Source organism: Narcine bancroftii, chromosome 1 (assembly GCF_036971445.1).
Source record: "Narcine bancroftii isolate sNarBan1 chromosome 1, sNarBan1.hap1, whole genome shotgun sequence".
Lineage (NCBI taxonomy): Eukaryota > Metazoa > Chordata > Chondrichthyes > Torpediniformes > Narcinidae > Narcine > Narcine bancroftii.
The window spans coordinates 281,864,872-281,936,960 of NC_091469.1; the positions used below are offsets into that span (position 1 = coordinate 281,864,872).

General features: G+C 45.6%; 1 pseudogene; it reads left to right on the forward strand.

The window, feature by feature from the left end:
* The first annotated feature begins 8,093 nt into the window (after window positions 1-8,093).
* Window positions 8,094-44,353, forward strand: LOC138745068 (zinc finger protein 585A-like; annotated as a pseudogene).
* The last annotated feature ends 27,736 nt before the right edge of the window (window positions 44,354-72,089 follow it).

Genomic DNA, 72,089 nt, shown 5'->3' on the forward strand with positions numbered 1-72,089 from the left:
GGAAAACTTTTTTAAAAAGTCTCTTACCTGGGCCTGAGGGGAGGAGTCGTCGTTGGAGGCGGCCATTGGTCGGGAGGCCGTGCAGGTGAGCGTGTCGGGGTTAATTGGGTAAAAGGCAGATAAATAAGAGGCCCAGCGCGTGAGTGGCCCAGCGAAGGAGTGGGACTTCCAGGCTTTGGCTCATCAGGCTTCGGCGAAAGCAGGCGTAGAGAAAGACCTTCCTAGGTAAAGTGCATTGTGAGTACCCTACCATTAAAAGGCTGAGCCATGTCCATGGGGTTGGTGCTATGCTCAAGTTGCCAGATGTGGGAGCCATGGGTGACCTCCACCCTCCAAAAAGACCATATCTGTGCCAGGTGCAAGGAAGTGGGGTTCCTTAGGGGCCGAGTTGAGGTACTGGAGCTCCAACTAGATGACCTTAGGCTCACCAGAGAGTGTGAGGAGGTTGGTGACAAGACCATAAACATTTCCACAGGACATACCTGCAGGGGACGTAATGAGACACAAGCATTTAGGAAAAAAATTAAAGAAATGGAGATGCAGCTAGATGATCTGAGGCTAATCAGAGAGAGCGAGGAATTTATTGATTCAACACTTAGGGAAGTGCTTACCCCTGGATTGGGGGGGTCAGGAAAGTGGACTACTGTCAGGAGTGGGGTAAAAGTTGCTAGCTCTGTGGAGAGCACCCCAGTGGCTACAGATCTTAGCAACGAATATACAGTATTGGATGAAGTAGGGGAAGATAACCTGCCAGAGGTAGCGCCAAAGGAGACAGTGGTACAGAAGGAGAAGAAGGGGAACAAGGTGGTCATTGGGGACTCCATCGTTAGGGGAACGGACAGAAGATTCTGCGAACCTGACAAGTGTTCCCGTATGATGTGTTGCCTCCCAGGAGCCAGGGTACGTGACGTCTCGGATAGGGTTCAGAGTATCCTGGGGGGGGAAGGAGACCGGCCAGAGGTCCTGATACACATGGGCACAAATGACGTAGATAGATTGAAGGAGGAGATCCTGAAGAGAGACTACCGTGAGCTCGGAAGGAGGTTGAGAAGCAGGACCTCCAGGATTGTAATCTCAGGGCTGCTTCCTGTACTGTGCGAGGGTGGGGGAAAGAATAATAAAATCAAGAGGTTAAATGTGTGGCTGAGGGAATGGTGCAGAGTGCAGGGATTCAGGTTCATTGACCATTGGGATCTCTTCTGGGGAAGACGGGACCTATACAGGAGGGATGGTTTGCACCTGAATGCGAAGGGGGCCAATATACTGGCAGTTAGGTTTAATAAAGCTGTCGGAGCTGATTTAAACTAATTTGCCAGGGGGAAGGGAACAGGACTGATAGGGAAGTAAATAGGAGAGAGAATATAGGGGTGGTTCCGATAGATGGTGAAACAATAAGGAATAAGGGAGCTAAAAGTGATAGGAGAATAAGAACGAATGCACCAAGAACCAAGGTGGAGGGAGAAAGGAGGTATGGCATCAAGGTATTGTGTATGAATGCAAGGAGTGTAAGGAATAAAATGGATGAGCTTGAGGCACAAATGGCGATGGGAGGTTATGACATTGTCGGAATAACGGAGACATGGCTGCGGGAAGGGCAGGATTGGGAAATAAATGTTCCAGGGTACACGTCCTTTAGAAAGGACAGAAAGTTAAGAAGAGGAGGTGGGGTAGCTCTGTTGGTAAGAAATGAGATTCAGGCGTTTGAAAGGAAGGACATTGAAACAGGTGAGGTAGAGTCTGTTTGGATTGAATTAAGAAATTGCAAGGGCAAGAGGAATATAATGGGGGTCATTTACAGGCCTCCGAAAAGTAGCTCAGATATCGGTAGTAGTATAAATCAGGAATTAAGAGTGGCATGTCAAAGTGGTAGCAATACGGTAGTTATGGGGGACTTCAACATGAAGGTGGACTGGGATAATCAGACGGGGGCAGGAACACAAGAGAGCGAGTTTATAGAATGTCTATGAGATACTTTCTTGGGACAGCTAGTGGAGGAACCTACCAGGGGGAAGTCGATTCTGGACTGGGTGCTGTGCAGCGACGTAGACTTAATAAGTGACCTTGATGTAGGGGAGCCATTAGGGAATAGTGACCATGGTATGGTTACTTTTAAGCTGCAATTAGAAAGGGAAATGGAAAGGAAGTCGGAAGCATCTGTACTTCAGTTAAATAAAGGGAATTTTGCAGCTATGAGGGAGGAGCTATCCAAAATAAAATGGGAAGATACACTAGCTGGGAGGACAACTGGGGAAAAATGGCAGGTTTTTATGGACATTTTTCACAGGTTTCAGGACAAATTTATTCAAAAGTGGAGGAAAGGCTCTAGGAGATGCAAATGGCAGCCCTGGCTAACTAAGGAAATAAAGTGCATTATCAAGTCCAAAGGGAGTAATTATAAGATAGCGAAGCGGAGTGGGAAATTAGAGGATTGGGAAACCTTCAAAGAACATCAGAGGGTAACTAAGAAAGCCATAAGAGACGGGAAAATGAAGTACGAGAGGAAATTAGCAGATAATATTGCAGAGGATAGCAAAAGCTTTTTTAAGTATGTGAAAAGGAAGAAATTGGTTCGGTCTAAAATTGGCCCTTTGAAAATGGGCAAGGGTGAAATTATTACCGGAAACAAGGAGATGGCAGAGGAATTTAACAAATACTTTGCAACTGTCTTCACCAAGGAGGATATAGGTTATAGTCAGTTAGGGGGTAGTGGTCATGCGATACCAAGAGACTTGGGGAACTTTACTGGGGAGGTAGGGGATCTAATGGATATCTGGATCCAGAAGCAGGAGGTTATGAGTAAATTGTTGCGACTGAGGGCTGATAAATCCCCAGGGCCTGATGGGCTGCATCCTAGGGTGCTTAAAGAGGTGGCTATGGAAATTGTGGAGGCACTGGTCGACATTTTCCAAAGTTCCATAGATTCCGGGGAGGTCCCTGAGGATTGGAGAGTGGCTGATGTGGTGCCGCTTTTTAAGAAAGGAGGGAGGGAGAAAACAGGAAATTATAGACCGGTTAGCCTGACTTCAGTGGTGGGGAAGATATTGGAGTACATCATAAAAGGAGAAATAGCAGAACACTTAATCAGTAATAATAGTATAAGGGCTAGTCAGCATGGATTCCTTAAGGGTAAGTCATGCTTGACTAACCTTCTGGAATTTTTTGAGGATGTGACAAAGAGGGTGGACTCGGGAGAGCCTGTGGATGTGGTGTATTTGGACTTCCAGAAGGCCTTTGATAAGGTACCGCACGGGAGTCTAGTGGGCAAGATCAGGGAGCATGCTGACATGGATAGGAAATTGGTTAAGAGATAGGAAACAAAGGGTTGGAGTAAATGGGTCTTTTTCAGAATGGCAGGATGTGACGAGTGGAGTGCCTCAGGGATCGGTGTTGGGTCCTCAGTTGTTTGTAATTTATGTTAATGATTTGGATGAGGGGATTATAAATAACATGAGCAAATTTGCAGATGACACTAAACTGGGTGGCGGTGTGGGGTGTGAGGAGGATGTAAGGAAAATGCAGAGGGACTTGGACAGGCTGGAGGAGTAGGCGGCTAAATGGAAGATGAATTTCAATGTGAACAAATGTGAGGTTATTCATTTTGGGGGAAGTAATAGGAAAGCTGAGTATTATTTAAATGGAGACAAGCTAGGGAGTGGGGAAGTGCAAATGGATCTGGGTGTACTTGTTCACCGGTCACTGAAGGCTAGCATGCAGGTTCAGAAAGCTGGGAAGAAAGCAAATGGAATGTTGGCTTTCATAAAGAGGGGATTGGAGTATAGGAACAGAGACGCCCTTCTGCAGTTATACAGGGCCCTGGTGAGACCCCACCTGGAGTATTGCGTCCAGTTCTGGTCTCCAAACTTGAGGAAGGACATACTAGCTATAGAGGGTGTGCAGCGCAGATTTACAAGGTTAGTTCCAGGGATGGCAGGGTTGTCATATGCAGCAAGGCTAGAAAAACTGGACTTGTATCCATTGGAGTTTAGAAGGATGAGGGGGGACATGATTGAGGTATACAAAATCATCAGGGGGATAGACAAGGTGAAGTCTGATTACTTGTTCCCAATGATGGGGGAGACGAGGACTAGAGGGCATAGTTTAAGAATACAGGGTAGGCCCTTTAGGACAGAGATGAGAAAGCATTTTTTTTACCCAGAGAAGTGTGAATCTGTGGAATGCTCTGAATTTCTTGTAAAAAAGCAACATCTACTTTTAAATTTTTAATATGAGCTAAAACACTCTTCCTTTTAATTTGATTATTGAGCCCATTCACATTTAACATTACATAATTCAAACTTTGTATTGCCATGTTTTAATTTTAGAAAATATAAAAGTCTCTTCTCCACCCCAGGTCATCCCAGCTCCACAGCCAATTTTCAAAACATGCCATCTCTGAGACACAAAGTAAGAAACCCCAAAATAATAAAAAAAGAAAAAAAAACCAAAAGTGCTGATTAGGTCAGCGCTATCTCCCTTAATAATGAGAAGTGGCCCTTGCCACAAGTGGCACAAGGACTCAGAAGAGGAAATCATAAGAAAAGATAAACCGCCTCCCCCAGACAGAATTAAACTTCATTTATTCAAGTATGATGAGCTTCTTCAAGATCTCTATTAACTTGATCATCATCAATTTCAACTTGAGCTTCAGTCGGCTGTCCTCCAGATGGAATCCCTCCTTCCGATTTTCCTTGATCCCCTTCATGTTGAGATACATAATTCCATTCTGCTTAATATTGGGCAAATAATTGACAAATTCCAAAGCTTCAGACTCATTGGCAAAATATTGACCTTGATATTGTTCATTAAAAAACTTTTAAGGAATGCTAGACAACAAAAAGCAAATTTATATCCCTTATTCCACAAAACTGATTTTGCTGGATTAAATTCTTTTCTTCTTTAAACAAATTCATTACTCAAGTCCGCATAAAAGAATACTCTATTGTTCTGAATCACTAAAGGACTTTGTTGTTCTCTCACTTTTTGAATTCTGCTAGTTGTTTTCCATGTCTTCTCCCTATGGCATCACGCCATGCCTCCTCTATCTTATTGATATCATTCCTGTAATTCAGTGACCAAAACTGCACACAATACTCCAAATTTGGCCTCATCAATGTCTTGTGCAATGTCACCATAACATCTAAATCCTAAACTCCTGTTCAACTACAGTACTTGAACCAGCCTATGTTGATGATGAGATTTCATACTTTGGAAGGGAACTGGATGTTGTCATTTACTGCAAGATGGTTTGACCAAAGCAACAGAGACTTCACACTCCAATTAAACAGAGCCCAATGGAGACCACACCTGGACCATTGGTTGGAGGTTTCATCACCCAAGATTGTACTTGGAATTAGAGAACATTCAAATTCACTCCTGGGCTGGAAATGTTGTTCCCCAAATTACACAGATAACCACTGTTGCTCATGAGAGTAATAAAAATGTGCAATATCCTCATGGGGTTCATTAAGTGGATGCAATGTACATTTTTTTCTGTTAACTGGGTATCTCCAAGGTTTCCACAAAACAACTGTTGGCAGAAATGAGCAGAAATTCCTTTCCATAGAGTGGGGAATTTTCAGGATTGAACCAAGAGGGCTATGAGGAGCTCAGTCATTGAATATGAAACAAAGATTCCTTTTTACATGTAAAAATACATTAAAAATGTAACTTACAGGATACACTTCAACTCTGTGTGTCCATGGATTTGTCTCCAGCATTTCCACAGCCTTTGAAGCCTCAGACTCCTGTTCAAACCATCATAACCCGAGCTCCAGATCCACACCTCCAATTTAATCTGGATGCCTGAAGCACTCAAGGCAATTTTGGAGCCCTTCTTGCCCTCTGAACCCTTGAATCCAATACCTGGTTCCCAGATGTGGGAATCGAGAGATGTGGAGTTGATGCAGTAAAGTGGTGCCAAGGTAGAAGATAAGTTTATGGGATTTGGAGCAAATGTATGAGGATAGACATTTGAGTGAATCCCCTCCTGCACTCAGAGCAGGTGAAAGGCCTCACTCCAGCGTGAACTTCCCAATGCCTTATCAGACTGGATGACTGTGTGAATTCCTTCCCACATTCCAAGCAGGTGCATAGCTTCTCCTCTGTGAGAATTTGTTGGTGTCTCAAGAGGGTGGTTGAGTGAATGAACCACTTCCTGCTCTGGGAGCAGGTGAACATCCTCATGAACTCTCTAGTGTGTGATTAGCACACTGAAATCCTTAGAGATTCCCACTATCTAAACACTTAAAAGTATTCATTGGTACAAACAGCATTTCCAACCGGATTGTAAATCAGTGACTAGATAATTTTCTAGTTGGGATGGACAACTGATTCCCCATCAACAATCTGCACCAATGGCTCTCTCATCCCAGAAATATTCATCCATCCAGCAGGTTGGCCAACTGATAATTAAAACCTCACATGGGCAGTACGCATGTCCAATTTTTCCTGGCTGTGAATGGGGCAATGCTTGAAGCAGTGGAATCCCACCCCCACACTATTCAGCTGTGTGTCACTATGCCTTCTCCATTGTATGGAGGTTTGAAATATTTTCCTCAAGTTAAGATCCCTTGAAGTTGAGAGTCCAGATGCTTAGTAATAGGCCATTTTGGCCCAAGAGTCCATGCCCCCCAATTTATGGCCCAGGAGTGCATGCCACCCAATTTACACCGCTGGGATGTTTCAAATCGAACGGCTACATCATAATTCCATGTGCTAATTCACGTTCTAAGTGCTTCTGTTTTTCCAACAATACTCCTTGCACCTGAGACCTATTGACTTCTAACAGTACATGTAATTTTCACGTCAACTTTTCCTTCCTCCAGTCCACGATCTGCTCTGGCACACTGGTTCACCTCCCCAGCAAACCTTCCAGCAAGGAGAAAGATGGTCATTTAAATCAAGAATGAAGTTTCTAAAAGGCTTCTCAGGACAAACTCTTTAGTGTTATGGATGGAGAAGTCCTTTAGAAACAAGTCTTTCTTGATTAAATGACCATCTATCTCCTCTCCCTTCATACATTGTCCCTGTTCTCTTTCCAGCCTAAGTTGGTCTTCTTAATGATATAACTGAGGAATCTCAGCAGCAAGCACCTAGACAGGGAAATGTGATCTTTGGACGATCATTATTGTTTGTGTCAATTGAGGATTTTGTCACAATGCCAAAGACCCCAGTGCTTTCACCCAGGAGAGTGCCAGAGGACTTGGTTCTTCAGAAAGATGGCATTGCTGATGGTGCAACAATCTATCAGAACTGCACACTAGATCTTTTTTCAGTTTCCAACCTGCAGCTCATGCAGACTTCTGTGAACTTGATATAACAGTGTGGAAAATGGGGAAACTAAGAGAAAAATCTGATATTAAACAGTCTAAATTTAAATTTTAAAAAAGTGATTCTTGGTTGGAGAGGCAGGACTAGCAGCTCGATAAAATGGAGGGTGGGGTTGAAAGGGGATGTGATATTGCTCATAAGGGAAAATATCGCAGCTGTGATTAGGCAGGACAGACCAGAGGGTTCATCTACTGGGATTGTATTATAGACTGCCCAATAGTCAATGAGAATTGGAAGAGCAAATGTGTAGAGGTAGCAGACAGCTGCAGGAAACATTATTATTATAGCAGGTGACCCCATCCCTGTCCCACCGGACGGGGCAAGGCCCCATCCCTGTCCCACCGGGCGGGGCAAGGCCCCATCCCTCTCCCGCATGGACGGCAGGGCAAGGCCCCATCCCTCTCCCGCATGGACGGCAGGGCAAGGCCCCATCCCTCTCCCGCATGGACGGCAGGGCGAGGCCCCATCCCCCTGCGAGGAAGGGAGAGGTCCCAGAGAGAACCCCAGTCCCGCCAGGCATGGAGAAGTCACAGGGTGAGGTTTCCGTCCCCCCGGGCGGGGAAAGGCCCCAGGGCCCTCCGTGGCCCCGGATACAGACGGGGAGAACGGGCTAGAAATCCCCCACCATCCTCGCCGGTTCCTGCAGAGCTGGAGGTCCGGCCGCAGTCTCCTCCTCCTCGCTCCATGATACGCATGCGTGGAGACGGCGCCTGCATGCGTGGGGAGACGTCCTTGCGTGCATGGTGCGCATGCGCGAAGAGACGACCGGCATCCGCCACTTTCACTTCGAGCTGGACTGTTGTTGGGGACCGAAGGCGATTGAGCGCCGAAAGTCTGGGAGCAGCGCGCAGCACCGGGTCTTGGAACGGGAGCTCCCGTGGATCTGAGGTTTGCAACGCCTGGCGGGAGGACTCCACTCCTCGGACCCAGTCCCAGCCTCGGTTTTGATTTAACCCGCGGCCTAGCTCTCCGGGACCTCCATCGGGCTGAGCTCAGGACTGCATTGATTTATCCTCTTGGTCACACCTTCTGGGCCTCACAACGATGAACCGGTTTCAGTGCTCTGACTGCGGGAAGAACTTTAAACGGTCGAGTGAGTTAACGAGACACCAGTGGCTCCACACCGAGGAGAGGCCCTTCACCTGCTCCACCTGCAGCAAGGGTTTCATTCATAGGTCCAACCTTGAGATACACCAGTGGGTCCACACTGCGGAGAGGCCCTTCACCTGCTCCACCTGCAGCAAGGGCTTCATTAACAGGTCCAACCTTGAGATACACCAGTGGGTCCACACCGAGGAGAGGCCCTTCACCTGCTCCACCTGCAGCAAGGGCTTCATTAACAGGTCCAACCTTGAGATACACCAGTGGATCCACACTGCGGAGAAACCTTTCACCTGCTCCACCTGCAGCAAGGGCTTTACCAACATCACCAACCTACGGAGGCACCAGTGGGTCCACACTGGGGAGAGGCCATTCACCTGCTCTGAGTGCAGCAAGGGCTTCACCAACAGGTACAACCTTGAGATACACCAGCAAGTTCACTCTGGGGAAAGACCCTACACCTGTCCTGAGTGCGGCAAGGGCTTCATCCAGCCTTCTATGCTGCGGAGACATCAGTTGGTCCACACTGGGGAGTGGCCGTACACCTGCCCCGAGTGCGGCAAGGGCTTCACCAACACCTCCAACCTATGGAGGCACCAGCGGGTCCACACTGGGGAGAGGCCGTTCACCTGCTCTGAGTGCGGCAAGGGCTTCGCCAACAGGTCCAGCCTTGTGATACACCAGCGGGTCCACTCCGGGGAAAAGCCCTTTACCTGCCTCGAGTGTGGCAAGGGCTTCACCAACGCCTCCAACCTGTGGAGGCACCAGCGGGTCCACACTGGGGAGAGGCCATTCACTTGCTCTGAGTGTGGCAAGGGCTTCACCAACAGGACCAGCCTTGAGATACACCAGTGGGTCCATACTGGGGAGAGGCCATTCACCTGCTCAGAGTGCGGCAAGGGCTTCACCCAGTCCTCCAGCCTGCTATTACACCAGCGGGTCCACACTGCGGAGAGACCCTTCACCTGCTCCACCTGCAGCAAGGGCTTTACCAACATCACCAGCCTACGGAGGCACCAGTGGGTCCACACTGGGAAGAGGCCGTTCACCTGCTCTGAGTGCGGCAAGGGCTACACCAACAGGTACAGCCTTGAGATGCACCAGCGAGTGCACACTGGGGAAAGACCCTACACCTGTCTTGAGTGCGGCAAGGGCTTCATCCGGCCTTCTATGCTGCGGAGGCATCAGTTGGTCCACACTGGGGAGTGGCCGTACACCTGCCCCGAGTGCGGCAAGGGCTTCGCCAACACCTTCAACCTATGGAGGCACCACCGGGTCCACACTGGGGAGAGGCCATTCACTTGCTATGAGTGTGGCAAGAGCTTCACCAACAGGTCCAGCTTTGACATACACCAGCGGGTCCACTCCGGGGAGAAGCCCTTTACCTGCCCCGAGTGTGGCAAGGGCTTCACCAACACCTCCAACCTGCTGATCCACCAGCGGATCCACACCGGGGAGAGACCCTTCACATGCCCTGAGTGCAGCAAGGGCTTCATCAACAGTTCCAGACTTGAGATACACCAGCGGGTCCACACCGGGGAGAGGCCATTCACCTGCCCAGAGTGCGGCAAGGGCTTCATCCACTCCTCCAACCTGCTGATCCACCAGCGGATCCACACCGGGGAGAGACCCTTCACATGCCCTGAGTGCAGCAAGGGCTTCATCAACAGGTCCAGGCTTGAGATACACCAGCGGGTCCACACCGGGGAGTAGCCCTTCATCTGCCCGGAGTGCGGCAAGGGCTTCACCGACACCTCCAACCTGCGGAAGCACCAGTTGGTCCACACCGGGGAGAAGCCATTCACCTGCTCTGAGTGTGGCAAAGTCTTCAACCAGAACTCTGACCTGCTGGCGCACCAGCGGGTCCATATCAGGTCCGGCTGCTTGAGGGATGATGGGAAATAAAGTTGGTCATTCATCCAGCATAGTACTGCCATCATGATGCGCCAAAACAAGGGGAGGGGTGCGGGAGGGAGGACGCATGGTCGATGGGTGGCCAGAGGGGGAGAGAGGGAGCAAGGGACAGGCGGGGGTGAACATGCATAATGGGTCATTGGTTGGAGGTGGGGCCCCTCCCCAAATTGCCAGGGAAGGCACATTCCCGGGAATTTGAACCGCAGTTTGAAAGGTCTGAGAGGTCCTGAATTCCCAGGAATTTCACTGGGACAAAGTAGGGTCACCACTCCCCTGCGGTGTGAAAACAGCTCGTGAAGATTTTATGAACAGGGTCAGTTAATATCCTTCACTCAATTAAGGGATAAATATGGAATATCTAGAAATTCACTTTTTTGCTATTTTCAAATAAAAATATTTTTCCGAGATAAACTTGGATCAGAGAGATTATTTCTCCCTTGGAGTGAAGTGGAGACTCTTAGGAGATGAGGGACTGTACAGAAATTTTCTTCTGCAATGTGTCTTGTTGCAAAGTGCAACTTTGAAACCTGGGCTTTTTCAATGGAAACAAAAATGGAAATAGGATTTAAATATTATGATAGAGGAACCACACATTGACGGACTTGTGTAGAGATTGTTTGTCCAGTGCAATTATTGTATAACTTTCTTCTTTGGCTTGGCTTCGCAGACGAAGATTTATGGAGGGGTAAATGTCCTCGTCAGCTGCAGGCTCGTTTGTGGCTGACAAGTCCGATGCGGGACAGGCAGACATGGTTGCAGCGGTTGCAGGGGAAAATTGGTTGGTTGGGTGTTGTGTTTTTCCTTTGTCTTTTGTCAGTGAGGTGGGCTCTGCGGTCTTCTTCAAAGGAGGTTGCTGCCTGCCAAACTGTGAGGCGCCAAGATGCACAGTTTGAGGCGATATCAGCCCACTGGTGGTGGTCAATGTGGCAGGCACCAAGAGATTTCTTTAGGCAGTCCTTGTACCTCTTTGGTGCACCTCTGTCACGGTGGCCAGTGGAGAGTTCGCCATATAACACGATCTTGGGAATGCGATGGTCCTCCATTCTGGAGACGTGACCTACCCAGCGCAGTTTGATATTCAGCAGCGTAGATTCGATGCTGTCGGCCTCTGAAATCTCGAATACTTCGATGTTAGGGATGAAATCGCTCCAATGAATGTTGAGGATGGAGCGGAGACAACGCTGGTGGAAGCGTTCTAGTAGCTGTAGGTGATGCCGGTAGAGGACCCATGATTCGGAGCCGAACAGGAGTGTGGATATGACAACGGCTCTGTATACGCTAATCTTTGTGCGGTTTTTCAGTTGGTTGTTTTTCCAGACTCTTGTGTAGTCTTCCAAAGGCGCTATTTGCCTTGGCGAAAGCAGCGGCTGCCCCGGTCCGGGCAGAGGGTAGGCGGCGGCAGCCCCGATCCGGGCAAGAGCAAAGGGGAAGCGGCAGCCCCAGCATCGTTCGAGTGAGGCGGCCCCAGCCCGGGTAAGAAACCTGCATAGGAGAAGCCACTCCTTGTATAACTTTATGCATCAATTATATATCATGTCATATAAGTTGCATAAAATAAAATCTGATTTATCAAAGTGTTTTAGGTGTGGTATTGAAGATGGTACCTTCTTTCTGCACTCCACACGGACGTGACCGAAAGTGAGACCTTTCTGGGTGAAAGTAGGGGAGCTATTAGATCAAATCACTGGTATTTCATACTGTTAAGAGTCCAGATGACCCCAAAACCCAGCAGCAATAGAAATTCACCAAGACAATGATTACTTAAAGAAAAATTGCTTTTAATTTTCTTTAAACATAATAACAAGATCAATCTTTAACTTATTACTATTAACCTAAATTAAGCCCCTTCCAGTTCTAAGTGCACGTGTATGTTCAGGAAAGTTCTTTGTTTCATAGTCCAATCATTCCCTTCTCTCTTTTTCAAGTTCATTGGTATCAGCCAATTCTTATACTGTGCACAGAATTTAACATTTATGAATTTTCAGAGAGAAATTAGTTGCTTGTTGGACACACACAAACTGAGTTCCTCCAATCAGTTATTGCAGTGTCTTGCCAAAGAAACTTGCCCCATCATGGGTTTTCCAAATGATGACCTCTTCCAGGTCACCACAGAGTTACTCTTGTTTCCTTTATTTCACACTAGCCAGCCATTTCCTCAAAGTATTTGAACAGGCTGAACTCAGAACTCACAACCCATCTTCAAAATGGGGTTCTCAACAAGCCTGCCAGCTTGCCATGTTGCAACCTCAATTGCTGCTAAAGGACTGGCTTATCTCTCCAAAAGTGCATCACTTGTTTGTTTTTATCCTCTCTTTGTAAAAACCAAATGACCTCTCCCAAGGCTCCAAACCCAATTTTGCAAGATCTTATCAGCCTCTGCCTGGTCATTTTTTCCATTTGCGCCTCTTTGTGAAGTTCTTTCCAAAGCAGTTCCATTGTCTCAGCAAAGTCACTGGTGACACAATGTCTCACTTCAGCAAAGCTCTTGCATTTTAAATATGATGTCTTTTGTGAAGTGACTGTTTGTGAAGTATAACCTAAACTAAACCCCCCTCCATCTATCTCTTTTAAAGACATATTTTACCTATAACTATTCTGACATATCCTGTAACAATACCCACAAAACCATGACTTATTAGGGAATGTGAAAGGGAAGAACCCGAAATTAAAACTTTCATTTAAATCAAAAGAAATTTGTGAAAATAGTACTGGCAGTGGCAAGAAAGTGTATTGCAGTTACTTGGAAATCGGTTTCGTGTTTAGGGGAAGATAGACTTATAACCATATGTTGTGAGTGAGGAAACACGTTTGGTAGGTCTCAAAGGCAAGTTGATGAAGTAGACAAAGATGATGTGGTCAAACAATCATAGCTTTTATTAGCCTTGAAGGCAGTATACTGGTGGTCTTCTAGGAGAATGGGGAGTTGCTGGTAGGTGGTCTTCAGGTTTATGGTGGAGAACACCTTGAACTGTGTGATCTGGTTCATCATGTTGGCGAAGTGGTGCATGGGGTATGTATCCAGCCCCATTAACCTATTGATGGTCGGAGTAATCGATGACCATCCGGTGTTTCTCCCCACTCTTCACCACCACGACATGGGTTCTCCAGGGGCTTGTACTCTGCTCTATAACCCCCTCGGCGAGGATGAATCTCACCTCTGACTTAATAAATGTCTTATCCCTGGCACTATATCACCAAATTTTAGTGGTAATGGGTTACAGTCGGGGGTGAGATTGGGAGAAAGGGGTGGGGAGAGATCCGGAACGTGAAGAGCCCACATGTCGGATGCAGTGATTGGGTTTAGGGCTGCTGGTCGGCTGCATAGTGAGGGGGGTGGTGGGTGGTTTAAAAATTGCTCATTACAGACTGAGAGGGGATGGGGCCCATTGTACTCCATTACTCTTCAAGTCTAATCTCAGTAGGATGAGTGCACAGAGTTGTGGCAGGATGAGGAGTATAAATTCACGGTAAACCATGCCTCGGGCAGTCAGTGTGACTGAGCAACTGCCGAGTGGGATTTGGACACCATGGAGACACTGTGGCTCGTGGGCTTCACCCCGACTGAGCGGTGCTGTGCAGTGTCTGGGTGAATGAAGCTTTCGGTCCTTCCACTGTTGAATAGGCAAGTGTTGGGGAGGCCATATACCTGGATGTCCATCAGGGACCTGGAGAGTTGATGGGGTCTCTCCTGATCCAGGGTTACCAATGTCAGTATCACGTCATCATCTGAGGAGTTCCATTGGCTGCTGACAGTCTGGTAAGATGGTGCACAAGATGGTTGCCTCCATGGTGGACACGCGGCCCTGTCGTTCACTAGAAGAGAAGGGGAAGAAGACAGAAGGGCATGTGCGTGTGGCTGTCCCAGATCCCGGGAAGTGAGAGTGGAGGTGATGTCATTGAAGAAGCTAACCCTGCTTGCACACGGTACTGCTGGAACTCGGGATTGGTTTGGACTTGCAGACCTTTGCAAAGTCTCCTTTCAACCTACAGTTGGAGCAGACAGCGTCCCTGACAGGGCAGCATTTCCTTGTGTGTTTAGCCTTAACACAAGAGGGTTTCCTCATGTGGTCGCTAATGGCAGCGGTGTTTAGTTCAGAGCGGGAGGAGGCTTGCGATCCTGCCTCCCAAGATGGAGGCCTTCAAGGTGGAAGCATCTTCACTGGAGAACGAATCAGCGTTGTGGACATCTACCTTGAGAGTGTTTGCCAGTTTGATGGTCTGAGGTCAGCTCAATTGTCTCTGTTAACGTAGCCTCTGCCTCACGTAGTTGGAGCGGACGCCTGTTCGAGTAGATCTACTTCACATAGTTGTAGCGGATGCCTGTTTGAGTGGCTCTGCCTCACGTAGTCGTAGCAGACACCTGTTCGAGTAGATCTACTTCACATAGTTGTAGCGGACGCCTGTTCGAGTAGCTCTGCCTTGCATAGTCGGAGCGGACGCCTCTATGAGTTCCTCTGCCTCACGTAGTCGGAGTGGACGCCTGTTCGTGTAGCCTATGCCTCACTTAGAGCGGACGCTTGTTCGCGTAGCTATACCTTACAAAGGCGGAGCGGATGCCTGTTGATGTAGCTCTACTTCACATAGTCAGAGTGGACGCCTGTTCGTGGAGCCCTTATTTGGACTATATTTGAAATGTTGAGCTTTCTGGCTGTGTTGTGGTGGTGTTACTCTCAACTATGGCATTTAGTTATGTGGTTGATGGTTTGAATCTCCTTCTTCTTTGGGTTTGGGTTATCAGCAATGGGGAAGTGGGGGGAGTTGAAGGAGGAAGTATAGTGGAAGGGGAGGCTTGGGGTTTGTGGGGGATTATACACGTATGTACCACATGTATCTTTATATGATTTATTTTACTCAAATTTGGTTTAAAAGATTTAAAATAAAAATATTCCAAAACAAAGCCTGTCTGTTTCCTTGGCTATCGGGTGTGGGGTGTTGAAATCCATGTCTAATATTGCTGAAGAAACGGGTGGCCCCTGGTGACCTAGTGGTGTAATTGCATGTCACCACATTCATTCCCCCAAAGAATTTGACCTCTACCCCCCCCCCCCCCCCATAAGTTCATAAGTCCAGTATCAGATGGGCTTTCCTTTTTCTCCTGGACATTTGGGGTACTGGGGCAGGGGGAATGGAGGGTATTGAGGGTGGAGGGTCCTGCCATTGGGTGGGGGTATGCTGTGAGGGTGTAGGACTTCCCGACAGTTGCAGGGTGGGAGTATGCTGAGGGGGTGTAGAGCTTTCCGTACGAGTACTGGTTGTTGGGGTTGTATTGTTCAGTGGGGCCCTTTGGGGTGATGTGATGGTCAGCTGTCCTGTTGTCTGTTGTCCTTCATGCTGATGTGTAGGGTTCCGGCCAGTGCGAGGTCCCTGATGCCCATTGAGACTTTCCGTCCATCCGAATGTAACGAATGCATAGTGGGGGTTCGTGTGCCTCAGCTCCATTGGGTCTACTAGTGGGTCTGTTTTGTGGGGCCTGCAGTGGGTCCGAAGGAGCACCGGTCCTGGTGTTATCAACCATCTAGGCAGCACCATGCCCATCGTGGCTTTCCTCAAAAAGGAAAACATACGGTCATGTGGTGTCGTGTTAGTGGCGGTACACAACACTGAAAATATTGAATGTAAAGCCTCCATGCCATTTTGCCTTTAAGGTCAACAGGACGGTTTTCCAAATCATGGCATTTTCCCTTTCTACTTGTCCATTACCCCTGGAATTGTAGCTTGTGGTGCAGCTGGTGGCAATGCCTCTATCCCAAGGTACTGCTGGACTTTGGCACTCATAAAGGTGGCACCCCTGTCTGTGTGTATTTAGCTGGAGTACCCACACATGCTGAAAATGGATTGCAGGCACTTTGTTACCGTGGTTGCCGATACTTCGGGACATAAGATTGCAAGAGGGAAGCGTGAGTATTTGTCTATGGGATTAAGGAAATAGGGTGTAGTAGGAAGGGAGCGGGCCTTTAAAGTCGTGGCTGAGGTGTTTGATAGGTCTAGTAGCTTTTATCAGAGTGGCTTTATCTGGCCAGTAAAACTGCGGTTTGCATTCTGTGCAGATGGGACAGACACTGCTACTGAAAGAACACACAACCAGATGGGTTGAGCTCAGTGAGCAGAACTGATTTATTGCAGGCTACTGGGCTGGAGTTATACTGCCAGCCCAGACCTGGCTGAGAACTGTGCTTCCCACCAGGTGTCACATGGTCCACTAGCGCAGGCTTCTGAGCCCTGTGCTGAAAAGAGGGGGAAACCCCCAATGGTGCCATTTTGACCGGCTGCCTTGCCGTGCAGATTACAAGTGGATCCAGTTCGCCTGCCTAGTGGTGTGCCGCCACACAGCCCTCCCCCAGAACCAGCACCATTGTCCGTTTTAGCTGGGTGGCCTCACTTCTTGGGCTGGGCCATAATCACTGGTTCGGTGGGGTTGAGGTGCACTGGCTTAGGGCTGTCCACAGTAAACAGTTCCCGCCTGCCGCCGATGTCCAGCGTGAACGTAGAGCCTGAAAGCTGTACGGCCCCTTGTAAGGTCTCTGCAGAGGTGCTGCGGGCAGGCCCCACCAAATAAAAATGTACTCTGTGGAAGGCAGCTCGCTGGGGACGTGAGATGGCCGTGTGCCGTGTTTGGGTGGCGGTTGGGATGCGAAGGAGTCCAAGCGGGCCTGGAGGTGTGGAAGCAGCTCGTGTGGCGACCGCTGGGGGTTGTGAGGCGTGCTGATGAACTCACCAGGAAGTGCCAGCAGTGCGCCGTAGACCAGCTCTGCTGATGACGCCTACAGATCCTCCTTGGGCGTGGAGTGGATGCCCAGGAGCACGCAAGACAGTTCGTCCACCCAGTCAAGACAGATGAGGCAGGCCATAAGTGCTGACTTAAGGTGGTGGTACAGACGCTCGACCAGCCTATCGGCCTGCGGATGATAGGCTGTGGTGCGGTGTAGCACGATTCCCAACCTGTTGGTGAGCTGTGCCCAGATTGCAGAGGTGAACTGGGCACCTCGATCACTGATGAGGTGATTCGGAACGCTGAACCGGGCGACCAACCATGCAACAGCGCTCAGAGCAGGAGTCTGTGGAGGCGTCCGGCATTGGGATTGCCTACGAGTGGTGCAGTCCACCACCATGAACAGGTAACAGTTGCCCTGGGAAATGGGTAAGAGCCCAACTATGTCCATGTTAATGTGGCTGAACCATTCCCGGACGTGCTTGAACTCTTGCACACCCTGGTGTGCCTGTGTACCTTGGACATCTGGCAATGGGTGCATATTCTGGCCCAGCCTGTGATCTGCTACCGCAGCCCATGCCAGATGAACTGCTCTGCCACCATCCGGACCATGAACATGATGGATGGGTGCGAAAGGTCGTGAATATGATGGAAGACTTGCCTGCACTGCTGCCGGGGAACCACTGGCCGTGGGGTGCCCATGGAGACATGGCACAGGATGGTGCTTCCGCCACTTAGAGTCAGAAGGTCTCGAAACCACAGGCCCATCTTGGCAGTCCTGAAGGTCCGCGTCTCTTTTTCGGACTTCTGGTCCCAGGCGAGCTGATCGAAGTTGAGGCCGGGCATCAGTGCACAGATGGTCAGTCGCGAGAGTGCATCACCGACCACATTGTCCTTCCCAACCTTGTGCTGAATGTCAGTGGTAAACTCCGAAATGAAGGAGAGGTGGTGCTGCTGGCAGGCCGACCAGGGGTCCTTTGCCATTGTGAGTGCCTGGATGAGAGGTTTGTGGTCAGTGAAGATGGTAAAAGTCCTCTCCTCCAAGAAATAGCGGAAATCCGCACCGCCAGGTACATGCCCAGTAACTCATGGTCAAAAGCACTATACTTGCACTCTGGTGGGCAGAGAAGCCATTTAAAGAATACCAGCGCCTTCCATTGTCCATTCACCTGCTGCTCCAGGATGGCGCCGATGGCTCTGGCAGAGCATCGACGGAGAGCATGGTAGCCTTCATGAGGGCATCCTTGGTGGCCTTGAATGTACTGCAGGCCTCTGGGGTCCAGGTGAGCGTTTTGTGCTTGGCTGCCTGAGGATGAATAGTGGCTGCATGATGTGCGCAGCTCCCGGGTTGAATCGGTTGTAGAAATTGACCAGACCCACGAACTCCTGCAGCCCCTTGAGATTGTCTGGACGTGGGAACTCCTTGATAGCGGCAACCTTCGTAGCGGTGGGCGTGGCTCCCTTGGCCGTTATGGTACGGACCAAGAACTGCATGGACGCTTTCCCAAACTGGCACTTGGCTGGGTTGATCGTGAGGCCAAAGTCGGCCAGCCAGGAGAAGAGGGTGTGCAGGTGAGCCTTGTGTTGCGCCCAATCCCTGCTGGCAATGAGGAAATCCAGGTCCCTGCCCACTGAGTCCATGAGGTGCTGGAAGGTCTGAGCAGCATTCTTGAGCCTGAACGGCATGTGAAGGAATTCAAACAAGCTGAAGGGGGTGATGATGGCTGTCTTGGGTATGTCCTCAGGCTGCACTGGGATTTGGTGATAACTCCACACAAGATCAACCTTGGAGAAAACCCTCACACCATGCAGGTTGGCTGTAAAGTCCTGGATGTGAGGGATGGGGTAACAGTCAGCAACTGTCACCTCTTTGAGCCATCAATAGTCTCCACAGGAGCGCCAGCCACCGGAGGCTTTCGGAACCAGGTGGAATGGTAAAGCCCACGGGCTGTCAGACTGCCGAATGATCCCCAGCTCCAACAGATGCAAAAGCTCCTCCTTTGCCACCTGGAGCTTGTCAGGCAGGAGCCAGCATGCCTTGGCATGAATCGGTGGGCCCTGGGTGGGAATGTGGTGGAACACCCCAAGGCACGGTGAGGCAGTGGAGAACAGTGGCTTGAGGAGGGTCGGAAACTCATCCAGGATTCTCTGGAACTCTTCACTGATCGTGGCCATCTGTGGCTGCTCTGTGTGGGAGGCATCGAGGCGAATGGTCTGGAAAGTACAGGCTTCCACCAGGCAGCTACACCGAATGTCCACCAGAAGCCCGTAGGTGAGGAGGAAGTCAGCACCCAGGATGGTAGTCAGAGGTATAAGACGGTAAACCTCCATGAGAACTTTTGTCGGCCAATCTGGAAGTGGACAGTCTTGTCTCCATACGTCCGGATCTCTGTTGCATTGGCCTCACGGTGTGGAGGTCCTCGAGATTGGTTCCTGGCCGGGATGATGCTGATCTGGGCTCGAGTGTCAATGAGGATCCACCGGCCGCTGACTGAGTCCCGCAGGTAGAGGAGGCTGTATCCTTGGCCAGCCGCCACAGCCATTAACAGTGGCCGGCCTGCTCGTTTCTCTGCAATGGGCAGGGCTGACGACACTTCTGAGCCTTGGCTCCCCAGCACTGGTGGTAGAAGCAGAGGACTGGAGCAGATGACATGCCTCCGGTTATGCTCTTGGTGGCCCCTGCAGGGGCCAGTTGCACTACCGCAGTGCTAGGGGCAGGGTTGGCATAGTCATGCCCGTATCTCATGACCTGCTGGACTGCCAAGCCCTCCGGGAATTGCTTGAGCCATAGCTCTTGGGCCTTCTGAGTAACCTTCCTTGGGTCAGTAAAGCTCTCTTGGGCCAGTAACGGCCGGATGACCTAAGGCAGATGGTCAAGGAAAATGCACTCAAAGAGTGGGCAGTTGGTGTGATCACCCATGAGCGCGAGCATCTCGTCCATCAGCTCCATCGGGTATGTCCCCCGAGGCATCAAGGTACAGCATCCGAGCGGCACGCTGGCTCCTGGATAGTCTGAGAGATTCAGTGAGCACTCACTTCATGGTCTCATATTTGTCTTCAGTGGGTGGGTGCTGAATGAGGTGCAGCACGCGTTTGGCGGTGGCCTGGTCCAGGGCAGCGACCACATGGTAGAATTTGGTCATGTCGAATGAAATTTGGCGGAGGTGAAACTGAGTCTCCACGTGGCCGAACCAGGTCTCCAGCTCCTGAACCCAGAATTCAGGCAGCTTGACGGCTATAGCACTGATCCCAGGTTTGCTCATGATGGGTTCAAAGATGTTTGAACCAGTCAGGGTCACCAATTGTAGCAGCAGCTACACTGCTACTGAAAGAACACACAACCAGACGGGTTGAGTTCAGTGAGCGGAACTGATTTATTGCATGCTGCTGGACTGGAGTAAAACTCCCCGCCCGGACCTGGCTGAGAACTGCACTGGGGGTCGCTGATGTCACTCGGGCATCATGTGGTCCCCCAGTGTAGGCTTCTGAGACCTGTGCTGAGAAGTTGAAAACCTCCCCCCCCCCCCCAATGGTGCCATTTTGGCTGGCTGCCCCACCGCATGGATTACAAGTGGGGCCGGTTCAGCTGCCTAGTGATGTGCCGCCACAAGCCCTTGTTTACTGTCCTTACTTCCTCTACTGAGAATGGGAGATTTTGAGTCCTTAAAATGTAGAACAGTCTAGCGACTCCTGGGTGGCCCAGCTCATTGCGTAAGTTCTGCAGTTGGGACATGTGGTTGAGAGCTGCACAGTTGTCCATGGGCAGCACATCTGGGGGCTCATTGAGCCTCCCGGGACTGTATAGAATGTCATAATTATAGGTAAACAATTCTTTCCTCCAGCGCAAGATTTTATCATTTTTTTTTTAATCTTTCCCCTGTTCTGGTTGTTGAACATAAAAACCATGGATCTTTGGTCTGTGACGAGGGTGAAGGGTTTACATGCCAGATGTCTCCAGTGCCTTACTGCTTCCACAATGGCTTGAGCCTCCTTCTCCATGGCCAAGAGTCTTACCTCTGACCCCTGTAGGGTTCACGAGAAAAAGGCTACTAGTCGCCCCTCCTGGTTCAGTGTGGCAGCTAGCGCTACATCAGAGGCATCCGTCTCCACTGGGAACGGGATCGTCTCATCTATGGATTGCAGGGTTGCTTTTCCAGTCAGGTCCCTAATAACTGTGATAGCTGTGGGGCAGAGAGGGAAAGCTGAGGCTTTTATGAGTGGGTGAGCCCTGTCGGCATAGTTGGAGACCCACTGTGCATAATATGGAAAAAGTCCCAAACATCTCTTTTAAGGTTTTCTGTGTGTGTGGGACTGGGAGGTCTAGGAGCGTGTGCATGCGGGCAGGGTCTGGGCTGATTTACCTGTTCTGTACCACATATCCCAGTAAGGCCAGTTTCCTACTGCTAAAGACGCACTTGTCCCTATTATACGTTAGGTTGGGTTCCTCTGCTGCCTGAAAAAAACATTTAAGGTTAATGTCATGGTCAGCTTCCGAGTGGCCACAAATTGTAACATGGTCAAGGTATGGGAACACAGCCTGGAGTTGATACTCATCTACTATGCAATCCATTTCCCATTGGAACAGGGACACCCCATTGGTGATGCCGAAGGGGAGACGGAGAAACTGATACAGCCTGCCATCTGCCTCGAACAGTGCGTATATGCGGTCTCTCTCTCCCTAATGGGCAACTGATGATACGTTGCCTTGCTGTTTATAGTGGAGAACACATTATACTGCGCAATGCTGTTTACCATGTCCGCAGTACGTGGTAGTGGGTAGGCATCCAGCTGTGTAAACTTGTTGATCATCTGACAGTAATCAACCACCACAGTAATCAACTGCTTCTCCCCTGACTTCACTATAACAACTTGTGCTCTCCAGGGACTGGAGCTCTTCTCTATAACACCCTCCTGCAGGAGTCTGTAGACTTCTGCTCTAATGAAATCTCTGTCCCATGGGCTGTACCTCCTGCTTTTGGTGGCTACTGGGGTCCAGTTTGGAGTGAGGTGCATGAATAGTGGGGGAGATCCTATGTTCAAGGCTGTCAGGCTACAGTGTTGCCTGTTCTTTTTTGAAAACTTTATTTTAAATTTTGCAAATTACATACAATAATCCTCTACCAATACAATACAAATAAACTATTAACTACAACCCTATCCCCATTCCCCCACTAAACTAAAAAAACCTGAAAAAAGGGGGAAAAAACAACCCCTCCCCCTTCAGAGCTTAAAAGAAAATTATATTAAATGCTTTATGTTTGGCGTGCCATTCATTTAATTTCTAATAACATAGGCTCTAAATATAAATTCCACAAATCAGTAAAAAAAGAGAAATTATTTTGTAAATTATATGTTACTTTTGCTAAATATAGACACGATTGTATTTCATTATGCCATCTTTGCAAACTCAATTATATATAATTTTTCCATGTTACAGCAATACGTTTTCTTCCAACTGCTAATCCTAGTCTTAAAAAAGTTAAATGCGGTTTAGTGATTTGTGATTCTATAAAAGGTAAATTAATATAACCCATTAAACACATCAACGGATCCAATTGCAAATCCTGTTTTGAACAAATCTATCAAAAATTTTATAATTTTCTCCCAAAAATATTTAACCTTCTCATATGACCAAACTGAATATATAAAAGTACTTTTCTGCTTCCTACACCTAAAACACAAATCTGCTAAATAAATCCAAATTTCTTCAATTTTTCAGGGGTCAAAAATAATTGATACAAAAAATTATAATTAACCATATTATACCTAACATTAATCAACTTAGTAATCTACACATATTTTAGACCATTCTTCCCATGTCAAAACAATACCTAAATCATTTTCCCATTTCTCTTTAACTTTATTAATATTAACCTTTTCCATCTTTTCCTGTAACAACCTATACATATCAGAAATAAAACCTTTTGCAACTTGATCCCCAATTAATAACTTTAATTTCGTTTGACCTGACAAGATTAATCCCTGCCCATAATTTTTCTTCAAAAAATTACGAAGCTGATAATAAACAAAAAGAATTTGGCAAAATACCATACCTCTCTTAATTAATTTTGCCAGGTCAAATGAAATTAGAGTTATTAATTGATCAAGTTGAAAAAGGTTTTATTTCTGATATGCATAGGTTGTTACAGGAAAAGATGGAAAAGGTTAATATTAATAAAGTTAAAGAGAAATAAAACAAAACTTCCTTGTCTCAAAATTTGCCAATATACAAACTAATCCTCTAATCCGCCAATCCTTAAAATGAGGATTATTTAAAGAAAAAGGTTTCGATTATACCAAATATTCATTATATGTCTTAAAACAGGTAATTCAAATGTTTGTAATAATATAGGATTCCATTTGTAAATAAAACCAGTAATATTATTTTCAGAAATCTGATCCATCTCTATCTTTGCCCATCTCGGAGGTTGTACTATATTAAACAATCTATTAAGAAACTTCAACTGTGCTGCTTCATAATAATTTTGAAAGTTAGGTAACTGCAAACCTCCTAACTCATAACACCAGGTTAAGTTTTGAATAGAAACTCTTGACAATTCATCTTTCCATAAAAATAACCAAATTGCTTTATTTATTTCCTTAAATTTTTTTTTGGTAATAAACACAGTATTGATTGAAAAAGGTATTGAACACGAAGGTACAAGTTCATCTTTGTACAATTAACCCTTCCAATTAAAGTCAATGGTACATTTTTCCTCTTAATTAAATCAATTTTAATCTTATTTAATAATGGTATATAATTTAAATTATATAAATCTTGATACATGGTATTTACAATTACTCCTAAATATTTAATTTTAGTAGTTCATCTAGACTTAGTTACAAGTTGCTTACAATCTGAATAATCCTCATCAGCTATTGGTAAAATCTCACTCTTTTCCCAATTAACTTTATAGCCTGATAACTTACCATATTGATTTAACAAATCTTGTAATAACTTCAATGAACTTTTTGGATTTGTTAAATAAATCAGAACATCATCCGCAAACAAACTAATTTTATATTCACTTCCTTTCACAGTTATCCCTTCAATATTCAAATTCTGTCGAACAGCTTGAGGCAAAGGTTCTATTACCAAGGCAAACAACGCAGGGGAAAGAGGACAACCCTGTCTTGTTGAATGAGATAAATTAAAAGAATCTGAAATCTGACCATTCATCATTACTCTTGTTGTAGGTCCAGCATATAAAGCTTTAATCCAACTTCTAAATAATGGACCAAAATTAAATCTTTCTAATACTTTAAACAAAAATGTACACTCAACTCAGTCAAACGCTTTCTCTGCATCTCAAGATATTACCACTGGTTGATTCAATTGCTGTTTTGCTACATTGATTAATGAAATTAATTTAACTATATTATCTGCTGAGTATCTACCTGTAACAAATCCTACTTGATCAATATGCACCAACTTTGATAAATAATTAGCCAATATATTAGCTAAGACTTTAGCCACGATTTTATAATCAACATTCAATAATGATATTGGCCTATATGAAGCCACTTTCAAAGGTTCCCTATTTTTCTTTGGTATAACTGTAATCAATGCTCTTAAAAAAGATTCTGAGAATACACCCATTTCTGTTGCTTGTTTTAATACATCCTTATATAATGGAAATAATAAATCATTAAAAACTCTGTTGTAAATCCATCTTCTCCAGGAGATTTCCCATTAGGCATCAAATACAAAGCTTCCCTCAACTCTAAATCAATAAATCCAGCATCTAAATTCTTTATATCTAACTCATTTAAAATCAAAAAGTCCAATCTGGAAAATAAAATAATCAATTTGTTCTTCCCCTTGACTACCATCTGATGTATACAAATTTCTATAAAATTTTAAAATTCCTCATTTATTTCCTTCCATTTATAAGTAATTCCACCATTTTTCCTAACAGCATTAATTGTCCTTGATACTTGTTCAGTTTTAATTTGCCATGCTAAAATTTTATGAGCTCTTTACCCCAATTCATAATAATGTTTAGATCGTAATATTATTTTTATATCTATATGTTTGTAGATTATTATAACATAATTTCAATTTAGATAATTGTAATTTATCATTTCCTCTGAAATTTTTCTCCAAAATTTCAATTTCCTTTTCCAAAATTAAACTTTCTGAAAGATATTGTTTCTTAATATTTGCAGTATAATTAATAATTTTGTCTTCCAAATAAGCTTTTAATGCATCCCATAAAATAAATTTATTTTGCATTGAATCTCCATTCGTCTGCAAATAAAAACTTATTTGATCTCTTAAAAATTTAACAAATTCCAGTCTCCTCAATAACATCTCATTAAACCTCCAACGATATAAAGTTTCAATTATTTCAGCATCCGACAATAATCTTTTATACTCTGCATAATTAAATCTCCCTTGTAACTGCGCAGAAACCAAAAGTAAATCTATTCTAGAAAAAGAATTATGCTGGGATGAATTAAAAAAAAATCCTTTTCAGTTAGATTTAATTTCCTCCATATTTCCACCAAATTCAAATCTTTCATCATCTCAAGCAACCTTTTTGCCATTTTTAATCTTTTTACAATTTTTGGAGATTTGTCTAACAAAGGATCCAAACAACAATTAAAATCTCCTCGTACTAAAACATTCTCATTTGACTGATTTAAATTTAAAAATACGTCAGATATAAAAGCTTCATCATCTTCATTTGGTGCATATACATTCATTAATGTCCAACACTCCAAAAAAATCTTACAATTAACTACTAAAACTCTCCCAGCATTGGCAGAAAAAGAATCCAAAGTAAACAAAAAAATTTATTTACCAATATTGCCATTCCTCTAGATTTAGACAAATATGAAGATGCAATCACATGTCCTAAAAAGTTATTTTTCTGTCAAATGTGTTTCTTGTAAAAGTGCAATATCTACTTTAATTTTTTAAATATAATCCAAAACACGTTCCCATTTTATCGCATGATTTAATCCTCTAACATTGAAAGTTGCAAAATTTAAAGTATTCATTAAATCTTACAAAATGGCACCCAAATTTACAATTAGCTCTGAAAAAGAAACCCCCTTAACAACTAAAAATAACTGAAAAAAAGAAAAAAAAAACCAAACCCAGCCCCTATCTCCCCCCCCTCCCAAAAAAATCTGCAAAGCAGTAACTCCCCTTATTAACCGGGTGCAGTTAATACCAACAGTGGCAAATGACTTCAGATTTGGCTGGGTCCCCATCTTCTCCCTAACTGGACTAATAGAAACTTCCCCTTCTAGTATTAGATGTTTCCGGTATTTCTTCTTGCAAAACCATCATTTGTTTAACTTCCAACTTTTTTGCAGCTTTCCCATTTCCAGCTTTATTCAGCGTCACCAGCAGCTTGGAGAAAAAATCTTGTATCAACTTAGAATCTGGCAAAGAGCAAAAATTAATGCAGCCTGAAGATTTTCAAAGAACTGAGATTGATATTGCCCATAAAATAATTTAAAAAGTGGACCTATACCCTTTCTTCCTAAAACCGCTTTAGCAGGATTAAACTCTTTCCGTCTCATAACTACCACCTGACTCAAATCGGCATAAAAAAACCCTTACCATTCTGTACAGTCAAAGAATCCTGCATGTATGCTAGTAAAACTGCTGCATGTAAAATCATTTCTCGGTCATATCTCCGACATCTCACCAAAATTGGACAAGGTGGTGCCCCCGGCAACAGTTTTTTCCTTAATGCATGTTCTGGTAAACTTGTACCTCTCACTTTGCTCGTTTTAGATTGGTCGCAGTGTTTGAGCTACCGAAAGGAAACAGAGACACACGCCGAGAGCACTTCAGTTTATACAAATCTTTATTACTAAATCTAAAGCTAATTTCAAACTACAGTATGCAAGCCATTCCCAATTATACTTATCAATGCCTGGACTGGTCCCAACTGCCAAAGCGAGGCAACAACCGCACACTTGTAGTAGGTTGTTGGGGCGCTGGTAGCAGCTTCTCCACCTCCCCCGACTGGGACGTTCGTTGGACTCTATAAGTTCTTCTTGCTGAGAAACGTTTCCACCCCTCAGAGAGTCTGAAACTTCAGCAGCAGGACCACAGCTTATATTACCCAAATACTGCTTATTCAAGCACCTATTCCCTGTGCAAAAAAAAATAACCGAGCACACCTAGGCTTCTATCAAATACCACAACTTTCTAGCTTATCACTTTGAATTTACTTAGCTTCAAGGTCTCTCCTGACAGTCTGCGATCAACAATCCCATCAATCTCAAAGTTCAGCAACTGGCTAACAAGCAGGAAGATTAAATATTCTTGGTACCAGATGTCTTTTTGTCAGATAACTGTATCTCTGGGCCCCATGGTGGAATTTAGCTTATGCCTGCTGATTCTTACATTCTTCTCAAAGTAGGGTACTGATACTCAGCCTTGCAGAAGCAAAAGCATGGTCTCAATCCTCCATTACAATGCACAATGACCTCTTTTCAACTCCAATCCTTCTGGAAAATACTCTGGACCAAAAGTTTCAACAATCCACTCTTTAAAAAACTTTATAAGATTTGTCCCCTCAAAACCCTCTGGTACCCTACTATTTTTATATCATTGTGTCGACTTTGATTTTCCAAAACGTCCATCTTCTGTATAAAACTCTTCTTCTCAATTTGCCATCCTCCTACCGCCTCTTCAACTTGATCCACTCTGTCTTCTACATTCTTAATTTTATTTTCAACCATGTCCACTGTCAAACATTTATTGACATCCACCTTCATTGTAGCAATCTCACCAGACATATCTGTAATTTTAAGTCTAATATCAATAAGTTGCTGATCAACATTGTGAAAACTAGTAGTCATATGATGCATCATACTATCATTCTGCTTAGTTATTGTTTCTAACATTACCATCATATCAGACGCAGGCATGGGTAGGGCTTATTGTACTAGGTGTCTTATAAGGTAAAAGTAACTTTAATGCAGTAGGGGTACCTCCGACTTTAGCTGTTGCCATTAAAAGTTGGGTATCCACTTTTTCTAAATATGGCAGTTCCTCTTTCACCACTTCCTGTAAAATTTTAGTCTCCCTGGGTTGGCTGCGGGGCTGCAAACTACCCCAAGTGGAGCTCATTTCCTCAGCCCGACACTGGGCAGTGGCCCACGCAGCCCTCACTCTTTCTAGAATCTCGCACATGCGCACTGCTGCCTGGTCCCGGCAGTGACTGAACTACGCTGGTAGGATGCTCCTGACGCGTCTCCAGCTAGCTGTGTGAAAGACGCAGCTGCTAGTGATGCTTTGCATCCCCCCCACCGACCCGTGCTCAGCCACGCTATTCAGCACGCTCAGAGCAGCAATATCGTGCACGTCGCGCTGCTCATAGAGTGACACCAGGGACGTTGCCACCACGTTCAACCTTACTGAAGAAGATCACTGGGGCTTCGGATTCATCTGTAATTGAGAACGAGGTTCCAAGTCTTTAGTCGGCCCAACCTTTTCTGATTCTTCCAAAGGTTTAAAATGTAGTTTTTTTGATTGTTGAACTCTTCCTTTCTTCACCACCTTTCTTCTCATATCATAACCAATATTTTCATATGGGCTTTAAACTTTCCAGTTGAGGAGAGATAAGTTCCCACATCTTCACCCTACACCATCTTGCCACGTCTTGTTATTGCATAGACAGGACACTGACTGAAAGAAGGTCTGAAGAAAATGTGTTGTTCAGCATAGGCGTACAGATTAGTTCAGCAGAAAAGCTATTGGGTAAAAGAAGAGTTGAATCATTTTGGAGAACATCTAATAATGTTTTATGAAGATTAACATTGTTTTGAACTTTCATGATGGGAAAATATCCCTAAACTTTTCTGCAAATAACAACAATTTGTTCACAAGTGGAGATGGAGTTATAAACCAAAACTATAAAATATATGGATTGTTAATCGTTCTACTGCTCTCCATTAGACAACGCTTGTTTTGAAGGATGATGTAGGTCTTGCCCCAGCACCACCACATTGGTAATGTACCTCGTTAATTAGACCATCCAAGAATGAGCAAAGTTTACACACAAGCTCTGTTTGTGCCACTGTCAAGACTTAAAAGTTGTCGTCTTGGCCCATGAATTGATTCCAGAAAACTTCACTTTTGAAGTCTGCAAGTGTGTGTTTGTGTAAACTGCCATTTTGATACACTGGAGGTACCAGAACACACTGCAATAATTTCATATGTATTTCTAATTACGCTGCTATATATTACCTGTTTCAGACATTAATTTTAGCAACAAAAAAAACACTTTAATATGATTTAACCTAAAAGTAATTGCATGGACAACTCATCTGCTTGCTTTTTCCCCTCACCTGGAGAGAGCGGGGCAGTGGTATCATGTGCGAGGACCCACGGCGGGCTGTCAGTAGAGCGCGGGTCCACTGTGGGGACCGAGAGCGGGCGACAGGACCAGCGAGGGGACTGATAGCGGGCCGCTGGGAGAGTGCAGGCAGGGGCCCAGACTGCAGTTTGTTTTTATAAAATGTTTTCTGCTACAGCTAAGCTGATATTGTTTTTTTTAAATTACAGCAGTATTATCAAAAAGGATTTTCTTGTTCTAGTTGTCTAGTTGTATGTTTTCTCAATGTTTTTTTCTGCTATACATATTTCAATAACAAATGCTTACCCATAAATGCACTAAAAAACATTCTTAAGATTCCCTGACGAAATTGGGGGAGGGAGGGGGGAAGAGAGGGTCTCGCATGTCCGTGGGTTTTTATATGCCATCAAATACAGTAAATTCCAACAATCTAATTTTATGAAAATATGTCCAGGCCCGATTATTGTTTTCTACCTTTTAATTAAGCTATTTTGAATAATAACATGATCTACAGTTGTTTTAGTTAGATAATTCTTGATTATGCTGACAACTGGCAAAAAAAGATTTTGAACAAAAATATTTGCCACCATAGGAAGAATTGAAAATTTCTCACATAGCTACTGTCCCATACATTTTTACAGCTTTAAACAGTTGCCAAATAATTATGGTAATGATACACCAACTTGTATTGGATGGAAAAGTGTACTTTCTATACATTCCTCTGTCCAGTCTGTGGTGGTATGTTATTACACCACTAGCCACCTGGTGACCTTGCATATATAAACTGGTGGAGACCCATCCCCCCTCATTCTGGCCTCGGCTTGCACAGAGGCAAGACCTCAAGACCTAGCTGTATATATTAGCCTATTAAAACTAGCGTTTTACCTGCACTCTGCTTCGTGTGATTTGATGCTAGTCGCCATCAATTTAATAAGCTAATATATATCCAGAATGGATCCCCCACCAGCCCTCAACTCAGCCGAGTCCTGACTCAGGGACCCAGGAACAGAGATGGGCCCCGCACACATGCAGCCAGAAACGGATCGGATGGAGAGCTGCAAGATCAGGATCAAGAGAGAGAGAGAGGGACCCACCCAGTGGACGTGGTGGACTACGGAAGGGGCAGAAGCATCCTGGAGCAGGTAATGAGCGGCGAAGAGCCATGCCTGTTAACTAACCCGCCAGAACCAGGACCGGCCATGCAGCCCATGGGGTTCCTGGTGTATGACCAAGCGTCACACCAAGCGCGGGTGGAAGGCGTGAGGAATGTTGCCCTACCAATTGTGATTTACCGGCAGGTCTATGGGGATGGACTACTATCCCAGATCCACCCCCAACTGTCCCCGATTCCCCAGAGAAGGTCTGTGTTCCCAATGAACCGGGTGACCATGTGGGAGAGGGGATCAGGACCAGGACGTACCCCCCCCCTCCACCAGCTACCGAACCACAGGCTGAGGTTCAGCCAGGTACTGGGGCCCGACAGGATAGAGCTGAATCCCAGAACCCCCGGAGTGAGCATGCACTTCAGCCGATGGCAGAGATGCTTTTTAATTTACGCGAGGGTGAAGGGAACGTCAGAGGAGGAAATGCTGATGCTACTGTTAGCTCAGCTGGGGGATCGCCTGTACTCATTAATACAGGACGCTAAGTCGTATCAAGAAGCGATGAACACTCCGCAGAGACACAGTAATAGAGGGCACAGTGAGCTGCACTCCAGGCATCAGCTTATGATTGCAGGCAGGCAGGAGAATCTGTTAGAGACTTCATACTCATGATGAAAGATTTAGCAAGGGCTTGTACTTTTAAAGCAGTATCAGCCCAAAAGTATGCGGATGACCTGGTAAGGGACAGAATTCTAGCCGGTGTCAGATCGACATAAATAAGACAAAGGTTGCTGGAAAAGGGGATGGTTAGGCTTGAAGAGGCAGGCTCTGGAAGACTCTAGGAGGGAACTAGAGGAGTACTCAGAACTGGACATTAGCCCCTCACAGGGAGAGATACACGAGTGATCAAGGGCAGCACATAGCAGCAGCAGCCCCACTGGCCCCTACTATGACCAAGATGCAGATTACTACCAGAACGGAGAACGTGCGATTCACTGCGATTGAATCAGGCGAGTCCAACGATTTATCGGACGTGACCGTTAGTATTAAGATTAAAGGGTCCACTGTAAATTGTTTAGTAGATAGTGGGAGTACGGAGAGTTTTATAGACCGAGGCCTTGTGTTAGAAACGTACCCAAGTGACCACCAAATTTTATTGGCGTCTAACAAACATGTAACTAAGGTCAAACATTTCTAAACTGCTTCTGCTTCTTTAACTTGTGAACCACATGGTCCCTTAGCTATTACAATCCTCTAAAAAGGGGCTAGTCATGGACTGCATGACTTCTGAAGTGTTAATAAATTGTTAGAATTAGTGGAACAATAATTGTAAATAAATATCTCTCTTCTTCAAACAGCCACATACACATTTAGGCTTAAATATGACTCCCCTTGCAGTTGGCCTACAGCTGCCAAGGCCAACTCTGAACCCTCCCCTCAGCTTACTACCGTACACTCCGGTGTGCGTGTGGTAGGCCGAGGGAACAGGGGAGGTTTTGAAGTTGGGGCTCGGGCATTGGGATCACTGGTGTATGCCAATGGGAGAGTTCGGAGTTGAGCATTGGGAGCTCCCGGCTCCGGTCACCAGAGCCGGGAGCTCCCAATGCCCATCTCCAAATCATCCCCTTGGCCTACTACCGTACACTCTGGTGTGTATGTGTGGTAGGCCGAGGGGACAGAAGAGGGTTCAGAGTTGGAACTCGGGCATCAGGAGCTCTGCCCAAAGGGAGAGTTCAGAGTTGAGAGCTTCTGACTCTGGTTACTGAAGTACCCGATGCTGACTCCAAACCCTTCCCTCAGCCTACCTGAACTGTGGGGCACAATTTGCTCTCAACAGGACCCCTTTGAGGTCTGCAACTTAGGCCACTTAATCCATATCCCCCTTAGTCCATATCCTTGTCTCACCCAACCTCAGTGGAAAAAGCCTGATGCATTTATTCTATCTACACTTAAATTTTTTTAATACTTCCATCAAATCTCCCCTCATTCTTCTACACTCCAGGGAATAAAGTCCTAATCTGTTTAACCTTTCCCTGTAACTCAGTTCCTTGCATCCGGGCAACATCCTAGTCAATCTCTGCACTCTCTCTTTCTTATTTGTTTGAACATTTTATTTACAATTTTAAGTAATATGCCATTACTTATAATATATCCATACAAACATTATATAATTAAATGAAACCCCCCCCAACCTCCCTCATCCACCCCAATAACACCCTCCCTCCTCCGTTATCCACCTACAAAGAAAGAAAGAAGGAGGTCATCACTAAGAACAACAATAATCAACTTTTTAGCTGTGGAAACTGACATCCACTGGAGCAGATTGGGAGATCAAATATTTTTACCAAATGTTTTTACAAACTTACAAAAAAATGATACTTGTCCCTTAAATTTTACGTTATCTTTTCTAAAGGAATACAAGATATCAATTTAAAATGCCAAATCTGCATTCCTAAAACCAAATCAGATTTCCATATATGAGCCGAACACCTTTTAGAAACAGTCAAAGCCAAACATAAAAATTCAATTTGGTACAAAGTCAATCTCAACCCTAAAGTGATCAACTTAATGTCCCTTAATAAAAATAATATTGGATCAAATGGTAAATTTACTTTTAATACTTGCTCCAAAAACAATTTAACTTATAACCAAAAATTCTTAACCACAGAACAAGTCCAAGTTGAATGAAAAAAAGTACCTATTTCTTGTCCACACTTAAAACATAAATTCAAAACCCTTAATTCAAATTTATTTAATTTTTGAGGAGTTTAAATACAATTGATGTAAAAAAATTATATTGCATCAATCTATATTGTAACCTTTGTCATACTATCTTTACACAAATTTGTCCAAACACTTTCATCTATCTTTCTATTCAGATCAAGTTCCCATTTCATTCTTGATTTATGAAGATTCAGTTTTGGCATTTTGTTTTGTAATAACATACATCTCAGAAATAAATTTCCTTTAATCTTCCTTAGTAAGTAATAATTTTAAGAAGATTACCTAGGTAATTTTAAACTATGCCCTAATTTATCCACAAAAATTTTTAAACCTGATAATAACAAAAATAAAGTATTATCAGGAACTTAAATTTCTTCTTCATTCGATTAAATGACAAAAACTTTCCTGCTTCAAAACAATCTTCAACTTTTTAAATCCCCATTTGATCCTATATTTTAAAAAACTGATTGTTGACAATAAAGGGAAAAAGTTTATTATGATATAAAGGCATTTTCGCTGAGATCATTCCTTTCCCACCTATCTGATAATCAATTTTATTCCATATTTCAATTAAATGTTTCAAAATTGGTGGATCTATTCCAGCTAACAATTTTGAGTTCCACTTATAAAGAAATTCAGCAATAAAACTCTCATCAATTTTATCTGACTCTATATTGGCTCAAATAGAAGATTTATTCATATCAAACATTGCATTGATAAATTTCAATTGTGCAGCTTTAAATAATTCTGAAAATGAGTAAGTTGTAAACCACATAATTCAAATTTCCAAGTTAATTTCTCCAAAGACACCCTATTTATTTTCCCTTTCCTTAAAAACTTTCTTACAATTAAATTAAAGTTTTAAAAAAATTTGGGGGGGGGGGAGGGGTTAAGTGAACAAGGTATAGATTGAAAAACATATTGAATCCTTGGAAAAATATTCATTTTGCTACAATTCACTCTTCCTATTAAAGTAAAGGGTAAATCATTCCATCTATTTAAATCATCTTTAATTTTATTACATAATGGAACATAATTTAACCTATACAAATTCTCTAAATTTTTATCAGTTCTAATTCCCAAATATTTAATCGGATTATTTGTCCACCTAAATTGAGCTACTCATTACAATGATCATAATCTCCTTCTACTAATGGCATAACTTCACTTTAATCCCAATTAATTTTATAATCAAATATTTCTCCATAATCTTGTAAATTTTTATATAATGAAACTAAAGAATTTTCAGGATCTGTTATATAAATCAATATATCATCCACAAACAAACTAATTTTATATTCCTCTTTATTCACTTTAATTCTTTTATTCCAGCATCTTGTCTTATTAATTGTGCCAACTCTTCAATTGCTAAAACAAACAATGCAGAAGATAAAGGGCAACCTTGCCTAGCCGATCGTGTCAATTGAAAAGAAGGAGAAAGTTGTCCATTAATAACTATTTTAGCCATAGGGTTCCAATATAAAGCTTTAATTTTGGCCCAAATTGAAATTTTGTAAAACTTTAAATAAATAATTCCATTCTAACCTATCAAAAGCCTTTTCTTCATCTATGATAAAACTAATGCCGGATCCAATTGTCTTTGAGAACTGTGTATTAAACTAATTAATTTAGCTGCATTATCAGCAAGGTATCTTTTCTTAATAAATCCAGATTGATCTAAATGAACCAACTCAGGTAGATATTCATTTACTCTATTAGCCAAAACTTTAGCATCAATTTTATAATCAACATTTAATAACGATATAGGTCTATAAGATTCAGGTTTTAATAAATCTTTATCTTTCTTAGGTATTACTGTTATTACAGCATTTGAAGAAGATTCAGGCAAAGAACAAGTTACAGTCGCTTGTTTTAATACTTCCATTAATAAAGGCATCAATAAATCTTTCAATTTTTATAAAATTCAGACATAAATCCATCTTCTGCAGGAGATTTCCCATTTTGCTTAGAATTTAAAGCTTTATTTCAAGCTTGAACTTCTTTCAACGTAAACAAGGAATCTAAATCTTTCCAAGCTTGGCAATTCAAAGATGGTAATTGACGCTTTTGTAAAAAAAATCATTAATCTCTTCTTCATTATTCAATAAATTAGATTAATATAATTTGGTATAATACTCTCTAAAAGAATAATTTATATCCTGTGGTTTATGTAATTTTTGAATTCTTTTTAACAGCATTAATAATCCTTGTTCCTTTCTGTGTTTTCAATTGGCAAGCCAAACCCTTATGTTCCCATTCCCTCAACTCATATTATTCTTGTTTAGTTCTGTCAATTAATTTATCAGTCCTATAAGTCTGAATTGAATTATAATTCATTTTTATTTATCAATTCTAACCTTTTCTTTCCAGATAGATTTTTTGTAAATTTTTTTCCAAAATCATAATTTCTTTCTCTAATTTATCTACTTCCTTAAGATAATTTTTCTTAATCTTAGTCAAATAACTTATTATTTGACCTCTCAAATAAGCTTTTAATGCATCCCATAAAACAAATTTATTATCAACTAAATTGACATTTGCTTCTAAATATATCTATATTTGATTTCTTATAAAATTATAAAACTCTACATTTCTTAATAATGATGAATTAAATCTCCATCTATAATCTGTTTAAATTCTATTTAAAACATGACATCAATAATGGTGAAAGATCTGATACAATTCTAGGTTTACATTGTGCATATTCAATCCTCCCTTGTAAATGAGCCGAAATTGGAAAAAAAAATTCTAAAATAAGAATATAGCCGATAAGAATAAAATGAATCATCCCTCTCTCTTGGATTCAATTTTCTCCAAATATCCACCAAATTTAACTCTTCCATTAATATCAATAATCTTTTAGCCATTTTCATTTTAACTCAAGATTTTTGAGAATTATCTAGAATTGGATCTAAATAACAATTAAAATCTCCACCAATTATTATATTTCCATCTCCTTGTACCAAATTAAAAAAGGCATCTTGAATAAAATTTTCATCATCCATATTAGGAGTTTAAATCTTCATAAAAATCCAAGATTCTGAATAAATTTGACAATTTACTAATACAAATCTATCAAAAGGATTAATAGTTCTTGATTGCAATTTAAATGGCAAATTCCTGTGAATTAAAATGGCTACTCCTCGCGTTTAAAATTAAAGGACGAAGCTATAACCTCTACAACCCATTCCCTTTTCAACTTTTGATGTTCTTTCTCTGGCAAATGAATTTCTTGTAAAAAAGCAACATCTACTTTTAAATTTTTAATATGAGCTAAAACACTCTTCCTTTTAATTTGATTATTGAGCCCATTCACATTTAACATTACATAATTCAAACTTTGTATTGCCATGTTTTAATTTTAGAAAATATAAAAGTCTCTTCTCCACCCCAGGTCATCCCAGCTCCACAGCCAATTTTCAAAACATGCCATCTCCGAGACACAAAGTAAGAAACCCCAAAATAATAAAAAAAGAAAAAAAAACCATTTCATCAGATGCAAGGATCGACAATGAGATAGACAACAGACTCGCCAAGGCAAATAGCGCCTTTGGAAGACTACACAAAAGAGTCTGGAAAAACAACCAACTGAAAAACCTCACAAAGATAAGCGTATACAGAGCCGTTGTCATACCCACACTCCTGTTCGGCTCCGAATCATGGGTCCTCTACCGGCACCACCTACGGCTCCTAGAACGCTTCCACCAGCGTTGTCTCCGCTCCATCCTCAACATCCATTGGAGCGCTCACACCCCTAACGTCGAGGTACTCGAGATGGCAGAGGTCGACAGCATCGAGTCCACGCTGCTGAAGATCCAGCTGCGCTGGATGGGTCACGTCTCCAGAATGGAGGACCATCGCCTTCCCAAGATCGTATTATATGGCGAGCTCTCCACTGGCCACCGTGACAGAGGTGCACCAAAGAAAAGGTACAAGGACTGCCTAAAGAAATCTCTTGGTGCCTGCCACATTGACCACCGCCAGTGGGCTGATAACGCCTCAAACCGTGCATCTTGGCGCCTCACAGTTTGGCGGGCAGCAGCCTCCTTTGAAGAAGACCGCAGAGCCCACCTCACTGACAAAAGGCAAAGGAGGAAAAACCCAACACCCAACCCCAACCAACCAATTTTCCCTTGCAACCGCTGCAATCGTGTCTGCCTGTCCCGCATCGGACTGGTCAGCCACAAACGAGCCTGCAGCTGACGTGGACTTTTTACCCCCTCCATAAATCTTCGTCCGCGAAGCCAAGCCAAAGAAGAAAAGAAGATCTCCCTTAATAATGAGAAGTGGCCCTTGCCACAAGTGGCACAAGGACTCAGAAGAGGAAATCATAAGAAAAGAGAAACCGCCTCCCCCAGACAGAATTAAACTTCATTTATTCAAGTATGATTAGCTTCTTCAAGATCTCTATTAACTTGATCATCATCAATTTCAACTTGAGCTTCAGTCGGCTGTCCTCCAGATGGAATCCCTCCTTCCGATTTTCCTTGATCCCCTTCATGTTGAGATACATAATTCCATTCTGCTTAATATTGGGCAACTAATTGACAAATTCCAAAGCTTCAGACTCATTGGCAAAATATTCACCTTGATATTGTTCATAAAAAAACTTTTAAGGACTGCTAGACAACAAAAAGCAAATTTATATCCCTTATTCCACAAAACTGATTTTGTTGGATTAAATTCTTTTCTTCTTTAAACAATTTCATTACTCAAGTCCGCATAAAAGAATACTCAATTGTTCTGAATCACTAAAGGACTTAGTTGTTCTCTCACTTTTTGAACTGCCATTCTTAGAATTATTTCCCTATCTTGATAATGTTAACACTTAATCAAGATCAAGTGTGGCGGTTGTCCCAGATATGTTTTTTTCCTTAGAGCTTTATGTGCTCTACCGAGCTCCAAACTATTTGGAAAATTCTCTGGTCCCAGAATTTCAGGCAGCCAATTTTGAAAAAAATTCTCTGGTTTAATCTTCAGGCAAACCAACAATTTTTACTTTATTTCTTCTACTCTGATTTTCCAACATATCAACTTTCTGCAATATATCCTTCTTCTGAACTTGCCATGCTGTAAAATAATCTTCTATCTTATTAACTGTATCTTTACATTCTTCCACCTCCATATGACATTCCTGGAAATCTTCCTCAAATTTTTGAACTTTAATTTTAATTTTGTCAACAGATTTATTACATTTTGTCATATCTGTTTTCAATAGTCATTTCTTCTTTAATAACTCCCAACTGATTGATAAAATCAGCTTTCACTTCAGCAAAATTTGCATCCATTTTCTGACTAATTAAGTTCATGTTTTCAAAAATTTTATCAAAAATCTGTGGGTCGAGGTTTTGGGGTAACATCATATGTACCCATTTTACCTTGAGTATATTGATCTCCTCCCTCTACTTGTGACTGTTGTGAAAAACTTTCTTCTTCCTCTGTTGATGTTGCTAAGGGCTGAAACCGAACAGGCTTTTTGTTTAGCCCTTGTCTGACCCACGACTATTGTCAAAATTGGATCCACAGGCTCTGATTCTATCACTATCGTCATGCGCAAGCGCAAAGTTTTGCGCATGCACTTTGTCTCCATACCGATCTCCATAATTTTTTTCCGTGCTCCATCGCCATCTTCCCCAGCTCCCCGAGAAGGTGGCACTGGAGTCTGGATTCTCACTCGTGAGGCCTTCATCGGTCAGTGCTGAAGAGGAACTAAAATCGGAGGCTGAGTCTTAAAGGTAGGGGCTGGTTCTTCCAGCTAGGTAACTTCACTTGCTGACAATTTTTTTTGTAGTTTGAGTTCTGGATTTCTTTGTAGCCATCTTCTGAAACCTCTAAGAAGTTTTTAAATTTAAATTTGTTTTTAAAAAAGTCGGGTACTAATTAATTCTGCCAAGTGTTTTCCATGTCTTCTCCCTATGGCATCACGCCATGCCTCCTCTATCTTATTGATATCATTCCTGTAATTCAGTGACCAAAACTGCACACAATACTCCAAATTTGGCCTCATCAATGTCTTGTGCAATGTCACCATAACATCTAAATCCTAAACTCCTGTTCAACTACAGTACTTGAATCAGCCTATGTTGATGTTGAGATTTCATACTTTGGAAGGGAACTGGATGTTGTCATTTACTGCAAGATGGTTTGACCAAAGCAACAGAGACTTCACACTCCAATTAAACAGAGCCCAATGGAGACCACACCTGGACCATTGGTTGGAGGTTTCATCACCCAAGATTGTACTTGGAATTAGAGAACATTCAAATTCACTCCTGGGCTGGAAATGTTGTTCCCCAAATTACACAGATAACCACTGTTGCTCATGAGAGTAATAAAAATGTGCAATATCCTCATGGGGTTCATTAAGTGGATGCAATGTACATTTTTTTCTGTTAACTGGGTATCTCCAAGGTTTCCACAAAACAACTGTTGGCAGAGATGAGCAGAAATTCCTTTCCATAGAGTGGGGAATTTTCAGGATTGAACCAAGAGGGCTATGAGGAGCTCAGTCATTGAATATGAAACAAAGATTCCTTTTTACATGTAAAAATACATTAAAAATGTAACTTACAGGATACACTTCAACTCTGTGTGTCCATGGATTTGTCTCCAGCATTTCCACAGCCTTTGAAGCCTCAGACTCCTGTTCAAACCATCTTAACCCGAGCTCCAGATCCACACCTCCAATTTAATCTGGATGCCTGTAGCACTCAAGGCAATTTTGGAGCCCTTCTTGCCCTCTGAACCCTTGAATCCAATACCTGGTTCCCATGAGCTGGTCTCCAGCAGTATGCAACCTGGATGGGTCCTTTAACCATGTCAATTCGGAGATCAGTAGATGTTTATGATATTGGAGGAATCGAGAAATGTGGAGTTAATCCAGTAAAGTGGTGCCAAGGTAGAAGATAAGTTTATGGGATTTGGAGCAGATGTATGAGGATAGACATTTGAGTGAATCCCCTCCTGCACTCAGAGCAAGTGAAAGGCCTCACCCCAGCGTGAACTTCCCAATGCCTTATCAGACTGGATGACTGTGTGAATTCCTTCCCACATTCCAGGCAGGTGCATGGCTTCTCCTCTGTGAGAATTTGTTGGTGTCTCAAGAGGGTGGTTGAGTGAATGAACCACTTCCTGCTCTGGGAGCAGGTGAACATCCTCATGAACTCTCTAGTGTGTGATTAGCACACTGAAATCCTTAGAGATTCCCACTATCTAAACACTTAAAAGTATTCATTGGTACAAACAGCATTTCCAACCGGATTGTAAATCAGTGACTAGATAATTTTCTAGTTGGGATGGACAACTGATTCCCCATCAACAATCTGCACCAATGGCTCTCTCATCCCAGAAATATTCATCCATACAGCAGGTTGGCCAACTGATGATTAAAACCTCACATGGGCAGTGCACATGTTCAATTTGTCCTGGCTGTGAATGGGGCAATGCTTGAAGCAGTGGAATCCCATTCCCACACTATTCAGCTGTGTGTCATGATGCCTTCTCCATTGTATGGAGGTTTGAAATATTTTCCTCAAGTTAAGATCCCTTGAAGTTGAGAGTTCAGATGCTTAGTAATAGGGCACTTTGGCCCAAGAGTCCATGCCACCCAATTTATGGCCCAGGAGTAAATGCCACCCAATTTATGGCCCAGGAGTACATGCCACCCAATTTATGGCCCAGGAGTACATGCCACCCAATTTATGGCCCAGGAGTACATGCCACCCAATTTACACCGCTGGGATGTTTCAAATCGAATGGCTACATCATAATTCCATGTGCTAATTCACGTTCTAAGTGCTTCTGTTTTTCCAACAATACTCCTTGCACCTGAGACCTATTGACTTCTAACAGTACATGTAATTTTCACATCACCTTTTCCTTCCTCCAGTCCACGATCTGCTCTGGCACACTGGTTCACCTCCCCAGCAAACCTTCCAGCAAGGAGAAAGATGGTCATTTAAATCAAGAATGAAGTTTCTAAAAGGCTTCTCAGGACAAACTCTTTAGTGTTATGGATGGAGAAGTCCTTTAGAAACAAGTCTTTCTTGATTAAATGACCATCTATCTCCTCTCCCTTCATACATTGTCCCTGTTCTCTTTCCAGCCTAAGTTGGTCTTCTTAATGATAAAACTGAGGAATCTCAGCAGCAAGCACCTAGACAGGGAAATGTGATCTTTGGACGATCATTATTGTTTGTGTCAATTGAGGATTTTGTCACAATGCCAAAGACCCCAGTGCTTTCACCCAGGAGAGTGCCAGAGGACTTGGTTCTTCAGAAAGATGGCATTGCTGATGGTGCAACAATCTATCAGAACTGCACACTAGATCTTTTTTCAGTTTCCAACCTGCAGCTCATGCAGACTTCTGTGAACTTGATATAACAGTGTGGAAAATGGGGAGACTGAGAGAAAAATCTGATATTAAACAGTCTAAATTTAAATTTTAAAAAAGTGATTCTTGGTTGGAGAGGCAGGACTGGCAGCTCGATAGAATGGGGGGTGGGGTTGAAAGGGGATGTGGTATTGCTCATAAGGGAAACTATCACAGCTGTGATTAGGCAGGACAGACCAGAGGGTTCATCTACTGGGATTGTATTATAGACTGCCCAATAGTCAATGAGAATTGGAAGAGCAAATGTGTAGAGGTAGCAGACAGCTGCAGGAAACACATTATTATTATAGCAGGAGATTTTAATTTTCCACATATTGACTGGGGCACCCAGACCCCATCCCTGTCCCACCGGGCGAGGCAAGGCCCCATCCCTCTCCCGCATGGACGGCAGGGCGAGGCCCCTATCCCCCTGCTAGGAAGGGAGAGGTCCCAGAGAGAACCCCAGTCCCGCCAGGCATGGAGAAGTCCCAGGGTGAGGTCCCCGTCCCGTTTGTTAGTGAGATGCCCCCCCATTCCCCCAGGCCGGGAAAGGCCCCAGGGCGACGTCCCCGTCTCGTCGGACGGGGAGAGGCCCCAGGGCGAGTCTGTGGCCCCGGATACAGACGGGGAGAACGGGCTAGAAATCCCCCACTATCCTCGCCGGTTCCTGCAGAGAACCGACCCTCATCTCCTCCTCCTCGCTCCATGATACGCATGCGCGGAGACGGCGTCTGCATGCGTGTGGGGACGGCCTTGCGTGCATGGCGCGCATGCGCGAAGAGACGACCGGCCTCCGCCACTTTCACTTCGAGCGGGTCTGTTGTTGGGGACCGAAGGCGATTGAGCGCCGAAAGTCTGGGAGCAGCGCGCAGCACCGGGTCTTGGAACGGGAGCTCCCGTGGATCTGAGGTTTGCAACGCCCGGCGGGAGGACTCCACTCCTCGGACCCAGTCCCAGCCTCGGTTTTGATTTAACCCGCGGCCTAGCTCTCCGGGACCTCCATCGGGCTGAGCTCAGGACTGCATTGATTTATCCTCTTGGTCACACCCTCTGGGCCTCACAACGATGAACCGGTTTCAGTGCTCTGACTGCGGGAAGAACTTTAAACGGTCGAGTGAGTTAACGAGACACCAATGGCTCCACACCGAGGAGAGACCCTTCACCTGCTCCACCTGCAGCAAGGGCTTTACCAACATCACCAGCCTACGGAGGCACCAGCGGGGCCACACTCCGGAGAGGCCGTTCACCTGCTCTGAGTGCGGCAAGGGCTTCACCAACAGGTCCAGCCTTGAGATACACCAGCGGGTCCATACCGGGGAGAGGCCATTCACCTGCTCAGAGTGCGGCAAGGGCTTCACCCAGTCCTCCAGCCTGCTATTACACCAGCGGGTCCACACTGCGGAGAGACCCTTCACCTGCTCCACCTGCAGCAAGGGCTTTACCAACATCACCAGCCTACGGAGGCACCAGTGGGTCCACACTGGGGAGAGGCCGTTCACCTGCTCTGAGTGCGGCAAGGGCTACACCAACAGGTACAGCCTTGAGATACACCAGCGAGTGCACACTGGGGAAAGACCCTACACCTGTCTTGAGTGCGGCAAGGGCTTCATCCGGCCTTCTATGCTGCGGAGGCATCAGTTGGTCCACACTGGGGAGTGGCCGTACACCTGCCCCGAGTGCGGCAAGGGCTTCGCCAACACCTTCAACCTATGGAGGCACCACCGGGTCCACACTGGGGAGAGGCCATTCACTTGCTATGAGTGTGGCAAGAGCTTCACCAACAGGTCCAGCCTTGACATACACCAGCGGGTCCACTCCGGGGAGAAGCCCTTTACCTGCCCCGAATGTAGCAAGGGCTTCACTAACACCTCCAACCTGCTGATCCACCAGCGGATCCACACCGGGGAGAGACCCTTCACATGCCCTGAGTGCAGCAAGGGCTTCATCAACAGGTCTAGGCTTGAGATACACCAGCGGATCCACACCGGGGAGAGGCCATTCACCTGCCCAGAGTGCGGCAAAGGTTTCATCCACTCCTCCAACCTGCTGATCCACCAGCGGATCCACACCGGGGAGAGACCCTTCACATGCCCTGAGTGCAGAAAGGGCTTCATCAACAGGTCCAGGCTTGAGATACACCAGCGGGTCCACACCGGGGAGAAGCCCTTCATCTGCCCAGAGTGCGGCAAGGGCTTCACCAACACCTCCAACCTGCGGAAGCACCAGTTGGTCCACACCGGGGAGAAGCCATTCACCTGCTCTGAGTGTGGGAAAGGCTTCAACCAGACCTCTGACCTGCTGACGCACCAGCGGGCCCATATCAGGTTCGGATGCGTGAGGCATGATGGGAAATAAAGTTGGTCATTCATCCTGCATAGTACTGCCATCGTGATGCGCCAAAACAAGGGGAGGGGTGTGGGAGGGAGGACGCATGGTCGATGGGTGGCCAGAGGGGGAGAGAGGGAGCAAGACAGGCGAGGGTGAACATGCATAATGGGTCATTGGTTGGAGGTGGGGCCCCTCCCCAAATTGCCAGTGAAGGAACATTCCCGGAAATTTGAACCGCAGTTTGAAAGGTCTGAGAGGTCCTGAATTCCCATGAATTTTACTGGGACAAAGTAGGGTCACCACTCCCCTGCGGTGTGAAAACAGCTCATGAAGATTTTATGAACAGGGTCAGTTAATATCCTTCACTCAATTAAGGGATAAATATGGAATATCTAGAAATACACTTTTTTGCTATTTTCAAATAAAAATATTTTTCCGAGATAAACTTGGATCAGAGAGATTATTTCTCCCTTGGAGTGAAGTGGAGACTCTTAGGAGATGAGGGACTGTACAGAAATTTTCTTCTGCAATGTGTCTTGTTGCAAAGAGCAACTTTGAAACCTGGGCTTTTTCAATGGAAACAAAAATGGGAATAGGATTTCAATATTATGATAGAGGAACCACACATTGACGGACTTGTATAGAGATTGTTTGTCCAATGCAATCATTGTATAACTTTCTTCTTTGGCTTGGCTTCGCAGATGAAGATTTATGGATGGGTAAATGTCCACGAGAGCTGCAGGCTCGTTTGTGGCTGACAAGTCCGATGCGGCACAGGCAGTCGCGTTTGCAGGGGAAAATTGGTTGGTTGGGTGTTGGGTTTTTCCTCCTTTGTCTTTTGTCAGTGAGGTGGGCTCTGCGGTCTTCTTCAAAGGAGGTTGCTGCCCGCCGAACTGTGAGGCGCCAAGATGCACGGTTTGAGGCGATATCAGCCCACTGGCGGTGGTCAATGTGGCAGGCACCAAGAGATTTCTTTAGGCAGTCCTTGTACCTCTTCTTTGGTGCACCTCTGTCACGGTGGCTAGTGGAGAGCTCGCCATATAACACGATCTTGGGAAGGTGATGGTCCTCCATTCTGGAGACGTGACCTACCCAGCGCAGTTTGATCTTCAGCAGCGTAGATTCGATGCTGTCAGCCTCTGCCATCTCGAGTACTTCGATTTTAGGGATGAATTCGCTCCAATGAATGTTGAGGATGGAGCGGAGACAACGCTGGTGGAAGCGTTCTAGGAGCTGTAGCTGATGCCGGTAGAGGACCCATGATTCGGAGCTGAACAGGAGTGTGGGTATGACAACGGCTCTGTATACGCTAATCTTTGTGCGGTTTTTCATTTGGTTGTTTTTTCAGACTCTTATGTAGTCTTCCAAAGGCGTTATTTGCCTTGGCGAAAGCAGCGGCTGCCCCGGCCTCGGCCTCGGTCCGAGCAGAGGGTAGGCGGCGGTAGCCCCGATCCGGGCAAGAGCAAAGGGGAGGCAGCGGCCTCGGTCGAGTGAGGAGGCCCTGGCCCCGGTCCGGATAGTATGGTCCGACCTAGGAGGGGAGGCAGGCCCCTCCAGCCCGGGTAAGAATCCTGCATAGGAGAAGGCCACTCCTTGTATAACTTTATGCATCAATTATATATCATGTCATATAAGTTGCATAAAATAAAATCTGATTTATCAAAGTGTTTTAGTTGTGGTATAGAAGATGGTACCTTTCTGCACTCCACATGGACGTGAAAGTAGGGGAGCTATAAGATCAAGTCATTGGTATTTCATACTGTTAAGAGACCAGATGACCCCAAAACCCAGCAGCAATAGAAATTCACCAAGACAATGGTTACTTAAAGAAAAATTGCTTTTAATTTTCTTTAAACATAATAACAAGATCAATCTTTAACTTATTACTATTAACCTAAATTAAGCCCCTTCCAATTCTAAGTGCACGTGTATGTTCAGGAGAGTTCTTTGTTTCATAGTCCAATCATTCCCTTCTCTCTTTTTCAAGTTCATTGGTATCAGCCAATTCTTATACTGTGCACAGAATTTAACATTTATGAATTTTCAGAGAGAAATTAGTTGCTTGTTGGACACACACAAACTGAGTTCCTCCAATCAGTTATTGCAGTGTCATGCCGAAGTAACTTGCCCCATCATGGGTTTTCCAAATGATGACCTCTTCCAGGTCACCACAGAGTTCCTCTTGTTTCCTTTATTTCACACTAGCCAGCCATTTCCTCAAGGTATTTGAACAGGCTGAACTCAGAACTCACAACCCATCTTCAAAATGGGGTTTTCAACAAGCCTGCCAGCTTGCCACGTTGCAACCTCAATTGCTGCTATAGAACTGGCTTATCTCTCCAAAAGAGCATCACTTGTTTGTTTTTATCCTCTGTTTGTAAAAATCAAATGACCTCTCCCAAGGCTCCAAACGCAATTTTGCAAGATCTTATCAGCCTCTGCCTGGTCATTTTTTCCATTTGCACCTCTTTGTGAAGTTCTTTCCAAAGCAGTTCCATTGTCTCTGCAAAGAGACTGGTGACACAATGTCTCACTTCAGCAAAGCTCTTGCATTTTAAATATGATGTCTTTTGTGATGTGACTGTTTGTGAAGTATAACCTAAACTAATCCCCCCCCCCCCCCCACCAATCTATCTCTTTTAAAGTCATATTTTACACATAACTATTCTGACATATCCTGTAACAATACATAGAAGGGAAGAACCCGAAATTAAAACTTTCATTTCAATCAAAAGAAATTTGTGAAAATAGTACTGGCGGTGGCAAGAAAGTGTATTGCAGTTACTTGGAAATCGGTTTCGTGTTTAGGGGAAGATAGACTTATAACCATATGTTGTGAGTGAGGAAACACGTTTGGTAGGTCTCAAAGGCAAGTTGATGAAGTAGACAAAAATGATGTGGTCAAACAATCATAGCTTTTATTAGCCTTGAAGGCAGTATACTGGTGGTCTTCTAGGAGAATGGGGAGTTGCTGGTAGGTGGATTTCAGGTTTATGGTGGAGAACACCTTGAACTGTGTGATCTGGTTCATCATGTTGGCGAAGTGGTGCAGGGGGTATGTATCCAGCCCCATTAACCTATTGATGGTCGGAGTAATCGATGACCATCCGGTGTTTCTCCCCACTCTTCACCACCACGACATGGGTTCTCCAGGGGCTTGTACTCTGCTCTATAACCCCCTCGGCGAGGAGGCATCTCACCTCTGACTTAATAAATGCCCTATCCCTGGCACTATATCACCAAATTTTAGTGGTAATGGGTTACAGTCGGCGGTGAGATTGGGAGAAAGGGGCGGGGAGAGATCCAGAACGTGAAGAGCCCACATGTCGGATGCAATGATTGGGTTTAGGGCCGTTGGTCGGCTGCATAGTGAGGGGGGTGGTGGGCAGTTTAAAAATTGCTCATTACAGACTGTGAGAGGGGTTGGGGCCCATTGTACTCCATGGTATTACTCTTCAAGTCTAATCTCAATAGGACGAGTGCACAGGGCTATGGCAGGATGAAGAGTATAAAGTTACGGTAAACCATGCCTCGGGCAGTCAGTGTGACTGAGCAACTGCCGAGTGGGATTTGGACACCATGGAGACACTGTGGCTCGTGGGCTTCCCCCTGAGTGAGCGGTGCTGTGCAATGTCTGGGTGAATGAAGCTTTCGGTCCTTCCACTGTTGAATAGGCAAGTGTTGGGGAGGCCATATACCTGGATGTCCATCAGGGACCTGGAGAGTTGATGGGGTCTCTCCTGATCCAGGGTTACCAATGTCAGTATCACGTCATCCTCTGAGGAGTTCCGTTGGCTGCTGGCAGTCTGGTAAGATGGTGCACAAGATGGTAGCCTCCTTGGTGGACACGCGGCTCTGTCGTTCACTAGAAGAGAAGGGGAAGAAGGCAGAAGGGCATGTGCGTGTGGCTTTCCCAGATCCCGGGAAGTGAGAGTGGAGGTGATGTCATTGAAGAAGCTAACCCTGCTTGCACACGGTGCTGCTGGAACTCGGGATTGGTTTGGACTTGCAGACCTTTGCAAAGTCTCCTTTCAACCTACAGTTGGAGCAGACAGCGTCCCTGACAGGGCAGCATTTCCTTGGGTGTTTAGCCTTAACACAAGAGGGTTTCCTCGTGTGATCGCTAATGGCAGCGGTGGTTAGTTCAGAGCGGGAGGAGGCTTGCGATCCTGCCTCCCAAGATGGAGGCCTTCAAGGTGGAAGCATCTTCACTGGAGAACGAATCAGCGTTGTGGACATCTACCTTGAGAGTGTTTGCCAGTTTGATGGTCTGAGGTCAACTCAATTGTCTCTGTTCACGTAGCCTCTGCTTCACGTAGTCGGAGCGGACGCCTGGTTGAGTGGCTCTGCCTCACATAGTTCGAGCGGACACCTGTTCGAGTAGCCTCTCCCTCATGTGGTTGGAGCGGACGCCTGTTCGTTTAGCTTCTGCCTCATGGAGTCGTAGCGGACGCCTGTATGAGTTCCTCTGCCTCACATAGTCGGAGTGGACACCTGAGTCGGAACGGACGACTGTTTGAGTAGCTATGCTTTGTGTAGTCGGAGTGGATGCCTGTTTGAGTAGCTCTGCCTCACGTAGTTGGAGTGGACGCCTGTTCCTGTAGCCAATGCCTCACTTAGTTAGAGCAGATGCTTGTTCGCGTAGCTCTGCCTTACGTAGGCGGAGCGGATGCCTGTTCATGTAGCTCTACTTCGCATAGTCAGAGTGGACGCCTGTTCGAGTAGCTCTGTTTCACGTAGCTGCAGTGGACGCCTGTTCAAGTGGCTCTGCCTCACGTAGTCGGAGCGGACGCCTGTTTGAGTAGCCTCTGCCTCACGTAGTCGGAGCGGATACCTATTGAATAGCTTTGTCTCGTGTAGTCGTAGCGGACGCCTGTTCAAGTAGCTCTGCTTCACGTACTTGCAGCAGATGCCTGTTCAAGTAGCTCTGCCTTACATAGTCGTAGCGGACACCTGTTCACGTAACTCTGCTTCATGTAGTCAGAACGGATGACTGTTTGAGTAGCTCTGCCTCACGTAGTCGGTGCGGACACCTGTTACGCAGACATCTCAGGTCAGCAGCTGTGTGGGCTGTTCTTCACTCACTGCCTGGGAGCTGCAGTCCCTCACGACCCCCTGCAAGGCCCTGACCAAGTTGTTGAAGGTTTTCTCCAGTTGGACCCTGCGTGAGTGGAGTATGTGCCGCACATGGACCTCGTTCACCTGGAGTTTATACTGGTCCTTCAGAGTATCCATTGTGGCTCATCTGGTAGTCCCGGACCTTCTGGTAGACCTGGTGCCCGATCTATATCCTCGTCGTCCTGGATCGCTGCTGCGGATGATGTAAGGAACTTTTCAAAGCAGCGGCACCAGAGCACGAACTTGTTGGCTACCTCAGCTTCTCTCGGGACGATTTCTAGATGATCCAAATTCATGCACTTGTTCATGTTCTCATCAAGTTCTTGTAAATAAAATTGATGCACAGAGACGAGACTGAGGGCTCTTATTTACAAGAGATGGACAGTATGCCCGATTCAAACTGGGGGCAGGTTTGTGGCAGGACATCCTTGATGGGGAAGAAAGGAGGAGGAGTCACGAGCCAGCCAGTGAGAGCAGGGTCAACAAGGAAAGGCAGTGATGTTTACATATGTATGATAGTGGTTTCACCACAGAGGTTCAGGAGCATCCAAGATCAGGACTGTCAGGCTGGGAAATACTTTCTCCCACAGGCTCTGAGATTGATGAACGTTGTCCTGTAACTGAAGAAATCATGCAAAGATATTTATATATTTATTTTAAATTCCCTCTGCATGTAGAGATGATCGTGCTCTGTCTGTGTAAATATGTGCACTGTGGTCGAGAGAAACACTGTTTTGTCAGGTTGGCGATGTCCAGTCAGACGATAATAAACTTGACCTTAATGTCATCTGCTTGGAGAGTGCCCAGACAGAATACACGATGTTGATCCTCCAATTTGCGGGCAGCCTCAGTTTGGCAGTGCATGAGGCCATGGGCAGATATGTCCGTGTGCAAAAGGTGCGAGGAATTAAAATGGTTGGGCATTGGGAGGTACTTTCTCTGACAGCAAACAGAGCAAAGGTGCTCAACAGAATGATCTCCCAGTCTGTGTCTAGTCGTCCTGATGTAGAAGAGACCACAACATGAGCACCAGATACAGTAGATGACCCCACTAGATTCACAGGTGAAATGTGCTGGAGAAACTCAGTGGGTTGAGTAGCATCAGTGGGAGAGAAAGAACGGTCGACTTCATCAACTCTCGACACAGGGTTCCCACCTGAAATGTGGAGTGTCTGTTCTCCCTCACTGATGCTGCTGGACCTGCTCAGTTCCTCCAGCAGGATCTGTTTTGCTCTACAGTCTCTCCTGAAAGCTCCGGCTCTAGTTTCCCAAATGTCTCACGGTGGGTAAATGTTTTCAGGCGGAGAACTTGGCTGCCAATTTAGCACAGCTAACAAATGATGTACAATTACTTCTGAAAGTGTACGGAGATTGGAGTTACATTGACCTCCTGCTAGCGTGGCCTTTTCAAAATTTCCTAAAAGGGGGACATGCAGGGTCAGCGTCAGAACAAGTCCAATAGGGGAATTAGGGTGATCGATGGGCCACAAACTGATGTGTAAAAACTCTCTCAGCAGGTTGGGAGGAGCACACTTACATCGCACGCTGCTGCTAGTGACGCGAGTGCTGTTGGGGGGGGGGGGAATCAATAACTAATTGGGTCATTTTGAGTGAATGTCCCCCTTTGGCACCAGCCCCAAGGACATGGTTGACCTTGTTACGATATCACTGTAAGGGATAGTATAGACAGGAAGGACTGAATGGACAGTTAACATTAAACATTTCCACAAGCCATAGCCCAGCGATAATTCGATACATTGGAAGAACTGAGGGAAGGTTTCTCACAGTCTGTTCCAGAATTTCATAGATTTGCAAAGACATTGTGATTCTGATGGCTGGAGAGAAAACAGTTCTTTGAAGCAGCTCTTGTGGCCGGCCATTTCTGTGGAATTCGGAACAAAGAATGTTCTGTGAATGACTGGGCTTTTTCGGTGAATTGATACACATACATACACAGACACACAAACCCACACACACACACGCACACACACTGTACTGACGACTGGTCCCACCTACCAGCTCCTCCCCCAGGGACCCGTATATAATCCTGGTTTCCTGCCTAAACCCAGAGCCCTACCTGTGTTGTAAGCTAATAAAAGTGTTAGTTCTCCCTCCAGTTGAATGTGAGATTTTATCTAAGCAACAATTCTATTAGCTTACAAACAAGGATGGAGGCGTTGTTCAACCCCAATCTGCTGTTAATACACCCCCCCCCCCCCCCACCGGTCCCCTGTCATGACTTAGGAGTTCGCATATTGGCTAGACTGCTTCCAGGCCTACCCAAAAGTGACCTGGGTCGTCTTTCACACAGACAAGCTCCAGAGGTCAGCACTCATCTCAAGGGTAGGGACGAAGGCATACACAGTCATCTGAGAATGCCCAATGTACAAGGCCACCATTGAGGCACTGAAGGCCCGGTACATGAAGGGCCCGAAAGAGGTCCTAGCAAGGTACCAGCTCACCCTATGCCGCCAATTGCCCAGAGAGTCGATTCATCACTACCTCCTGGATCTGCAGACGCTGGCTAAGAAGTGCAGATATGAGGCCACTTAGGGTCGCATCTGGGAAGATGAACTGATCCGGGACACCCTGGTCGCAGGGGTCCGCTTGTGGTACGTGAAACAGCAACTGCTCGAATTGGGAATGAAGGACCTCGCTAGCCACGTCGAGCTGGTGAAATCACTGGAACAGGCCAGTCTTAAGAATGACGACCTGGAGGCCAGTGAACTCGTGTTGTCAGGTAAACACCGGCGGCCACTGGTCTAACGGCTGCTGCTTCCTGTGCCCGGAAGTGCTTTTTCTGCGGAAAGGGACAACAGCCCCCGTGTCCACTGCCCAGCCAAAGACTCGGCGTGCTCCAGCTGAGGGAAGAAGGGACATTGGGCGAGGGTCTGCTGTGTGAAGGGAGGTCCAGGGATGTCCACAGCCTGATCCCTCCTGGATCTAATTCGAACCCCAAGCCGTCTGCCCCGGACTCACCCGAGATCGCCAGCTGTGCAACCTGTCTCCTATGGAAAGAGCATGTAAAGACTCGGCGTGCTCCAGCTGTGGGAAGAAGGGACATTGGGCGAGGGCCTGCTGCCTGACTCCTCCTGGATCCAATTCCAACCCCTAGCAGTCTTCCCCGGATTCACCCGAAATCACCAGCTGTGCAACCTGCCTCCTATGGAAAGAGCGTGTAAAGACTCGGTGGCCATCTTGCAGTGGCCTGATTTTGAATTCAATGCCATCATCATCGTCAGAGGAGGAAGGAGGGCGGCCATCTTACTGCGTCACGAGGTCGGCACCATCTTAACTGCACAGGTCAACTCAGGATGGAGGGCACCACTCGAGGGAAGAACGCAAGGTCTCTGGAAACCTGGCATTGCTGGTCTTCGACCAGAATAGACCTCACCAGTTCAGCAACTTGAGAGTGATGGTGAAGGTAAACAAACATTCTACCAAGTGCCTGATTGACACAGGCTCCATGGAAAGTTTCATAAACTGCAAAAATATAACTTAAAAATGTTCCCCACTAATTACTGAATCTTTCTAATGTCCCAATCCAATTCGGATTTTGTAAATTTTGCATGCACATTTTAGATGAATTGTGTCCTCCAGTATTGTTGGGTCTGGACTTCTTGTGTCGCCTTAATAGCATGACCTTGGGGTTTTCTGATCCCCTTCCCCCAGTCAATGTTTAGAACGGAGGGCCCACAAAACAAGGACCCACTTGCAGCCTCTCCACCCTGAACATCCACACCCCCCCCCCCTTCCCAAACTTGTCTGTCGTTTGTAAGCCCATCACCACCAAGAGCAAGAGGTACAGCACGGCAGACAGAGAGTTTATAAAAACAGAGACCCAGCACCTTCTGGAGGAGGGGATCATCAAACCGAGCACCAGCCCGTGGAGAGGGCAAGTGGTGGTTGTAAAAGGGGAAAGCAAGTCCAGGTTAGTGATTGACTATAGCCAAACAATTAACAGATACACACTCCTGGACACATATCCCCCTCCCTCGCATTTTGAATATGATGAATGATATTGCGCAGTATTGGGTCTATTCGACATCGACCTGAAAGCTGTCAATCTGTTCTGAGGATCGCCCGTACACAGCTTTTGATGCTAACAGTCAACTCTATTAGTTCCAGAGGGTCCCTTTCGGTATTACCAATGGGGTGTCTATTTTCCAGTGGCAGATGGACAGGATGCTGGACGAGTACAGGTTGAAGGCTACCTTCCCCCACCTCGACAATGTCATCATCTGTAGCCACACCATGGAAGATCATGATGCCAATCTCCATGCAGCGAGAGCCCTGAATCTCATCTACAATTCTGACAAGTGTGTATTCAGGAATGCATGGCTGGCTATCCTTGGCTACGTGGTGGGAATGGCGTCATTGGCCTCAACCCTGATAGGATGCGTCCCCCGTAAGAGCTTCCCCTCCCCAGAATCACAAAGACTTTGAGGAGATGCCTGGGGTTTTTATCACATTGCGCCCAGTGAGTCCCTCAATACGCTGACAAGGTTCGTCCCCTCTTCAAGGCCACCACTTTCCCCCTTTCGGCCAAAGCCCAGATGGCTTTTAATGACCTCCAAAGTTACTTTCTGAAAGCTGCCATGCATGCAGTAGACGATAATGTACCTTTCCAAGTGGAAAGTGACGCTTTGGACGTAGCCCTGCCCGCTACTTTCAATCAGGTGGGCAGGCCGGTTGCCTTTTTCTCACAGACGCTTTGAGGCCACGAGCTCCGGAACCCATCTGTGAAAAAGGAGGCTCAGGCCATTGTAGAAGCCATAAAGCACTGGAGACACTACCTGGCTGGTAGAAGGTTTATGCTCCTCACGGACCAGCACTCTGTCACATTAATGTTTAATAAATGTCAAGAGGGGAAAAATCAAGAATGACAAAATTGCTAAGTGGAGGATCGAACTCTCCAACTACAGTTTTGGCATCGCCTTCTGGCCAGGCGCTCCTTAACGACCCTCCAAATGCCTTGTCCAGGGGATGCTGTGCCCCCACACACACCGGTCAACTGCGGACCATACACAATGAGCTCTGGTATCCAGGGGTCACCCACATCGCTCATTTTGTCCCGCAATTTGCCCTACTCAATAGCAGACATCAGGGAAATGACCAGGTCCCGCCAGGTCTGTGCTGAGTGCAAGCCGCACTTTTATTGCCCCATGAAAGTGCACCTGATTAAATAATCCAGGCCCTTCGAATTGCTCAGCGTTGATTTTAAGGGACCTCTCCCCTCCACAATTGGGAACACCTACTTTCTCTCAGTCATCGATGAGTACTCCCGTTTCCCATTTGCCATCCCATGCCCAGACATGTCCTCGTCATCCATTATGAAGGCCCTAGACCAGGGGTGTCAATCTTAAATTCACAGAGGGCCAAAATTAAAAACTTGGACTAAATCGTGGGCCAAACTAAATATTTATTGAAAATTTTCAACAACATCTGCATGTTTTCTCTTCTTTCAACATATGTAATGTTAAACTTTTTCTTATTAAAATAAATGTTTAATAATAGTTTTGGTTAAACTCTTTCCAGAACAAGCATTAACAAATGAGATATAAAATATTCAATAAATAATATTTCTCTATAGCCTTTAAGCTCCTTTTCAATGTATTTTTTTTCACAAGCCAACAAGTCAAAAAAATAACAACTTGCTTCAATGAAAATCCAATCTTTCAACTATGAACAGTCCAAAGTTAACCAAAGAAAATATTAATCCAAGCTTAGCTTGCTACACTGTGATTTACTCTGATGCACCTGGGTCTAAACCAGATACTTGGCATCTCTTCTTAGATGCAAGTTCATCAAACTCTGGGGTCAGAGTTTGCCTCCCACCTGTCTTGAAAGGTCCTGTTTTCTGTCTTTCGTTTGGCCATTTTTCGTAAGGAGATTATTACATGTGAGTTGGGCGACAGGTCGCAGATGCTAATGAAAGTAAAGAGAGGAGGTGGTGGCGATTAGTGGGCTGACGGGCCGGCGCCAACACATTTGCAAAGCATTGTGGGGTTTGTGGTATTAGCTGTGCATGCGCTATACTGGCGCAGCGGTCAGCGGGCCAGCTCTAATACATATTTGATATGATCTTGTGGGCCAAATATAATTATATCACGGGCCAAATTTGGCCCGCGGGCCTGAGTTTGACTCTACTTTCACCTAGTTTGGGTATCCCAGCTATATTCATAGCGACCGGGACTCAACCTTCATGAGCGACGAGCTGCGTCAGTACATGCTGGTGAGGGGCATCGCATCCAGCAGGACTACCAGTTACAACGGACAGGTTGAGAAAGAGAACGCCACAATCTGGAAGGCTGTTAAACTTAACCTGAAGCAAAAAGGCCTTCCAGATTCGCGCTGGCAGGATGTCCTCCCCATCGCACTCCACTCAATTTGGTCACTACTCTGCACTGCGACCAGTGCTACTCCGCATCAACTCTTGTTTACATTCGACAGAAGGTCGGCATCAGGGACTACACTCCCAGCCTGGCTCACTCGTCCTGGTCTGGTCCTTCTCAAGAAGCACGTGAGGAGAAGCAAGACCGACCCCCTGATGGAAAGGGTGAAATTGCTCCATGCCACCCCACGTACGCCTACATGAAGTACCTGGATGGCAGGGAGGACACCGTCTCCATCAGGGACCTGTCACCTGCCGGAACCGCGGATCCATTGCCTCAGGTGTCCCATGAGCTACTGATCTCTTTTTTCCCACGCTCGCCCAGGGCCTCAGGGGACTTGGTTCAAGAGGAGAGGGAACTACTCTCTATCGTTGAACCAGACCCCAGCCCACTACTCTTTCATCACAGGTCGACCGGGAAACTCAAGGAGTTCAAGGCCCCCCAGGATCTCCAGACCCCCAGAACACCTGAATCTATAAATATTTCTCTTCTGTATCTATTACCGGCTTCTGATCCTTGTTCTATTCGTCCACAGACCCTTAATTCTAAAGAAGGGGTGAATGTGGTGAATTGGGATTCACTAAAAGTGTCCTGTACTAGCGACTGGTCCTGCCTCCCAGCTCCTCCCCTGGGGGCCCATATATAACCCTGGTTTACCGCCTAAACCCAGAACCCTTCTGAAGCCTATTTCTGTTTTAAGGTCATAAAAGCGTTTGTTCTCCCTCCAGTTGAGTGTGAACTTTTATCTACGACACATCCATACACAAACACACACACAGGCCACACCCAAAGGGCATCCTCATGAATTTGAACAGGCTGAAGGAGATGATTATGGTGGTTTTGGGTATGTCCTTGGGGTGCCCTGGTATTTGATGATAACCTCTGATTAAATTGACCTTTAAAAACACCCATGCCCCTTTGAAGTTGGCGATAAAGCCTTTGATATGGGGCATGGGGCATCCGTCCAGTGTTGTGGCCTCATTGAGGTGTTGGTCATCACCACACAGCTTCCACCCTCTTGCTGTCTTTGGTACCATGTGAAGGGGGGTAGCCCAGGGGCTGTCAGACCCCCATACTATCTCAAAATCCTAATTTTCTTAAATTCCTCTTTGGGGAGGGCAGTTTTTTCGGGGGATAGATGACACACCCTGGTGTGGAGCAGGTAGCCCTCGGTGAGGATGTGGTGCCTTATCCCGTGCTTTGGTTCCACAGAGGATGGTAGGGAACTTGGCCAGGATGTGTGTGTCCGCGTTGTCAGACAGAGTGACGGAGTGGGGGCCATAGTTTGGCTTCCTCAAAGGGCATCGTTGGAAAAATACTGGTGTGCACCAAACACTGCCCTTTTAAGTTTACCAGCAGGCAAACAGGAAATTGGCTCCCAGGAGTGGTTGCACCACTCACACTTATATCAGTGGCCAGCAAATCCTAGGCTGATTAAGGCCCAATATAACTACCTTAAAAATATAGAAGATGGTTGTGAACAAGGTCAATTGATGTCATTTCAGGAATTAAGGAATAAATATGGAATAACCTGGAATACACATTTTTGTGATCTTCAACTGAGAGGATATCTGCGGGAAAAGTTAAGTCCAACAATATTTTGCCAGTTTGTAGTGATTTGGAAGTTCTTATCAGGAGAGATAACACTGAGAAATTTATCTCTGTCATGTACCTTTTATTACAAGCAGGAACGATTAAACCGGGAGTTTATACATCTAGAGAGAAATGGGAGGCAGATCTAAATATTACAATTGATGAGAAAAGATGGTCAGATCTTTGTTGAGATTGTATGACAAATCCTGTAAATGTTAGGTACATATTAAGTCTATAATTATCTGCATCAACTATATTTAAAGCTGCAAAAATTGAATAGAATGAAATCAGATTTATCAGATCAATGTTTTAGAGACAGGAATGTTTTTACACTCTACGTGGAAATGTTCTAAAGTAAAATCTTTTTGGGTGTGGGTGGATTTACAAAATTATTTTAGAACAAGTTACTGGCATTGTATTTCCACAAAATCCAGACCTATTTTTATTGGGAAATCTAGAAGGAACAAGAATCAAGTTAAAATGATGATATTATGAAGTGAAATTTATTGAAATAGATTTAGCAGTGGCCAGGAGGTGCACCGCAGTGACCTGGAAATCATATGGACATTCAGGGATGTAGAGATGAAATGCAGAAATTCAAAGATGTATCCCTTTGGAGAAAATTACATATAACTTAAGAAATAAATACGCTGCCTTTGTACCAATTTGGAGCCCAGAGAATCAAAGTTTTGAGGGAAGTGTAGAATGTATGTCTGGCCTCTTAACACTTGCGTAAAACTTTCTCCCAAAAACAGTTGTACAAACACTGCAGGATCCCGTGTGCAAACTGACCCCTGGTACAATCCAGGAAGCCTCTTTCTGTTTTGACACTGTGTCAAAACGTTCACAAAATATACTCAAGACAAAAGTTGAGAACAAAGAACATTTATTTATATTTACAACATTGCAAGGTTGGGTACTCCCCCCTTACCTCGGGAAAGTACACCGAGGGCGGGAAGCTTCTTTGTTTTTATACATTTTTCTATTCACCTCCCCTTACATTTTTCTTACATTTATCCTTCTTGGATTGGTTTGGCACTTTTCCCTATTCGCCTGACTCTTGACTAACTCTGACTTTCTCCTATCCCATACTCACACCTCCTTTCCCCACCCCCTATTAAACAAGCTCTTTGTGTGTGTACGTGCATATTTCTTAAATTCCTCTGTTATCTTGTTTACTCTGTTCTGCTGTTTTTCATGCGCCATTTTACACAAAGAACATTTTAGCTTTTTTCTTGCTTTTTCTTTCTACCTTCTATGACTGTTTCAGAACTCCTAACTAAAATAATAACTGTTTCTAAACTCCTACAATCCACCCCTTAAAAAGAGCTACGCTTTCAAACCTGTCTAAATAATAGAGGTTTCTTTTTCCCATAGTTTCAGAAGGTTCTCTGCCGTCTCAGCACAATCCTGTTGTTGCAGAACCATAATGGGACTGATTTGTTGAATGGCTCATCTCACCAAACACTGGAGGCAAGGAAGGATGCAAGGGATCAGTATTAAGGCAAGAAGTATCAAGGCAGAAAAGATAAGTGCTGAATGTATCCCTGACCAAGAGCCACTAAACCATTTAGACAACCATGAGCCAATGGCGGGGTTCCTTGTTTGCACAGGCACATGGGAGAGTTTCCGTATACCTGAAGAGATATCTTTAACAGCTTGTCCATTATTATCAATTGTAAGGCAGCAACTGGAGAGATTCAGCTTGCCACAAACACCACCTTCTGCAGCCAATAAATAGTCCAGGGCTAGGCGGTTCTGATAAACAGTAGCCCAGATTTGCTGTTGTTCCTCTGCCAACAAATCTAAGGCAGTAGCTGTCTGGTTAGTAATTACTTCTAGGTCAGCCTGCAAACGGATTAGACAATTAAGCATGTAAATTGGAGTTCGGTACCCCCATGAACCATCCTGTGCCCACGTAGCCGGTCCATAGTATGAAATTATGCGTTCAGGGGGCCAGTCATCCCCCCATTTGCTGATCTCAGCCGAACGGCGTGGTATGGGGGAATGTAATCGAGTGGAAATATGATCATCGGAATCTGGAGGAAGAAGATGGAAATGTGGTTGAATCATACCAATACAAGTCCCACTCCAGTCGGGTTCAAGGTATGTATAAGCCATATTCCCACAAATCCAATATAAGCCGTCGGATGCATAGCCGGAAGGACTAGAATCTTCCCAGAAGGATCTCAGCGCAGGAATGGCCTGATAAGGGTTGAAACCAGTGCAATTCCAAAACTCAACGTCGGCAAGGTCAGATTAGTCATTAATGGGAACCGAGGGTACACAGGGAACATCTGATCGATTAGAAAGGGATAGGAAGCCGGAAGGCGGGGTTGGAACCCAATTTCCACTAGTGATATTATTCCAGCGCCAGCAAGCCAAATTGCCCTTTGGGTACCTGCCGTGTTCTTTTACCAAGCACTCAAAGCCTTGTGGATGATTTTCCAACTTCAAAGACTCACGGGATCGACCAGAAGTGCTAGTGGAAAGATTGGAGGCAAGAAGTGTACGATCATCTAATGGCTCACCTCTCCATGGCCAAGTTCCATCCCTGGTTGGGCTGCTATAAATCCAACAGTTATGAACACCAAGCTCCTGGACAGTAAATTGGTGTAAATCAACCCATAGGTTATCTCTAAGTCTATGCCTATTGGCTTGTATTCTTGCCCTCTCGTATAAGTTCTTTTGAGACTCATGGCGAAATGGTGATCATGTTGGTACCACTATACTTAGAACCTGCCCGCAGTGAAATCACTTCCTTCACTAGAGGGTCTCCCAGTTTGCCTAATTTGGAGGCACAGAAGGGTCCCGGGGGGGGGGGGGAGGACAGGAAGAATCTATTTCCTGACCTACCTAGGGGAGAATCCTCTCCTAGACTTAGAAAAATGGTATATGTCTCGGAGGCAAAAGAACAATTGTTGTTCTTTCTTGGGACTACACAACCCTCCTTCGTCCCCGTCCACTTCTCAAAATACTTAATCTCCCTAAGCTCAACAACCGAAGTGCTGCCGCTCTTCCAAAAGGACTTAACACATTGGGAGCAAGACGGAGTGGAGGCAAAAGCAATGGGGAAAATAAAGAAAAATACAAACAAGGACATTATTATTATACACAAATCAAATTTTTCGTCGCAGGGTGAGCTTGAGGTCGCTAGGGTGTCGCTCCGACTGCCAATATGAGCCTTCTAGGTCAATGGAAATATTCTCGAGGGGCTGGTGATAACGTTTCACCCTCTGGACATGAGTCCACCCTTTTTCACACGTTCGTACAGCAGTATCTGTAACTAGAAGGACACAAAAAGGACCATCCCAGGTTGGCGACAACTTAACATCTTTCCAACTCTTTATCAATACCCAGCCACCGGGTTGAATGGTATGTGTATGGGGAATTCCAAAGGCAGCGTCTGTGCTAGAATCCCCCTTCTTCTCAGATCAGCCAACGTGGTGGAAAGTTCCTGCAGATACTTAGATATAAATTGGTCATTTGCCTCCTGTATTGGGAGATCTGTATGGGAGCCCAGATAAGGAAGGCCGAACATCATTTCATACGTGGAGACGTCAATATCACAACGGGGAGCGGTACGAATACGAATCAAAGCCAGGAGTAAACATTTAAACCAGGAGAGACCTGTCTCAGCACACAGGCGGGTGAGCTGGTTTACTCCCATGGATGCCTCCTTTATGACCTCATCTGCCTGTCTGTTACCTCGGTCTTCGGGACTTTCCCCTACTTGATGTCCCCGGACATGGACCACGGCCACCTCCTTAGGCAGCATTAAAGCATCCAAACATTTGATTATTAAATTTTCATGGACCAATTTTTGGCCCTTTCCTGTAATTAACCCCCGTTCCTTCCAAATTTTTCCAAAGGTATGTACAACTCCAAAAGCATATTTAGAATCTGTGTAAATTGTTCCTACTTTCCCCTGTAGTCCCTGGAAGGCTCGACACAGCGCATATAATTCGCATGTCTGAGCTGACCAGAGACTGGGGAGGCGACCAGCTTCAATAACAGAACCATCTTTTCCATCCACTATGCCATATCCACTATAACGAGTTCCTTCTATACAACGAGAAGAACCATCTATAAACCATCTCTCTCCCTCACATAGAGGCTCATCCCCTAGTTCACTCCGGATCTTAGTCTGCAAATCTATTATTTCCAAGCACTCATGTTCCAGCTGATCATAGGCCATCTCACTTGACGGAGATACTAAGAATGCAGCTGGGTTCTGGACCCAATTAGTAACCAGCGTCAGGTCATCTCGGTCCATCAAAATTGCCTCATATTTTAGAATTCTCGAATCAGTCAACCACCTCCCCACACGCTGTAACAGAATAGTTCAGATGGTGTGTGGGGTATGGACAGTCATGGGTGCACCAAAGGTAATCTTTCGACCCTCTTCTACCAGGACAGCGGTGGCAGCAATAGCCTGGACACACTCCGGCCATCCGCGGCAAACTGGGTCCAATACTTTGGATAAAAACACCACTGGTTGCCAGAGCCCCATTCGCTCCTGGGTCAATACACCCGTAGCTGCCCCATCCTTTGCATTAGTAAATAAGTCAAATGGTTTATTCAAATCAGGTAATGCCAACACTGGAGCCTTGGCAAGACAACACTTTATCCTCTTAAATCCCTCCATTTCTTCCTCTGTCCAGACAACAAGAGAATTATCTAGGCCAGCTAACTTATCATACAAAAATTTTACCAAACTAGAATAATTTTCTATCCAAATTCGGCAATATCCCACCAGACCAAGGAACTTCCTGAGCACTCGGGCATCCTTGGGAGGTGGGACCTGCAAAATGCCACGATTTCTCTCTGGGCTTATTCGTCGACATCCCTGACTAATTAAATGGCCCAGGTATTTGACCTCTGGCTGCACAAATTGCAATTTCGCCTCACTTACCCTCAGCTCCTTTTCTCCCAGAAAGTTTAACATATCCACTGTATATTGTTTGACAGCCTCCTGTTCTTTTCCTGTGATTAATAAATCATCTAAATATTGTATTAGTTGACAGTCTGATGTTTTTGGAGCTTCTTCCAACACTTGTTCTAATACCTGGCCAAACAGATTAGGGGACTCTGTAGAGCCTTGCGGGAGAACTGTCCAGCGATACTGGTTCTTTCGTCAGTATACGGGTTTTCCCATTCAAAGGCAAACATGTCCCTATTACCCTCATCCAGAGGGCAAGCCCAAAGACGTCTTTCAGGTCTATCACACTAAACCATTTACTATTTTGGATCTATTTTTCCCATAATTGTATAAGGATTAGGCACAACGGGGTATCGGGCCAAAATCATCTTATTTAATTCTCGTAGGCCTTGTACCAGCAGATAAGTACCGTCTGGTTTTCGTACTGGCAGTATTGGGGTGTTGAAGGGGGGCATACAGGGTTTGAGTAACCCATCCAATAATAATTGATCAATTATGGGCTGCATTCCCTTCCTTCCCTCCATTGGGATTAGATGTTGCTTTCGTCTGACAATCTGATTGGGGTCTTTTAGCGTGACCCGAAGTGGGGGAACATCCAACCCCCTTCTTGGCCCACACCTTGGGGTTGATCAACTCGCGATCTTCTTGTATAAATGTGTAGAACTGGACCCCAATTCCCTTTCCTTGAGGCCGGGTCCCGATACCCAATAAATCCTGCAAATCCCGTCCCAGCAGGCAGACTCCTGCCTGGGGAACCAGTAGAATGTCTCCCCTTATTACTTTTCTCCCCATTTGTATCCTAAGGCCCCTTAATTCAGGAAGCTCAAAGTTAGATCCCCCGACCCCTGAAATAATCACCTTCCCTTTAAAAACTGTTCCCTTGGGTTTGGTTAAAATACTAGAACGAGCAGCTCCTGAGTCTACCATAAAAATCATATCTTCTTCGTGGGGTCCTATGCTTAAGTTTACCAATGGTTCTCCATGCTGCCCCACGGCACACTTTACGAGAGAACCCTGACTCCCCTAATCTTCCTCCTCCATCAGGACATAGGATCGTGTGTCCCTGGCCCTCTGGGGGAATTCCCTCTTGAAGTGTCCCTCTCTTTTACAATAGTAACAAACCTTGGGCCCTGTCTGCCATCCTTTGTTGGGACCACCTCTTGGAGCCCCCGCTCGTGGTCGGGGTCCCTGGGGTTCATCCCATCTTTCAAATCCTGGCCCTCCTCTTTCTCTCATTCCCATCCATCCGCCCGGACCGTTGGTCTGGCATCTTTGACTTCCCTGCTGACCATTTACGACTTCCTTTACCGCCTGCATTAATATCTTCACCTTTCCTTTCTGCTTTTCCTCACTCCTTTGGACATATGCCCTTTGGGCTATTTGTAGGAGCTGAGATAATCCCTGTTCATGCCAATTTTCAGTCTTTTGACGTTTCTTTCGTATATCTGGGGCTGAGTTTGTAACAAATCCTGTCAAAACTAATTGTTCCCCAACTGGTGACTCTATATCCAATCCTCCATATTGTTGTATTGCTGCCCGCAGTCTAGTCAAAAAGGCCGAGGGGGTTTACTCTGGGCCCTGGGAAACCTCGAATGCTTTCTTAAAATTGTGTCCTTTTGGTACTGTCCCCCTCACTCCCTTTCTCAGGTTTACCCTGTATTCTTCCATCCGGGTGCGACCATCTACCGTCCCCTTATCCCAGTGTGGATTGACCAGAGGGAATTTGTCCTCTCCAGCAATTGCTCCTGGACCTCTCTGGTGTTCCCGATCCCACACCCTAATTCCAGCTTGTCTAATCATTCCTCTCTCATCTAAAGAAAATAAAGCTTTGAATATAGACATTAACTCGTCCCAGGTGTAAATGTTAGGTCCCAGAAACTGATCTAATTGCTCCACACAGGCTTGAGGATCTTCAATTAAAGACTTCATTTCCCGTTTAAAATTTCTCACTTCTGTGCTAGTCAAGGGGACATTTACAAAGCCTATTCTACCCCCTGGACCTCCCAAGGGTACCTCGCGAAGGGGAAACATTTGCGCCTGAGAAGCGTCCGGTCCCCAGGCTCCTGATGGAACTGGATCTTCCTTGTGATGTCTGGGACCCAAAGCAAATTCCCCAGCCTTCTCTTCGTGAAGTTTTTCACACTGCTCTTCTAATAATCCCATACAGTCTGGGTTATATACCTGGGGGGTAAGAGGCAGCGGAGGACCCTTAGCTTGTAACCTAGTTCTTATTGTGTTTTCTCGTTCATTTTCATTGATGAGTCTCGGAGGGGTTGGAGTGGCAGACATAGGAAGGGGAGGATAAAGCGGGCGGGGAGGAGAGGGCAAGGGAGGAGCCAACTCAGGATATGGTGGAGGTAATGCCTGCAAGGGGTCCCAATTTTCAGGAAGAGGAGCCAAAGGCTCCTGTTCCTTAGATTTCACCGGATCCCTTGTATTCATCACCATCTGGTCAAATTCGACAAACAACCAGCAGGCAGCATAATCTCTACTTTTGGAATCCTCGGGTCCAAGCTCATAAAGCCAGGTATTCAACACCTGGCATACCCAATCCTCATCCGAACTGTATTTTGGCCAAAATACTGAAGACCCCTTAATTGGATTCTCAGGCCACTCGGGCAACAGTACTGGATCATTTTCTTTTTATCTTTCCCGCGGGTCTTTCCCGCACCCCAATTCATCAATTACGTCCCCAATGGGCTTCCCGGGGGAATTCTATCAATCGGTCCTAATCTCAGACCTTTCTTTTTGCTCCCTCCCCCACCCATGGTGGATAAAGTTGCCTCCCCAATGGGCTTCCTCGGGGAATTTTATCAATCGGTCCTATACTCGGACCTTTCTTTTTGCTTCCTCCCCCACCCAAGGTGGATAAATCAGTCTTACCCGGCTATCGAGCCTTCCCAGCACGTCACTCGCACGGTTGTCCCGTCCTTTGTTCTCAACGTCTCTTCTTGGATATCACTCACTTCATCCATTGGCCGGACACTCGATGACCAGGAGTCCGGCTAAATCAGCCGGGGTGCACCAACCCCCTTTCAGACAAGCACCAGTCAGTGGAGGGAGTGTGATCCCGGACAAGCTCCCAAGTTGTGAGAAGTGCCTTCACGTTCACAAAATATGCTCGAGACAAAAGTTGAGAACAAAGAACATTTATTTACATTTACAACATTGCAAGGTTGGGTACTCTCCCCCTACATCGGGAAAGTACACCGAGGGCGGGAAGCTTCTTTGTTTTTATACATTTTTCAATTCACCTCCCCTTACATTTTTCTTACAATTATCCTTCTTGGATTGGTTTGGCACTTTTCCCTATTCGCCTGACTCTTGACTGACTCCGACTTTCTCCTATCCTGTACTCACACCTCGTTTCCCCACCCCCTATTAAACAAGCCCTTTGTGTGTGTACGTGCATATTTCTTAAATTCCTCTGTTATCTTGTTTACTCTGTTCTGCTGTTTTTCATCCGCCATTTTACACAAAGAACATTTTAGCTTTTTTCTTGCTTTTTCTTTCTACCTTCTATAACTGTTTCAGAACTCCTAACATTAAAATAATAACTGTTTCTAAACTCCTACAACAGTATTTTGAGGTGGTTTGGGAGGAATTGCTGGAGCAGCTTGCACACACACATTTTAAAACACAGAATTTTTGCAGAACTTTTGCAGAATGCTTTTTGCAAAAGAACAACAAAATATCACCATACAACTTGCCTGGGAGAGCATGTGATTTTTGCAGACAGAAACAGAACAGTTTTGCTCTAAGAGAGGGAGGGAGTGAAACAGAGAGAGAGGAGACAGAAATCAGTTCCTAAAGGACAAAGCTGGCAAACTTTTGGAAGACAGTCTGGTCAAAGGGGAAGGTTGGCTGTCTGAAAGGTGACCTGAAAGAAGGAGAATCATCTGGAGAACCCTGAAGGGGGCGAGTTTTGTCAGCAAGACTGATTAAACAAGAATCAGTTGCGGATGTCCTGGAACAAAAGGAATCTCTCTTTAAAAACCAGCAAGAACCCTCCTGAGTGGTAACCATTTGCCTGTTAAGCACCAAAGGCTGGTGAACTATGTTAAGGTTAACTTCTGTGCACAGTACAAGAATTGCCTGCAACCAGTGAGATTGGACTATGATCCAAAGAACTTTTCTAACATTAAATATACATTACACACACTGCACTTAGTATTAGAGGTGGGATTAAGTAGGTGAGGTAAGTTAAGTAATAAGTTAAAGTCTAATTCTGTTTTCTTGATCAAATAAAATTAAAAACTACTTTTGTTTAAGTAACCCTGTGTTGTGGTGAATATCTATTGCTGCAGGTTTTTGGGGTCCTCTGGACTCCGTAACATTTTATGGAGGATCATCCTTCAGGATTTGAACATTGCAGTTTTATGATTTATTAGTTGTTTGGTTTTTTTTGGAAGCTATTGTGTCTGGAATTTTTGCAAGCTAACTTAAAGCTGGTGTCTGGAAAAACAGCAGCAATGGAAGTTGATACATTTTTGTTACAACCAAAAGCAGAGCATGAGAAAAGAGGAACTAATGGCTATTTCTAAGGCATTGAAAATTTACTGAAGTTAAGCATTGGATGAGGAAAGTACAAATACAGAGGATTATAGTGAAATATTATGTGAAGGAAAATTTGTTGAGGAAGTCTTAGAAAAATTTCCAGAGATTAGATCTTTTGAAATGCAATTGGAATTGGAGAAATTGAGAGTGGAAGAAGAGAGAGAGAAATTGAGGGTGCAAGAAGAAAAAGAAAAAAGAATATATGAGTTAGAAGTAGCTGAAAGACGGAAGGAGGTAATTGAAAGGGACAGACAGTTTCAATTAGAGAAATTAAAAATGGAGATGGAGAGAAGTAAGGGGATTGAGGCTGTAACTCTTGGAGAGAGGTTTTTGGCTAGTAGAGAGGTAAATCTAGTTCCTCATAGATACATATTTTCAGCTTTTTGAAAAGGTTGCTGAGAGCTTAAGATGGCCAAAAGAAAGTGCCCTCTAATCCTCCAAAGTGTATTGAAGGGAAAACCACAAATTGCATACTCCAGCTTGACTGCAGAGCAAGTGGCAAATTATGATACTGTTAAACAAGCAATATTGAAAGCTTATGAGTTGGTTCCAGAAGCATATAGGCAAAAATTTAGGAGTTTGGTGAAAACGTGGAATCAATCTTATATGGATTTTGCTCTGAAGAAATCCGTGTGTTTTGACCTTTGGTGCGCCTCAAAAGGAATAAACAATGATTTTGACAGATTGAGAGAATTAATATTAATAGAGGAAATTAAAGGGTGTGTCCCAGAGGAGATTAAATTATATCTGGATGAGAGAGACGTGGGGATGTGGCAACAGGCAGCTAGATTAGCAGATGAATTTGCTCTGATTCACAAAAATACACCAGAATAGTAGGCATTTTCAAAGAGCAAATGTGGAAAAGATTAAAAAACCTATTTATATGGTTAGTATGGAGCAGGATAGTAGGCCTGAAATAAAGTCTGGAGAAAATGTTAAAAGAAAATATGAAAGAAAGGACATCACTTCTGCATTTGTATGTCATTTTTGTAAGAAACCTGGTAATAGGATTGCGAATTTTCTAGTCTTGAAAAAGAAAAGAGAAAAAGAGGTTTTACCAGAAGCATGTATTGAGATAGTTGAATTTAAGGAGAGCAGAGGTACCAAACCTAGCAAGGAGGTCATGGATGTTTTCAAGCCTTTAGTGTCAGAGGGCTTTGTCTCAATGAAGAAGAGAGAACCACAGGTTCCAGTTAAAATTCTTAGAGATACTGGGGCTGCTCAGTCATTGTTGTTGGAAAGTGTTTTAACTGTGGTTCAAAGGACTGACACAGGGGAGACAACTTTGATTAAAGGTCAATAAAGGACAATATCATTTCACAAGGTTGTGCTAAATTCAGAATTATTCAAAGGACCTGTTGTAGTAGGAGTAATTCCAAAGTTACCCATGCAGGGTGTCTCGTTTTTGTTGGGGAATGATTTGGCAGAGGATAAAGTTGGGTCAGTTTAAAGATAGACAAATCGGCCTAGTAAGGATGTGGTTAGAGAGGATGGTGAGATATATCCTGCATGTGCTGTGTCTGTGACAGAGGGACAGAGTGGATAATTTTCCCAGATATTTCCACAGGACCCTCACTACACCTGGGCTGCCTCACATTGACGCTCAGGGGTCAGACACAGGCCATGGCGACACTGCGAAATGGCCACTGGCTGTGTTGGGGGGGGAATGGACTGAGGGGGGACAGACTGAGGGAGGGATGGACTGGGGGTGAACAGACTGAGGGGGTGAATGGACTGAGGGGGACAGACTGGGGAGGAATGGACGGGGGGGAATGGACTGAGGGGGAGAACGGACTGGGGGGAACAGACTGAGGGGGAAATGGATGGGGAGAAAAAGGACTGGGGAATGGACTGGGAGGCACTGACTGAGGTGAGGCAGGACTGATTGGGGGTCAGGACCACGTGAGCTCTATCATCAACTAAGAATTTATGGTTTTCAAATTTGATGTGCAGAGGTTGCTGAAAACTGTGGGAGCTCATTCTCATCGCAGCGGTGGTTGTTTTTTGGAGGAAGAAAGAAGATTTTGTCCTGCAAGGTTTTCGACTGGCCCTGAGAGCTGTGGGAGCAGCAGATTGCCCCAGCCGTTTCTGGACTTCAGTGGGAGTTGGGTCGTTATCATCGGAGAGCCCACTCCAAACCAAGGACTTTCGCTCAGGACGACTGGGGGCCGAAGATTATTGACAGCTCCTGGGAGGCCGGAGAAGAATCGGGCTGACTTGGAGGCAGACATCCTCCCTGCGCTCAGAAGGACAGCGCTGCAGTCGTCAGTGCACAAATATTCCTGTGGAAAGTCCCATCCCTGCTCTGCTCTGAGAGAACTGCTTAATTGTGCTCTGCTGGTCAGGGGACAGTGTTCCTGGGATTGCTGACTGCGTGGGGCTTTCTTCATGATCATTGCAAGCTGTACTGGACCACGGGACGTCCGAGGTGTCGAGAATGTAAGGGGTATGGGCACATTCGGAAGGATTACCCTAACCGGCGAGTTGTTGACTCTACCTTGTCGATGTTGGGAGTCAAAGCCGGCCCTTCTTCTCGGGAAGGAAAAATTGGCCCTTACTCTGCGCCTCCCCCCCTCCGCCACAGTTTCTCCCCATAGGGTAGATATCCCTGCTTCGGCAGGGGCGAAGGGCACTGGGGGAGAGCATGGGGTGGATGGTGGGGAAGGATAGATTCCTGTTAAGGGGAGGAAAGCACAGAGGAAGACAAAACACCTCCAGACCCCACCTTTGAAGGAGTCGGCGGTTTCCTCCAGGCCTGATTCAGAGGACCTGATACACCCTGGGGGCCTGAAGGAGTTGGGGAGAGTGGTGGGGCATCAGAGGCTGAGGATTCCTTAGGGATGGAAGTCTCTCTCCCTCAGAAAGTAAGTGGGGTGAAGCGCAGGAGAGACTTGTCTGCAGAATGGGAAATGGGGAACCTGAGGGAGGGGATTTACCCCCAGTAAAGGCCGCATGTGCGGAGAATACCTTTCTGGAGCCAGAGGGTAGTGCTGTTGCGACAGGGTCACTTGAGGGTGGTGACCTGCCCTCTGTCAGAGCTGCACTTCCAGATGAAATGCATCCGGAGTTAGTGAGGGATTCATCTATGCAGGAGGGAGGGGATCTACCCCCTGGTGTGGCTACACACCTCGAGTGTGCGCCACCCGGTGAGATGGAGAGCGCCAGAATCCAGGAGTTATCTGAAGGAAGAGGGTCACCCGGTGGGGTGGTTTCCCAGAGAGTGGCCTCTATCGAGGCAAGGGGTCCTGTCGAGTGACAGATGGCCCCTGGATCACCAGTCCCCTCAGTTCATGAGTCACCAATCCATTCTGTGGTGGGTGACCAGGGAATGGAGGAGGGCACGTCTCAGACAATGCGTGTCCTATGTTCGGATTCCAGAAGGGTCTGTGAGCCACCTGTACTGGGAAGTGGTGGTGAAGGCAGCGCAAACCCTGCCAGGCCTGTGATCCTAGCTCAAGTTGTGTCGAGGTCTCCCTCGGTCCCTGCCGAGAGTACGAGTGGGCACATTGGTCAGTGGGGGTACCTGCCCAGAGGGAGACAAGGATGTGGGATATGGTGAGGAGGATTCCTTTGACACAGAACTGTCAGACCTCACTGCTCCCAGTTCGGGATCTACGGTCGTCACAGTGGAGGATGTGAAGGAGTACCTGAAGGACACCCGAGGGAGAATGAACAAAGTCCAGTTGGCTGCCGCCCATTGGACGCATCTCCCTGGGGTTTGTCGATCCCTCTATAAAACATGATTAAAATGTCAAGGAAGGAGTCAATATTGACTAAGAGTGAGCGGTGTAATTTCAGGTCATTGCTGCTGGCAGACATGGAAAGTGGAGGCTTTGCAAGAAGCCCTACTTCCTCTTCTCAAGGCTATGGTGACAGAGTCTCCAGTGACTTATGAAGATTACCATTGCCAGCCTGGACATCAACGGAGGTAGGGGGCCTCTCCGAAGGTTCCACCATCTCTCAGTCCCTAGGACTGGGAGATATGCAGCAAGTTTACTGCAGAAGACCCACGCCATTCCAGGAGACGAATCTAACTGGCTCTTGGTGTGGCGTGGGGTGGGGGGGGGTGGTTACATGAGTCACCTAAGCTCCACTTTGAGTGGAGTAACAATTTTGTTGGCCCTGACCTTCCGGCCCGAAATTCTAAAGGTTCAGGAGCTGGTGCCTGGCCGTCTACTCCATCTGGCCTTGCAGCAGGATGGCGTACCATTGCATCTAGTCAATGTTTATGCCCCTGAGCCCGGTCCAATGTAGGCGCGCCTGTTTCAAGATGTGTTTGCCCTGCTGGTATTCATTAGCCAGGGAGAATGTGTAATCCTCGGGGGCAGGGGGGTGGATTTTAACTGCACCCTCGAGGTCAGGGATCATTCTGGGTCTCGGATTTTCCTAGCCTCAGTGAGGCTGCTGAGGGAGCTTGTAAGTTCTTTTGACTTGGTCGATGGTTGGCGGAACCTCCGCCCGGACTCCTGTGCTTACTCGAGGATGGATGGAGAAGAGGGAGGATCACGGATCGACTGACTGTACGTCTCCAGAACGCATGTCTCCAGGGTGTTGGCTGCCTCCATGCAGCCGGTGGCATTCTCGGACCACTATCTGGTCTGGGTGGTGTTCATTCTGTCCTGCCTGCAGGTGAGGTCCACGTATAAGCACTTTAACAACCTGTTGCTGGAGGAAGACCGATTCCGGGATTCGTTCCGGGAGTTCTGGACGACCTGGAGGTGGCGGCTGGAGGATTTCTGCTCCCTGCGGCTGTGTAGGATTTGTCTATTCTGTCAGGAGTACGCCAGGGGCTAAGGGACGGAACTCCGAGATTGGGCGGCTTGAGATAAAGGTGCTCGACTTGGAGTCTCGTCTCGGTCTGACCCCTGAGGACCCACTCCTGTGGCAGGAGCACCAGAGAAAGAAGGACGCGTTGAGGGATCTGCAGCTTATGCAGTCCCGAGGTGTGAACCTGAGGTCACGGATCCAATTCCTCTGCGATTTGGACTGTGCCTCCTCTTTCTTCTTCTCGTTGGAGAAGAGCCGGGGAATATGGAAGCAGATAGTGGAGTTGCTGTCTGACAGCGGCTCCTCTGTCACAACTCCGGCAGGAATCCTCCTAGCTGTTCGATCTTTTCACAGAGACTTGTTCTCGCCGGCCCCATCACTTGTGGAAGCGTACAAGGTCCTGTGGGAGAGTCTACCAAAGGTTACGCCGGAGGCAGTTGGATGCTTCTCTAACACTGGGTGAGCTGTCCCTGCACTATATTAAGAGCGGAAAGTCTCCTGGTTTGGATGGCTTGACTATAGAGTTCCTCAAGGCTTTTGGGAGGTCCTGGGTGAAGCCTACGCACGTGTCCTGGGTGAGAGCCTGGCCATTGGAGAATCGCCCCTTTCGTGGCGGAGAGCCGTCGTGGTCCTGCTGTCGAAGTAGGGAGACCTCCGCCTATTGAAGAACTCACGGCCGATCTCTCTCCTTTGCTCAGATTACAAGGTTTTTGCACAGACATTGGCCAACCATCTGAGATCTGTGCTGGGGCAGGTTATCCACCCTGACCAGTCGTACACCATTCCGAACCAGGCCATCCAGCACAATA